General features: G+C 30.3%; 6 protein-coding genes across 7 annotated transcripts; all 6 read left to right on the forward strand.

Moving 5' to 3' along the window:
• Positions 1-4630: 4630 nt before the first annotated feature.
• Positions 4631-21698, forward strand: LOC103579958 (uncharacterized; the record flags this gene model as incomplete). The annotated part of the gene is made up of 19 exons (XM_008561530.2): positions 4631-4728; positions 5965-6120; positions 6309-6952; positions 8114-8195; positions 8285-8951; positions 10017-10201; positions 10291-10458; positions 10524-10571; positions 13845-13973; positions 15591-15803; positions 15900-16346; positions 16516-16944; positions 17166-17322; positions 18479-18662; positions 19522-19805; positions 20254-20456; positions 20826-21026; positions 21111-21257; positions 21323-21698. Coding segments are annotated over 19 exons (4668 nt in total), but the record flags the coding sequence as incomplete, so codon positions are not given.
• Positions 21699-23559: 1861 nt separating this feature from the next.
• LOC103579941 (aminopeptidase N) lies at positions 23560-30839 on the forward strand. Of its 2 annotated transcripts, none has more exons than XM_008561507.3 (12): positions 23560-23695; positions 23768-24292; positions 24363-24830; positions 24905-25088; positions 25178-25337; positions 26199-26280; positions 26359-26723; positions 26815-27089; positions 27182-27372; positions 28907-29206; positions 29292-29373; positions 30451-30839. In XM_008561507.3, the coding sequence occupies exons 2-12, from the start codon at positions 23787-23789 to the stop codon at positions 30679-30681; spliced, it is 2844 nt and encodes a 947-aa protein (XP_008559729.1). In that variant the 5' UTR covers positions 23560-23695; positions 23768-23786; the 3' UTR covers positions 30682-30839. The 2 variants fall into 2 exon arrangements, with proteins under 2 accessions (XP_008559729.1, XP_014295112.1); XM_014439626.2 differs by having other exon boundaries at positions 23561-23695; positions 23784-24292.
• A 26-nt stretch (positions 30840-30865) lies between these two features.
• LOC106693060 (thyrotropin-releasing hormone-degrading ectoenzyme) lies at positions 30866-40447 on the forward strand. Its single transcript, XM_008561506.3, has 10 exons — positions 30866-30967; positions 32878-33163; positions 34772-35221; positions 35846-36029; positions 36841-37085; positions 37148-37509; positions 37572-38040; positions 38138-38443; positions 39961-40048; positions 40122-40447. Exons 3-10 carry the CDS (start codon positions 34776-34778, stop codon positions 40305-40307), a joined length of 2286 nt encoding a protein of 761 aa, XP_008559728.2. The 5' UTR covers positions 30866-30967; positions 32878-33163; positions 34772-34775; the 3' UTR covers positions 40308-40447.
• Positions 40448-41426: 979 nt separating this feature from the next.
• LOC106693176 (aminopeptidase N) lies at positions 41427-46510 on the forward strand. The gene is made up of 9 exons (XM_014439629.2): positions 41427-42092; positions 42214-42669; positions 42758-42947; positions 43026-43270; positions 43343-43707; positions 43993-44458; positions 44557-44868; positions 44949-45033; positions 45865-46510. The coding sequence occupies exons 1-9, from the start codon at positions 41599-41601 to the stop codon at positions 46030-46032; spliced, it is 2781 nt and encodes a 926-aa protein (XP_014295115.1). The 5' UTR covers positions 41427-41598; the 3' UTR covers positions 46033-46510.
• Positions 46511-49255: 2745 nt separating this feature from the next.
• On the forward strand, positions 49256-54408 carry LOC103579956 (aminopeptidase Q). Its single transcript, XM_014439628.1, has 9 exons — positions 49256-49795; positions 49915-50370; positions 50467-50656; positions 50732-50976; positions 51574-51938; positions 52010-52475; positions 52582-52893; positions 52981-53065; positions 53186-54408. Exons 1-9 carry the CDS (start codon positions 49287-49289, stop codon positions 53375-53377), a joined length of 2820 nt encoding a protein of 939 aa, XP_014295114.1. The 5' UTR covers positions 49256-49286; the 3' UTR covers positions 53378-54408.
• A 7276-nt stretch (positions 54409-61684) lies between these two features.
• LOC103579955 (uncharacterized) lies at positions 61685-67635 on the forward strand. Its single transcript, XM_053739539.1, has 5 exons — positions 61685-61751; positions 62114-62729; positions 65316-66140; positions 66212-66428; positions 67511-67635. The coding sequence occupies exons 2-5, from the start codon at positions 62139-62141 to the stop codon at positions 67633-67635; spliced, it is 1758 nt and encodes a 585-aa protein (XP_053595514.1). The 5' UTR covers positions 61685-61751; positions 62114-62138.
• Positions 67636-72089: the final 4454 nt, after the last annotated feature.

Genomic DNA, 72089 nt, shown 5'->3' on the forward strand with positions numbered 1-72089 from the left:
TTTTTGCTTCCAGGATATTTTTTGCATTAACAACAACATTTATATTGCAATATTGCATTTTTATACTTCTGCGCACATAAGAGGATGCGCAAAAGTATACTGTATCTCAAACACTTCTTATTGTAGTTAGAATGTTTTACACGGGAGAAATCTTTCTAAAAGTTGTGAACTACTGCTACCGATGAACCTCCTTAATATGTGAGCATTTTTAAATTAGGTATACAAATCGTTATTCTAACGATACGTCATTTGAGGATACATTAGATAGTCATTATGACGATATTTTTCTCTCCGTGTACCTATTTCATAGTTACATAATTATCGTAATTAATGAGCTTCAAAACGAATGAGAACACTTGAACCTTATGTATAATAAAAATTAAAATATATCAAGGGTAAAAATGAGTCAATTCAATTTAAAACATATTTTATACATTTAATCCAGATACTCAGGCAGTTTCACTGGGAATTGCACGTGGCTAGTATATTAATTAAGAAAATAAAAAAACTATCTCTTGGCAAAGTAATTTTAATAAATATTTCAACATCAGTAATTAAGAAATAAATAATTTATATTTAAGTATCCCAGTTAATGAAATTTTGATTGTGAATTTTTAAACAATTAACTGGAAAAAAACGTCATTAAGCCAAACTAGCTCATTAAATGGTTGCTATGACGCTCGTTAAATACTCGTAATTATTCATCTCAAAACTCAGCCCGTATTGTTCTCCAAGATACCTTTGTTCTGTGGAAGAGTAAGCAAAACTGAACTTTGAAGGGAGTTTACTACCGTAAGCCGAATAAGTAAGATGTCATTGTCGAGGTTTAAGTCACATCAAGTCAGATAAGATAAAATGAAATCTGATATAGTGATAAATTTAATGATATGATATTGAGTTCTGATTAATTATCGCTCTTGACAATGATTTATTATTATTTATAAATAATTGTTTACGCATTATTATCATTCAGTCACTTGCAAGTTTATGTATTTTTATCTCCGGTGCATTTTGATCAAGTAAAGCGACCCCTGAACTTCTTATCCATTAAATAATATAACTATCATTTCTTGAATTTAATTTGAATAAATAAATATTTTATTCTTTTTATCGTACTTTTGTTTTTGTTACAGAAATAAATTAAATTGATATACGTAATTACTGTTATTGATAATATCAAAATTTAACGAATAATAAAAAATCTTTTCAGTGTTTTTAAAAAAATTTATTTTTAATACCTACTATATTTAACTCGCGAAATTTTTGTTAAGACTTAGAATCAATTGATACTTTATTTATTCGTTTTGAATTTTTCATAATTTTTGATAAAGTTTGTGGACCTAAGGAAAATCAATAGATGCGCGTAAGTACTTATTATAACGAATCTAAAAAATCATGAATGATTTATTATTATTTCTCTTGAAATGGAATCAGTGAAAAATACTGTAAATCTGTGAATATTTACTGCGAATCAGTCCCAAGTATATCACTAATTGAATTAGTGATAAGGTACCGGTGGGTAATAATACCTAGCTAAGGGAGATTTTGAATAGAACCGAAAATATTGCATTTAGTTATCGAAATGCATCATTAATCTCTATTTCAATACATTAGCCATAAAATGTAATAAAGTAATGGTAATTTTAACCATAAACGAACAAAAAATTATACTTCTACAAAAACTATACAAATAGGCCTTATTTTACTACGGTAGGGTAATAAGGCCTACGGGTTAAACAAACTGGAATAGTTTAACTGTACTTAATAAAATTGGTATTAGAGATGAATCATCACTTAAATTTAACAACAATACTTTTTAAGAATCATAAGACTAGATTGTTTTCAATAATTTCTTCTGCGCTACGACAGCATATGATGAATGATGATATATAGAACACAAGGAACGCGGTATCGGGACTATAAATTTGTCATAATATGTTTGTGTAAGACTCTTCTTCTAGAGTAGCCTTTATTTATAACAGGCCTTATTATCCGCGGGTACCTTAATATTTATTATATTTTAGTAAGGAATACTAAAGCAAATCAATAAATGCATTATTTTTACCATTTATTACTAAATGTATCATAAAAGTCACAAAATGTTAATTATTATTACATGTTGATCTGAATAGTTGCTATATTATTTTGAACCTTCGTTCAAAGGAGACATCTATCCGACAGATTGAGCACAGCGTTCGTACGTAGGAGATCAGGGTTCAAATCTCGGTCAAGACAAATTTCATAAAAAAACTAATACCAATACACAATATACATCTCACAAGTAATCACTAATATTGCACTAGCTTCTGAATTTATTTTAACCCGGCAAAACCCCATTTGCTTACTGTGGACATGGGAATAATCATAAATCATTTCGATTAGAGATGTTGACATACGAATTAATACATCCACTCTGCACTAAAAACCCCCGAGCACCTCTGTACTGTGATTTGGCTTGAATAATTAGAGTGTGACTAGCTCGGGAAAGTAGAAAATCTATCAGGGGATGAGCAAGCGGATAATTGCTTGTTGGGAACCCAAAAGAAACAAGAAGAGGAAGCCCTTTACATTGGGTATGGGAAGAACTTGCGCCCCACCACTAATCCTACGCAAGCATGTTGACCAGCGCTGGGAGTTTGGTACTACGGGGGGCCTTTCCAAGCCCACTGTGACCAGAGTCTCCTTATTTCCTGAAATGGAAGCAGTGTTTGGCCCGAGAGAGGTAGGATTCGTGGTGGCTGTGGTTTGATACCACGTGCAATGAGGAATTTTGATTATACCTCCAGTTAATGTCCACTTTAGTCGATTATTTTTGACTAAGAGTGTCGTCTGGGTGGTAAATGGGGATACATCGCAACGCGTATATTCCCAAAAAGGTGAGGAAACGGCCTTCTGTTGGTGCAGATGGACTTAGGTCCTGTTCCATTAATTAATTGTGGACTAGAAACATATATGAAGAAATAATATTCACATTGGGTGAACTAAAAGCACATGCGCTTGTTTTTATTTGAGTAAATATAAAAACCATAGCGTAAGTTTCAGAATTAATCATGATTTGAGACTTGTGGGATAGAGTAATTTCCAAGATGTCGGAAATGGTTCACGACAAAAAATATCCAGTGCTAAATTATCTATAATATGTAATTAACTAACCACGAAGTAACATAGTAAACTCTCTACTCTTTGGTTTGTTAGCCGATTATTAATTTGTCTTTTACGCACAACTTGGCACAGTGACACTGTAATTGCGATAGTTTCGCCCTGAATATGTTAACGTGCTTATCAATACGACTAATGTTGACGTGCCCTGTCTAGGTTGTCTCTTACTAGTACGAGAAGAGCCAAAACCTTGTACTGAGCTTCGCTGTATTAACTTGATAACATCTGGAGGAGGATAGTAGCGTTAACTGTGCATCTACTAAATTCTTTGGCATTGTGATTGTTGTAACATTAGTTCAAACAACTACAGTACATCAATTTTAATTTATTTAAAGTTTACGTTTTATTTTGAAAAATTTAGAGGGACTTTTGTATATTCCTTTGTCCATCTTGCGGTTGCAAAATTGTCAATAAATTAAAAAGTTATTTAAATACATATTATTTTTATTAATTATTAATCCACTATCCCAAATATTTAGCTAATCCCAAATTATACTTGGTTCTGTAGAATTAGCTATGTAAAAATAAATATCAACACATTTCCGGAGTTTGATACAATTTTCCCGTCTTTACCGTAACAACCTACTAATCTATCGTCTATTTTACGACTATACTTTTCACGGGTTATTTGAGGTCATGTTAACTAATAGATCATACTAATTATCATTAAACAAAGTTTTGAATGTTAAGTTAATAATAGCACAATTAGAATTTATACCAATAGTTTGAATCAAGTTCACTTACTAATAGTCGAATAAAGTAAACCTGACAATTAATATAAAACAGTTGGATCATGGGTATAAGTTGCCATTTGACAACTTTTTTATTCATTTCTTCCTTATTAAACTCTTTAGTAAACCGGTTTCAATGTCCGGCAACGATCAATCTATTCGATCCTGCTCATCGGTAGTAGAGACAAGGTCTTCGTACTCTGTTGAGTAATATCAAAGTGTCTTAACCGTAAAAACATTTATCTTGTGCTACAGTTCTTAATAGTAAATTATTTATTTAATATAAAAGTTGCAAGTCAAGTAACTAATATGAATAAGAGAAAAATTAAATTGTTAATAAATTTTTTTTTATAGATTAAAAAATCATGGAATATTCTAGAGGATTATCTAAATTATTGCCAACAATTATTGTATGGTTAATTTGTGTAAAATATTGTCACAGTCATGAAAATAAAACTATACGATTTCATAGGCTTCCGAACAATGTAATGCCGATATCATATGACTTACAATTACTTCTGCCTGCTTTTTCTAATAATTATACGTACCATGGGCATGTAATTATCGATATATCTGTGATTAGAGAAACTAATTCAATAATATTGAATTACGATGGATTGAACATTGAAAGTGAGAAAACAGAATTTTTGACTTATGAAATTGATAATCTCACTATTTTATCTCAATCGTTCGACAGTGATAAACAATTTTTTACAATTTCGTTTAATCAAAAATTAAAAATTGGAATTTATAAGCTATACTTATACTTCAATGGTCACATTCGTGACGATCTTTTTGGTTTTTATAAAAGTAAATACAAAGTTGGAAATGAAACAAGGTACAGTATTTTTCGAATAATTTAAAACCATTTCAATAAAAAATTATTTGTACTCAAATTTATTGGTGTCCCATTTAGTTCACAGTATAAAATTTTGTCTAGTTTTTTCCTATATATATAAAAGTATACATATACAAATACATGTATGGGAAGACGGGTAAAGCAGGACAGAATAATGGATTTTTGTGCATTTGAATTCGGTGACTCGCTTTTCTTTGGCATCCATCTAATTGAACCGAATTTCAAAATACCATAGAAAAAATTTTTTCTTCACGTGGGCAAAACGGACCATCCCAAAAAAATAACTATAATAAAAATGTTTATATTTATTTAAGTGAAAAATGAAATTTGCAATTCTGTTACACTTAGAGAAAAGTGCATGCTTGTAATAACTAAAAAGGGATGGAAATAAAAAAATAGTCATCTTAACTAATATTTCTGATTTCTTGAACAATATCAAAGTGCCTGAAACTATTTGAAAGTAGTAGTTTTAACTAAGCGTTTGTTTTGTTGTGGTAACTATTTAATGTTAGTTCTCAGAACTTATACTTCAGCAGAATCGCAAATATTTTAGCAATTGTACGATTATAATTTCATTAATTTAGCATCATTTAAGTTGTCGACAAACACAATTAAGGATTTTTCTTGATTATTTTTTTGTATTAAGAATACGATTTTTTACTTAGTTACGTTCTCTATTGTCATCGTTCATTGAACTATATCACAGTTGAAAAAATTATGATATCGTACATTTCACAACTATATATTAGTTAGCTGAACTGACGGTAATAGTGAAGGCTTCATTGAAATATGTTTTTCATAGTTCAAAAAACCAGTTTTTTTTTCTCAGTGTAGTAACTAAAAATGGTGTGAAAACAAATTTATTGAAGATAAATAAGTTATAAAAAATTAAAATATAACGAAGAAGACACCGTATGTTTCATTATTATGGCTAACAACGCATTCAGTCCACTGAGAAATTCCTCAAAAAAAAAAATTAAAAACGAAAAAATTTCAGAAATAAGTTTTAACAAACTCAAAATTATTTACAATGATTTTAAGAATCGTAAATGTCGCTCGAAAAAAAATTCGATAATAATAATTTTTTACCAAATTTTTGGGGTGTTACGTTTCCTCCAACCGAGGTTCTCTGATTTATTAAACTTAATTGTTCATATTATTGAAGCTTTCTCTAAATAATGAATTTGCGTATAATTATTGGGATTGAAATTTCAGGTGGATGGCAGTTACACAATTTTCACAGACTTTTGCTCGTCGAGCTTTTCCATGCTTCGATGAGCCATATATGAAAGCTACTTTCAAGCTTCATTTCGGACATTATCGTAATCAAATAATTACATCAAATACAGTACCAGATAAAATAACTCCAACGTAAAGTGATAATTACTATCATTATTTTTAAATACTTCTAATTAATTTACTGAAATAAATTAATTTTCAAATTATAAGGATTGGTTTGAATGAGAATAGAAAAAATCAATAGAAAATATATAGTTGAATATTAAGATTTTATTTTTAATAATATATACTAATGATATTTTTCAATTGGTACATTTTAGGAATTCATCAAATTATATTATAACATCAATGAAAAAAACTCCGAAAATGTCGACATACTTAGTTGGATGGTCTATTCACGATTTTAATTATCAACAATTAGTGAACTCAAGTAAATTTAGTCTGTGGGCAAGAAAAATGATGACAGGAAAAGGTTCACTTGCATTACAAGAAGGCAGATTAATTTATTCAGCTTTAGAGTCATATTTCAACATAGAAAATCCCATTAAAAAAATTGACCACATAGCAATTAGTGATTTCCATTTCAGTGCAATGGAAAATTGGGGAATGATAACATTCCGAGAATCGGCACTTCTGTTTGATAAAAAAACTACACCAACTGATGTTATACATGCAGGATTAAATACAATGGGTCATGAATATGCTCACACTTGGTTTGGTAATCTTGTAACTCCAGAGTTTTGGAATGTAGTATGGCTGAAAGAAGGGTTTGCAACTTACTTTTCTTATGTTGCACGTTCAATTATTAATCCGGATTATCAAATGATGGACTTATTTGTCATTTATAACTTGCGTTCAGCACTTCTGAGTGATTCCATAGCACACAATCGAACTATGAATGGTAGAGGTAATGGAGAAGCTGATACTATTATGGGTTATGCCGACTTCAATGCGTATCAAAAAGGTATTGGAACAAATTATTCATGTTTTTATCCAGTTATCTATCAACTGAATAAATTTAATTATCTAAATCCAGTTGACGCTCGTTATCAGCAATCTCGTAACCAGCAAACTTCCCCTATTGTGCTATTCATTACGACTTTAAAGTTCCCCCACTCTTCCAAGCGCTCAGATTTCGTGACGACGATCGTTATAAGCATCACTTACTTTTTTTTTAAAACAATTTTTTCTTAAAATAAGTATATAGATGATATTTCAATTGAATAATATTTCATGTCATTAACTTTAGTTTATACGGAAATGTCACTGATTGTTAGATTTTTTAAAACAATTTGAATCTTGCTTATAAAGAGCGACGTAACGATTCACATACGTAACGCACACATGTAGAACGTGTGCCGAGAGCTAAGATGGTGAGAGGCCTAAATCTTCCATTTTTCAAATAATTTTTTCCTTACAACCTCTTACGGTTGCTTATGACGAGATTGGATTATATATTAGGTTTCGATGTTGAAATTTATTTAATTGTCAGCATAAATTCTTTCATATTTATATTTATGGGTAACCATATGATACTATATGGTATGATATTATATGTCACATATGATGATAATTAAATACTTGCTCATAATGCTTATTTATTAAGAGGAAGATAACTCTAGATGCTCTAGATAGTAATTTCTACGGTAATATGTCTTCTAAAGACGAACTTGGGCGAAATGAGATACTATTTTTAATAAAAAAAACCACTTTATTATTGTTCAATAATGTTTGATAACGAGTTATAGAAAAAAGTGAGACAAGTTGATCAGACTGGGTAACGAGCTTCTTCAAAATTTTTGCTAAAAAAGATATTTTTTTTCAATCGTTTAAAATCAGCAGAATTTCATGAGGAATTAGAAAAACTGAATCTGAGGTAGGGTGGGCCATTATTAAACAATAAATTATTAGCTCTTTTACATAAAATACAAAAAATTTGTTTTAGTTTAAAATTACTATTTCATACTGCTCTGGGTTTATTTCTCTAAATATTAAAATTCTAATAATTTATTTACGAATATTGAGGAATTTACTCTGTTCAATAACTTTAAAATGTGTTAAATGAAAATATCATTTTTATTTGTTACAAATAGATTATGTCGTTATCGATGACTATATTTTTTAGGTTCATCGATTGTTAGAATGATCAATCATTTAATGGGATCTATAGCATTTACAGAAGCAATAGAATCATTCTTGAAAGCCAAGTAAGTATACTTATAACTAAAACCTAAAAAAATAAATTTAAAACTTTTTAGTATCCGTACAATTTGATTAAATAAAATTAATTTTTTAGTTTATACGGTTACGTAACGCCTGAAATACTTTATAAACATCTTCAAAATTACACAAAGACACAAGGGGAATTAATAGAAAATATTAACATACGTGAAGTTATTGAAACTTACGCGAATCAACCTGGCTATCCACTTATTAGTATTAAAAGAAACTATTCATCTGGTTTAGTAGAGATTTCCCAAGAGCGTTTCGACCTAAATTCAAACTGGACCAGTACAAAGCCACCACAATGGTGGGTGCCTTTGAGCTTTGCATCAAAATCACAAACAAATTCAACAATCTCATCAACATTTGGTTCCATCTGGTTGGCTCCTAAAGATAAGGACATAGTAAAGATTGATAGTGATCCTCAAGACTGGATTATTTGTGATATCGACAAGGTTGGGTATTATCGTGTAAACTATGACTCGCGTAACTGGTACATGTTGATAGAACATCTGCGTACCGATGAATTTCATACGATTAAACCAATATCTCGAGCTACACTTATTGACGACGCTTTCAATCTCGCGGAAGGGGGTTATATTCCCTTCGATATATTTTTTAATCTTATTGATTATCTCAGCAAAGAAACTGAATACGAGCCTTGGTTTACTTCACTAGAGGCCTTTAATTTTCTCAATCAGATCTTCAAAGACTTACCAGTTCTCCGTACTGCAATTCAAGTAATCAAAGTTTCTCAATATTGTCTTAGTTTGTCAATAGATCCAAGCTGTACATGGAGGAAAATGAGCTTAAGAAATGTGCGAATTGCACACCTCGCCCGCGAAGCGAAGAGATAGTGTTCTATTTTCACCACATTGAAAAGCCGGGTTGCGGTAAACTTTTTTTATGCAATCAATCAAACTTGGAACAGGAAGTTGAGACACCAAAATATTATTATGCTGCACTACAAAAAGTATTATACATTTAAATCTCTGATAAATTATAATGAATATTAAGGTACCAGCGGGTAATAAGGCCTAGCTAAGAGAGATTTTGAATAGAATCGAAAATATTGCATTTAATTATCGAAATATATCATTAATCTTTATTTTAATCCATTAGCCATAAAATGTAATGAAGTAATGGTAATTTTTACCATAAATAAACATAAATTTATACTTTTACAAAAACCATATGAATAGGCCTTATTTTACTACGGTAGGGTAATGAGGCCTACGGGTTAAACAAACTAGAATAGTTTAATTGTACTTAATAAAATTGGTATTAGAGATGAATCGTCACTTAAATTTAGCAACAATACTTTTTTAGAGTCAGAAGGCTAGATTGTTTTGCTCAACAGCACTTAAAACTATCAGTACCCTTTTTAAGACTTAGAAGACTAGATTGTTTTTTATAATTTCTTCTTTGCTACGACAGCATATGACGGATGATGAAATATAGAAGACAGGGAACATGGTATTGGGACTCTATAAACTTGTCGTAAGATCTCTATGCAGAGGCAATTATTTTTAATACCATTTCTATCATTTAGGCCTTATTACCCGCGGGTACCTTATTTATCTAAAGTAGGAATTATAGTAGAAAATAGAAAAATTTCTAGAGGCTCACAATAGTAATTACAGTGCAGTATAATAATTTTTTGACGACAACTTCCTGCTTCAAGTTTGGTCGACAGCATGATAAAAATTCGTACATTTTTTGCCTCCATTTCTCTCCGTGTAGAATAACTTAATTTTGTACCGTTACCACAGTTAAATAGTTTAATTTTCTTTAAATACTTTTAGAGCTACGTCAGACGGCTTTTAAAAACAATCTATGAGTCTTTTTCATTTGATAAAGTTGAGGATCAATTGAGGATTAAACTTCTACGTAAATTAATCTTGTCTACTGCGTGTGAAATGAATTACCCAGACTGTTTACAAAATTCAATTTTAAATTTTAATAAATGGATAAATAATTCTTCATGGATGTAAATTTTTTTAATCTTGTAATTTATTTAGTTTTTATACTTTGTTCTCTTTTAATAAAAAAAAAAAAATAATTAATCCATTTGTATAGTGTTGAGCCAGATTTAAAGAGCTTTGTTTACTGTAATGGAATTCGATTTGGAAGTGCTAAAGACTGGGAAAAAGTTTTTAGTAGATTTATTGAAGCCGATTTGCATACTGAAAAGGAATTATTGATGAAAGGTCTTGGTTGTACTAATAATGTTACATCAATTAACAAGTATGTATTAAATGCAATTTTTTTTTCTTTCAGTGAAAAGTTATTTATTTTTTTTTTTTCAACAGATTTTTAAATTATGCAACATCTGTTGATGGATTAGAGTTGCCAAAGCAGTACCAAACTATGATAATTAAAACAATAATAAATGGTAATCGTAAAAATGTAAATTATACATTGGAATTTATTTCTAAAAATTTAGAAAAAATAATTAAGGTCAGAGGCAAAGAATTTTTAGTGGATATATTGATTCCAATTAAATATAAAATAACATCTGCTGAAAATTTAAAAAAAGTCAGTGAAAATTACAATTAATATAGGATAGAGGTACCACTTTTGGCCTCCAGGGCTAGTTTTGGACACTTGAAAAATCTAAATAAAATGTATTGTAAAAGGCGCATGTCATAATTAACTTAAAAAATATATACACTAGGGTGTTTCAAAAAAACAAACAATTTTTTTTTTATGGTGTACAAAATTTGAAAATACAACTGAAAATAAAAATTTTGGCACCAATCCGGGATCTTAATAATAATATTGAGGTTTTCCTCAATCAATTTTTCTATTTTCCATTTAAATAACACGGGAAAAACAATTTTTTTTTTTTAGAATTTTCTAGCTCCTAAACTAATCAACAAATTTCTATGCACAATACATTGTTTATAGAAAATTAAACGCTCTACAAAAAAGTCTCTTATTATTTATCAATAAATCCCACTGTTCAAAAGTTATTTAAGCCCTAAGTCAAATTTATAGTAAATCTCGAGACTTTTTTACTTTTCCGGCGAAACTATCAGTCTTATCAAAAAATTTCATGAGAACTTTTTGTAGACAATTTTATTCCTTACAAATTATTATGAATAAAGTTTTTCGAAATTCCACTTTGTTCACAAGTTATTCTCATTTAAATGTTAAGCTCTTAAAAAAATAGATTTTTGATTGATTTCAAGCGCTTGACATTGAAATGGAAATAACTTGCGAACAATGGGGAATTATGAAAAACTTTATTGAAAATAATTTGTGAGGAATAAAATTGTCTACAAAAAGTTCTCATGAAATTTTTTGATAAGACTGATAGTTTCGCCGGAAAAGTAAAAAAGTCTCGAAATTTACTATAAATTTGACTTAGGGCTTAAATAACTTTTGAACAGTAGGATTTATCGATAAATGATAAGAGACTTTTTTGTAGAGCGTTTAATTTTCTACAAACAATGTATTGTGCATAGAAATTTGTTGATTAATTTGGAAACTAGAAAATTCTAAAAAAAAAAAATTTTTTTTCCCGTGTTATTTAAATGGAAAATAGAAAAATTGATTGAGGCAAACCTTAATATCATTATTAAGAGCCCGGATTGGTGCCAAAATTTTTATTTTCAGTTGTACTTTCAATTTTTGTACACCATAAAAAAAATTATTTGTTTTTTTGAAACACCCTAATGAACACAGATACTTTTATCACACTATGTCTATGGAAATTTTATTTTATACTTTTTTATTAATTAAAATAAAGTATTAAGTGTCCAAAAATGGAGCACTAATGGTACCTTTACCCTAGTTCTTATGGTTACTTTTTTATTTTGTGATAATAATAAATGAATAATGTTTTAGTTTTCATCACTTGTTGAGAACAATATTGATAGCTTGGGAAGTGATATAGAAAAAGCTAGAAATGCTGTGAAATATGCTGAAAAATCGATTGCATGGATTGAAAAGTACTCACCTATAATTGAACGCATAGTGAATTGATGGTCGTATAGAGATAGTGTTTCATTGTTTCCATACTGCGCACATACAAATTTATAAAGTGGAGTTATGAGTAAATTAAAAACAAACTGGTGTAGCAGCATTTATTCTGTTTCTACATAATTATTATTCGACGATAAATTCATCCACAGTCGGTAACACAGAAATATTTTGTGTTAGATAATTTGAATATCATGTATCGATTGTTGTAAAGTATGTGACATACTCGTAAACCAGAGTATTCAGTGGGAAAATAAATGTTCGATAAAAACTCATTTACTTGTGTAAAGAAACAAATTTTTTTAGATTACATGTTGTTAAAAAAAATTATAATAATTATTTTGTAACGACATAAGTAGGTTTTTTTAAGGTGATTCTTGCACCTGGGGGGGGGGCAACATGTGCCTGACTAAAGGGGTGAGTGAAGCACCTCCGTAAAAAGAGGTGAGCATTTGAAAGTAACTGTTCAACAGTTAGCTCCATTGCATTAATCAATCGCCAACTTGGATATCAGATCAAGTGGGCGATTGGCTGGTGTCAACCCTGATAACACAAGTTGATCGTCAAAAAGTTGGTATTCATTAGTTCGCGATCAACTTGACGACAAGTTGTTGACAACCCTAGTTTTTGAAACTTTTGGCCACAAGTTACCGTCAAGTTTCAAAGAAAGTTAGCGCCAGGAAAGAGCCGCAATTCGAAGGTAGCTTTCTGAGAAAATTGAAGGCAACTTTTTGTCAACTTTTGGCCACCAACTTTCTTAGAAAGTGTCTATCAACTTTGGAAATACCAACTTTTGCGGCCGACTTGGCATCTAGTTGCGGCTGTTAGTTTGACATCAGTTAATCGCAAACTTGGCTATCAGGGTGGTGTCAAGTAATTAATTAAAAAACGATATAAATTCCTACTATCCCAACTAATGTGATAATGACGCGTTATTTACCAGGATAGCCCGGTTGACGGTAACGTGGTAACAATCTACTACCGCAACTTGTCTTCAAGTTGAACGCAATAAGTTTGCGACAACTGGTAGCCAATTTGTATTTGAGTTGCAAGCAATACTCGTTCAGCTGTTTGGAGCTTAATTGGGTTAGCGATGCGTATAGTGGCAGCAACAATCATTAGACCCATTAGATGCTTCTGATCACAAGATTTTTTCCGTTTGCTACCATTCTTGTAAATGCAGCAGTTTCACTCTTTCTTTATTTATTTTAATTGTTCTGAGTATCGATTCTAGAACAATAGCTCTATTTTTAAAGAGTTCAGAAAATTATATTTTAATTGTTTTGTTCAAAAAATCATTTTTGAAAATCAAGCTCGCTATAACATTATTATTTTTTAAATTTAATATTTTTCCAAATGAGAAAGTAATAAAAAAAAAGTTAAGAGCTATAATTAAGTTATAAAAGTCAAATATGTCAATCATGTACTGATTAAAAAACTGTAAATGATATCAATAAACTTTTATAACTTTGCATTATCAAGTTTAAAATTCAGAGAATTAATATTAACATAATGAGTTATATTAAATTCTATAATGTTTTATTTATTATTGTATCTATTTTTAAAAATTCTGATAACATTCTTACATCAATTGGATCAGCAAAAGTAATTCCAGAAAATTATCATTTGTTATTTGATTTTTCTAGTGAAAATGATTGCAGAAAGAAATGTGTTTACAGCGGTCAAGTGAATATAACAATGAAATTTATCGGTAGAGCTGATGTTTTTACGATTCACACTGATTCTAAAATGATAATTTATAAAGATCAAACACGGTAAGAAATAAACTTAATAATATTATATTTAAATTTGTATTAGATAAAAAATTAGTAGTTCCAAAATCCGTTTGTAAATTTATTATCATTATTTTCAACTTCCCGCTGTGAAAATTGCAATTTTTCAAAAAAAGGGAAGTGATTGGTTTCGGTCCGGTTTTCGAAAATCGAGTTTTCATCAGATGTCGACGTTTTGAGGTCCTAGCAAGTTATTCTGACTATTTCCGGATGGACTTCCGTCCGTGCGCGCGCGCGCGCGTGTGTGTGTGTGTGTGTGAACTTTTTTTGTCCGACGATATCGTCGGAATGAATCAGTCGATTTAAACGTACTTGATGACAATTCAAAGGGCTCACGAAGACTTAAAATTGATTAGATTTTAGAGTCGATCGATCATGTAGCTTACAAGTTACACACGGTAAGAAATTCATGGCGTTCAACACCATGCTGGTATGGTCTCAATTCAGATACTCAAACAGTATGTGAAATATTCCAAGACAGTATTGTAGCGAGTCCCAGAAGTATGGCGTTATTTACTATACTGTATAGTACTGGAGTTATTGGATTGCTCACACGTAAGCATAATAAGCATGGCGAAACAGCATGAACCTGAGACCCATACTACAATGCCGAAGACACAATGCTACTACATTTTCTCGCCATCATTTTTGGCGTGTCGATCAACGATCCTATTGTATTACCGCCAAAACTGTATAGATGTCGTTAGAATAGGTTTATCGGCTAGAAGCATTGCGGATATGGCAACGCAGTATGGGCCTGACGACCATACTGACATTGCGGCGTCTGCGACAACTATCGCCAATGTTACTATTCCTACAATGGTAAAATCACCTATGCATACAATTTTACAACATATAAAAATCTCCGATACCACACAGTATGGCGTTCACGATACTGGTATCACTATACTGGCATAGTGATATCCGCAAAATATTTCTTACCGTGTATGAAAAATAAAAATCGAATTTTTTCTTTTTTTAGGTTTTTTGCGTATAAATTATGAACGACTTGCCTGATTTACCTCAAAATGTAATTATTTTTAAGTCTTAGTGAGCCTGTTCGATTGCAATCAAGAACGTTTAACGATATCGTCGGACAAAAATTATTTTTTTTCAATGAAGGTATGTTTCACCGACCGAACAGATTTTTGAGCTCGAAAAGCTCGAAAGTTTACAAGTGATAATGTTTCCAAGCTCCCTGAGCTCGAAAACAGCGGGAAGTTTTGGGGCTGGCCCGCAGGGTCAGGCGGTTTTCAGATTTTTTTATCACGGCATCATGCGAAAATTCGTATTTTATTGTCTTTGTGTTTATTCTGTAAACATAAATAAGTGTAATAGGTGAATATTCACTAATTGCAAGTGTAAACCGAAACACTTATTTCAAAAAGTGGTTCAATTGGCACTCAAAATTAACGAATATTCACCTATTTTACTTATTTATGTTTAGAGAGTATCTCTTTTTCATGATTTCAATTATTTTTATTTTTATAAAAAAAAATTATGTAACCATTTCTAGATTCTAATTATCCAACTACATAAAATTCATCAATCCTTAATTTTTTGAATAAATTTTAAATTATTTATACTTATTCTCAATAGAATGGTTCGCGTCTATCCTAATCAGACCGAAAAACCAATAGATATAGTAGATTACATCATTACAAGTGGAGACGTATCAACGATTATCGAAATACATATGGATGAGTTCTTTACTGTGATATCAAACTCCCGTTATGTACTCATGCTTTATTTTTCTCGAACATTTGATGATCATCAAGGAATTGATTATCTCGACGATAAGATGAACGACAGGTACTGTCTAATTTTTAATTATTAAATAAATTCATTGAAAGTATTAAAGTTATTAGAATAATTAAAAGGAAGATGGAAAAATAAAAATCTTTACAGAATCCTATTTGTGACCATCTTAATACCAAATCATGCGCATCGCCTCTTTCCTTGCTTGACTGAGGTGAAACATACATCAACATTCGATTTAACAATAATTCATCCGAAAGATTATAAATTAATTGCGGGAACAACATTGGAGTCAATTTCTAAGATAGGTTCCATGTCAATATCAAAATTTGAACGAACTCCTCACATTCAAGCTCATCACTTATTTTTTGCAATATGGACTTATGAGCCTCGTCAACTTGAATTTATGACTGTTTGGCGCCCACCACAAATGAATCCTGATCTTCTTAATACACTAACTAAATACAGCCTTAAAAGTAATAAATGGATGATGAACGTCACGGATACATTTTATTCAGTTGACCCAATGAATGTCGTTCCATTTCCTAGTTCACGTATTGCAGACATTTACGTCACACTTGGTGTTTCTTTATTTAGGTAACTATATATATTTATTTATTTCTTCTCAATTTCTATGTAAATATTTTAAAAAACTTGTAACAATAAATTTTATGCACCAAGGTAAGTAATAATGTTAAAAATGTCTATGCCATTGAGGCAGTAATGAAAAAAATAACCACTAATTGATATAATTTTTTTTGTAAAGAGAATCTCAAGTTTTATTCGATGAAGAAGAATCTACAACAACTGACAGATTAGAAATTTTAATGGATATCACGCGTGCTGCGGCACGGCACGTTATTGGAATAATGATTTTTCCGAAATTATGGGCACATATTTGGTTATATAATGGTGTTGCTGATTATATTTCGAGTTTTATATTTGATGAAATAGAACCATCATTTCGAATTCATGATATATCATTGGCGAGAACACTTTTGTGGACACGTATTGAACGTGATATACGGCCATCAACAACACTACCGTATTATTTTTTTGATACATGGCATGATAAAATGTATTTTCGTAAAGATGAATATCAAACTTATCAAACTGAAGCAATTATTGCCATGGTTCATCAATACTATGATTTTAAAGATATCGGGAATTTGATAAAACAGTTTTTATTACGTGGGTAAGATTTAAATTTTGAATTATGAATACTATTATTTTTTTATATTTTTAAAAGAAAGAAGCATTTTGTAGTTCCCGGGTAAAAAAATGAGGGTTTAGACTCACTTTTATAAAAGTCTAAATGAAGTTTAAAATCTTTTATAAGCCCGCGCTTATACACTGGCTCAGTCACAATAAGTTATTAATGAAAATAAATGAATTTTTTTTTTTACATATTTATAGAACGAATAAACCGTATGGTCCTTCACCAAACGATTTCGTCAAGAACTTAGAAGATAAAAGATTGAAAAACTTAGTGACTGATTGGTACAAAAATCGTGGAACACCAATTTTACATGTCAATTTGGATGAAAATGAAGAATTGGCTGAATTAACGCAGGTATTTTTAAATACATAAGTATGGGAGAACTGAACTTTAAGGGATACTTGGAAATTCGGGTAAAAGTTGTTTTTCCATAGCATTTGCATTATTTTTTCGTAGTTTCAATACCCGTTTAGCCAATCAGAAAACAAACCTATTTCAGGCCAACGCAGCTGCGGGTTGAAAATCATGGAGTTGTTTTTTATTTTTTTCTAATAGAAGATTGAAAATGTATTGCTTTAGTTTATTGATATTCATTTTTGACTTCATGTAGCCCTGTCAGAATCGCATTTATTCATTTTAAATAACAGAATAATCATCAGACCTCTTTCTAACCAAATTGCTAATTGTATTTTAACATGTGCTATTGGACTTAAAATATTTTATTTCGACTAATCTACTCTGCTGCCCGATCAAATTTACCGTAAATTACCGAAAATCCACCGTCATTTGCGGTGAATTTACCGTATTTTACGTTAGACACGTCGTAAAACTAAGTAAAACCGTAATCTACAGTGAGCCTACTGTAAATTACGCAAAATACACCGTGTATACCGGTGAGGTTGCCGTATTGTATGGCGTTTTTACCGTAATTTACTGGAGTAACATACATCTACAGTATATTACCGTAATTTTTGTGATAGAAAAAAAATTTTTACAAAATATATCTGCGTATTACAGAGTATATATAATTTAATCATATATTTTATAAAAATTAATATTATTCTCAAATAGCTATTTCTAAAATTACTCTGATACATGAAAAATTATTCTTTGTTTGAATTGCTATGGTATCATCTTAGAGTCTGATTTTGTTGGCTACCTTACGGAAATTAAAAAAATTATGTATTAAATGATACTATGGTCATAGTAAAATTGCCAATGATTATATCACAAATTGCTGTAACCATTGTAAATTTCGCAGATCAATTTTTGACATATGTTTATTCCGATTCTCGTTTGGTGGCCAATGTAGCCCGGCTTTACTGAGACACCATAAAAGTTTAAACAAGAATAATTTTTCTTAATGTATGCCAGAATTTCACGTAGTAAACGTCACTTAAAAAGAGTTTGTTGTTCATACAACTAAAGTAACCATTCTATTACTTTGTAATAATAATCACTACATGTTTTCATTAGTTATAAATTATAATAAAACAAATGTTGTTTTTAGGAACGTTATAGTTTAATTGAATCACCAGAAGATAAACAATGTAACTGGACGATATTAATTCGTTGTAAATTTCCTGTACCAACTAATAATTCTCACTATAATATATGGATGTACTCAAACCAAAACGATAACTTGGTAAATGCTACTGAAATACAACAGTGTTTACTTGACAGTCATTCTATGGGTAAATGATCGAAAAATAATTTTTTATTTTATGATGAAACTTATATTTCATTATAAATTTCAGTCACATTTTTATATAAATAATTTGATTATTATATTGTATTACATAGCGAGTGGGCCAGGTTAGTCTTTATATGGGAAGCACAATTTTTGAGAGCTAATTTGTCCTCCAAAAATAGCTTAGTACAGGGAAATCTAATAGATGGTGCCACTTATAAGACACCATCTGTTGGCAGCCTCTGCACTAAAATAACAGATTCAACCGAAATAACCCCGGTCAGTGTGCTTTACGGATAATGACAGTCCACGTACTATATGTACTATACTTTATCCAACAAGTGTCTGATTTTCGCGAACTATTATACCACAGTAAATCGTAAATCGGGTAGGGTTATACATGACATTAGTTCTGGTAATAAAAAGTGATGATCAATGTATTCAAGCATAGACACCGACATTAAAGTTGTTAGATTGATTGTACTCCTCATTCCAAATATATTCAGTGTTTTTCAGAACGGTCGATAATAACTATCGAAAAATGTGATTATGAATTCTAATGCGTTTATTTAAGACCCCCATAATCAAACGATATTAAGGATCACAGGACACCGTTTTCTTTTTGAAAAATTATTAACGACCGATCGGTAAGCGGCCATTCAGGGTTTAATTTATAAATATGATAAGGAGCGATAATCAGACATGTATTGAATAAAATAATTTAATAAAATTGTATATTGATTAATTTTATTTTAAATACTTTCAACATATACCATTAAAATAAAAAAGATATTTATACATATCTTTTAAACAGATAAGACTATAAGATTATCAAATAGTTTCTCACTTGTTTTTTTTTACAGCTGCTTATCGAGTAAACTATCCTGAATCATGGTGGTCTGATATCATAAATATTTTGAAAACCAATACAAAAGCGATTGGTGAAATGCAAAGAATGAGAATCATAGATGACGTTTTTGAACTTTCATTAGCTGGATATATTCATGTTGATTTTTTATTCAGTCTCATTGAATATTTAGAAGTCGAAGATGATTACTTTCCTTGGCTTGCTGGTGGAAAAATTCTGATGAAACTTAGGAAATTTTTAGGCACTTCCTATGCTTTGTATCACAAACCATATTTTGATGTTCGTATTTAAATTTTACGTTTCATTTTTTTTTTTTTTTTTTTATTATATCAAGAAAATAATTTATGCAATCCATGTTTGAAAAATTCAAAATCAAAGCGTTGGACCGCGTTTGCTAACTGGCCAGTTTTCAAAGTCTGAACTGTAAGCTTACATTATTTTACAGGGTACTATATAGTAAGAATTAATTATAACCTATTGCCACAATATGACAAAAAAAAGATCAAAGTAGATGTCATTTTGAATTATGCATTTTTTCGAAAGTAAAACTGTCAAATCATGGGTTGCATAAAATTTTGTATACAGTATGTTAATGAACTGGCAACTTTAATATGGGTGATTTCCGAAATTCGCCATAAATTGCTATTTCTTCAACCTGTCATGTAAATAGATATTAGGTCATTGTCATTACAAAATCAATTGTTGAATAAAAATTTATTTATTTTAGAAACTTGTAAAAAAGTTAGTGAATAATGTATACAATAAATTATCGTTTAATCCAAACCCGATGGAGAAATATTATGAACGCTTACATAGAAAAAATGTTATGAATATAGCATGTAATTTTGGTCATGGACGGTGTTTACGCGAGACTTATTTAAAGCTTAAATGTTACCTCTACAAATTCATAAGAAAAGGCTGCACTCCAGGGTATGAAATTTTTACATTTCAAAAATAATAATTTGTTTTTTTTTTTTTTTTTTCATTCAATTCACTGCTATAAAACTTCATCATTAAGATCAAAAAGCACCACTGACCATAATTTTTTTTCAAATCTACAAAAACTAAATGAGAAATCTTTTTTTTTGTCGTTAAAAAGTGTTGTTTTATTTTGGTACACTCTCTTCTACATAATTAACTCAATGAATTTATACCACAAATTCGAATGTAGCAGAAATTTTTGAAAAATAAAACATGGTTTATAAACTTGCATAATGAATTACCTGTACTGAATTATAATATGATAACATATATTTCGTTAACTTAATAAACTTTGTTTATTTATTTTTTAAAATATAGAAGCTGCTTAAAATTGTGGAAAGAATGTATGGTAGACGCGGATATACGAGAAATTGTTTTTTGCCAAGGTCTAAGACATGCAACTCCAGAGGTTTGGTACAGAACTTTTCAATTAATCAACACAACAAAGTTATTTCATTCTACAAAACTTGTTATTGCACGAGGTCTTGCTTGCACAGAAAACATTCACATACTTGAAAAGTGAAAATAAAATATTATATTTTTTAATTTATTTGAGTCACATCATTCATCCATTTATTTATTAACTATTGCATTTATTTTCAGTTACATATCATTCATGTTAGATCATGAATATCTTTTTCCATCGGAAACGGTATTTCCTATTCTATTAACAGCTGCACGAGTTAATGAAGAACATGCACAACTGGTTTTACATTTTATCACTAAAAATCATGTTAAACTTATTGAGAGGTAAAGAATCTGTGATTAAAATTTATAATATTTGAGTATGTATATAACTACATGCAATTTTTTAGAATGCAAGTATGGCCTGACTTTCGTAAGCAAGTTACTGGTATAACTGATGAAATTTATGACAATTACAATCCAAGATCATCTAATATGAGTGACAAAACGGTAAGTTATTTACTACCGGAGAACATTAAAAAAATTATAGTATCCAATTCAAGATTGGCAGCAAGAATGCGTCCAATGATAGAGCATTATCTTGAAAAAAAAATAAAAAATAAAAATAAAAGTTAAAATTTATCAGAATAACTTATTTTTTATCACTTATTGATTATTTACGTTGGAAAGTTATTGAAATAAGATTGAAATTTTTCATGAAGACAAAAGATGAATAATATGTAATCTATTATAAAATATGTTTAATTTTTCATGTTATAAAAAAGCCAATAATAAGTTTTCTATAATTGTAACAAGTTTTTTAAGGATTTAAATCACATTATAATTATATGTATATATAATTTTTTGTAATAAATATGAATTTCATTCAATGTGATAAAAATATAATGAATATTTAGTAAAAATATTTTAAAAGAGAAATTTTCTATTTTGATAAAACAAAAGAAAAAAAAATAATTAAATGAGAAAAAAAAACATATTAATAATAAAAATAAAGAAAGAAAAGGAAATTATAATTAAAAAAACATAAAAGAAAGAAAAAATACACAAAGGCGAAATAGATTAATGTGCAGAATCGGGTCTTAGTTCCGGAAGTCCCTGTGGGATGGCGCAAATTATTTCTCTAGGCGGAAACTCATAATAGAATTGTTAAAAGCCAACCCAGGGGATAGCTGAAAACATATTTTTTACCCTATCCAAATATGTAAGTTCGCAAATATCCGAGTGTTTGTTTTCTCCGTGTATCTAGTACACCTCTAAAGAAGGTGCGGATAGTATTGGCAACCTCGTCTCTGGCTCAGTACACGAAAAAAATGTATTATTGATTCGTTTGATTTAATCAATCGCGATGCAGGTATAGTTTGTGAAGGATCCCTATAGCCACCGTCACGATCCTTTCTAGTTTCACTTACTATGTACGTTTCGCGAATTTCTTTAACCTCCAAATATCTGAATGAGTATTGTGATAGGATACTGTATTATATTGGTCACAATACTTTTTCTTTCATGAAGTCGATTGTCACAACTCGCGTTTTAGACACAATCGCACTCGATATATAAATTACTATTATATAACAAAACAAATAAAACTTTATCCCAAGATCTTCATTTTTTGTCTTCTTTGGCTAGAGTAGGGTAGTTCCAAAATATTAAGAAACAAAATTCATGTTTTTCATAGTATTGGGAGAATACGATACTGTACTGATAAATTTGAGTAATAAAGAAAATTGGTAATAGAATTTGAGAGTAAAAGTGACAAGAATAATTAACTTTAATACACTGAGAAAAAAAAGTACTATTTTCGAAACAAGAATTTCTTGGTTCAAGAAATCCGTTCAAAATATTTATTTTATTATTATTAATTATCAATTTCTTGAGAAAAGAGCATCAAATTTATTTTTGTTATTATATGAATTTGATATTATATTATGAGTAAACAAAAGAATAGCTTTACTTGAATTAAATAAAAATTATTTCCTTCAATTCTACGAATTCTTGAGACAAAATTATATATTCTTGAAAATTATCAAGAATATATGTTCTTGTATTAAGTAAATGTTCTTAACAAAAGTATTTTTTTTTTTCTCAGTGTAAAAAAGAATAGTTCATGAGCACTTCAAATTATTTCAAAATGATTACAAAAGTAATAAATTATGGTTTGAAAAATGCAAGAAAACAAAGGCTCGAAAGTGAGATGTTTTATATGTATAGTATTGTATAAGAATAAAACAAAATATTTTAGAATCATGCGTTTTGCGAGTTTTTTAAGAAACGAACTAATAAATAATAAATGATTATTTTTTCATCAAAAGCTAAAATTTTGATATTATATTTATCTTATACGTGATCAGAAACTTTCATAAGATGATTCAAGAAAACGAAATATCATGTTAAAATTAAAATGTGTTATATTCGAATTTTTATCAATAAAATGTTTTTAGTTTCCATTAAAACCATTTAGTTTCGAAATATTTTTTTAATTACGTTTTAATCGCATCGAATAATAGTAATAATATAGGTAATATAAGTAATTTAGACTACAGTGACACATAAACATATGTATACTTTTATACTCATATATATTAACACAGATAAATGTTCGCGCTGATTAGATTAGATCAATTCTTTATTGTTTTTTTTCTGATATTCCTATCATTTAATCATTATAAGACCAAAGGGAGTCACGTTAACTGTGTTTAAGTGCGATTGTCGTGTTATAAACAATAACGGACTTAATTGTTAATCATACTGTTGCTGTATTCCACGTAAGTAAATTTCTGATTTCTTATATAATGGAAGTTTATAATAACATAGTACTAAGTTTTACATTATTCAAGTATTATAATCACATAGGGCATGATGTCGTTGACCCGGATAATTTTTTTGACTATTTTTTTAATTTCTACGACGCAAGGAATTCCATATTTTTCGGAAGTTCCTGCATTGTTTGATTTGCCAGAAGTACTTCGTGATAATGAGAATGTGACATACCGACTTCCTGACAATGTAATACCAAATCATTATAGGATTCAATTGATCCCAAATTTAGAAAATCATTTTACTTTCACTGGATCGTCAATAATAGAGATTAAAGTTGTAAAAACAACTAAAACAATAGTTTTACATGCTCAGAATATTGAAATTACTAGTAAAATTTTATTAGCTACTGAAGCTGATGCAACTAAAAATCAAGAATCGGATGGGCATTCAATAAATACTACAAATAACTTTTTAACCATAACATTCCCGAAGGATATAGCAGTAGGTGATTACAATTTGACTATGGAATATAAGGGTGATATTAACAATAACTTAAGAGGTTTCTATCGAGGAAACTATACAGATGGATTAGGTCGCAATAGGTAATTAAATAAAATGAAATAAATAAAAATTTGAAAAAAATATTTAAATAATTTATAAATTTAACACTAGATCGATAGCTTCAACACATTTTGAACCTGTTGGTGCTCGTTTGGCCTTTCCATGTTGGGATGAGCCAGCCTTGAAAGCCAATTTCACGATATCGATAAGACACAGTCGAGATTACACCGCATTATCAAATACACAGTTAAATATATTGCAAACAGCTGAAGATAATGACAACGAAGTGTGGAGTATTTTTAAAACAACTCCAAAGATGTCAACTTATCTCGTGGCTTACGTTGTCGCAGACTTTGACCATTTGTCAAATAAAAATGATCAGTCCTTCAGAGTATGGGCAAGAAAAAATGCGATCAATCATGGAATGTATGCAGTAGATGTGGGACTGAAAGAATTAACGGCTCTTGAAAACTATCTTGGTATAACATTTAAGAGCCATGGGCTTACTAAAATGGATTCTATTGCATTGCCTCAATTGTCGGCTGGAGCTATGGAGAATTGGGGTTTGGTTACATATCGGTAAATCTCATTCAATTCGTGGCATACGATTTATGTTTATGCATACTTGAAATTAATGTTTTTTTTTAATTTAGAGAAAATGGTCTTCTTTATGAAGAGAATGTCAGTTCTCTTTACGACAAAGAAGCAGTTGCAAAAGTTATTTCACACGAATTTACTCATCAATGGTTTGGTAATTTAGTTAGTCCAAAATGGTGGACTTATGTCTGGCTCAATGAAGGTTTCGCTAATTATTTCCAATATGTTATTACTAACATGGTAAAACTTTCAATTTTTGTGGTTAAATAACTTAATAATATCTTTAACACAATAATTAAATTACAAGATTAATAAATCTTGGATTTTAGGTTGAAACTGACTGGCGTTTGATGGAAAGATTCGTTGTAGAAAATCTACAAAATAGCGCTTTTGTAGCGGATAGTTCGAATACCAGTCATTCGATGGATGTCAATGTATCGAGCCCAAAAGAAATTACCTCCATTTTTGATAGTATTACTTACAGTAAAGGTATTTGAATACAATATTTAGTACACGGAACAGAAATTCTTGTGACAAGCACGATATGATTCCCTGACTCTTACCATACTTGTTTAGTTATTTAGAGGTTAGCTAGGTTAGCGATACGTAGTATAGCGGTGGCAATCATATGGCGAGTAGGATTAGATCGTTGCTAGAGCTATAAATCACTTACTTTACGAAACGGGCATTGGTATCCATTAGATGCTTCTCATCACAAAATTTTTTTTTGCGTTCAGTGGTGATAACAATCGTATGGTCAACGGGATTAGAATGGATCATTACGATAGCTATCTAAATTGTTGCTATACGGAAAAAATAGACAGAAATGGTTACTGTGCTACACAAGAAGGATTGTAAAGTATGTAGAAACTGGTCTTAGCATATTACTAGTTCTTGTTATAATAGGGAAAGGTAGTTTTTACGTATGAATGAGTACTGAGCACAATATATGACGAGCCCAAGAGAGGTATGGACTCGTGGAGACTGTGGTTAGATACCTCGCGCAATGAGGATGTTTGACCATACCTCCGGTTAACCTTTACCCTTAGCTTTAGTCGCCACTCGATTATATTTTTCGACTAGCAGTGTTATCTGGGGTGGGAATAGGGATGCCCGCAACGCGTGTATGCCCAAAAGGGTGTGAAAACGGCCTCACGTAAAACGGAGGTGGACTTCGGTCCTGTTATATTTATTAATATTCGCTCAGATTTAGAGTGATTTTACTGAAAAATTTACTTCCATTTCCGTCTCTAGGCGGTCTTTTTTTATTATTTGAAATAATAGTTTGTCACTTCATACAAAGTAATCAATATATTCATTTATTAAATAGTTAATATTAAACTTTTTCAGCTGCATCTGTTATCCGTATGATTTCTCATATTATGGGTGAAGATAAATTTAAAACAGGTTTAAAAAATTATCTTAGTGCAAAGTAAGTTTATTTATGTAATATTAAAAAATATATTAATTTAGGTATTTGTTTTCACAATTCAATTATTAAACTCAATAGGAAATTCGATGTAGCGACGTCCGATGATCTTTTTAATGAATTGAACAACGTAGTGGATGAAAAACTGAAACCAAACTTTTTGGCGGCTCTTAAAAATTGGGCAACGACTCCTGGCTTTCCAGTTATCACTGTTGTAAGAGATTACACGAAGAAAACTGCAACAATAACTCAATCTCGATTTTTGCTCGATAAAACCGAAGTATCTCCGTCGTCGAAATATTATGTTGCAATCAATTATGCAACCCAAGAGGATTTCAATTTCAATGACACATCATCCATTACATGGCTTAAACCTGATGAAAATTCCACAGACATTCCAGCAGCCGATGAAAACGAATGGCTGATTTGCAACAAACAACAATTTGGTAAATTTAGAAAAAAAAAACATGTTTAAATATTAAATATTTGTAGATGGAATACTTATTATAAATTAAACAAAAAATTTTTTACCAATAGGGTACTATCGTGTAAACTATGATGAGAAAAATTGGAATTTGATCACTAAATTTTTGGCAGCTAATCATACGGGAATACATGTTTTAAATCGCGCCCAACTTATTGACGATGCATTTAATCTTGCTCGAGCTGGTTATACTTATTACAATATAACTTTACCTCTTATTGGATATCTTAAAGAAGAAGTAGATTTTATCCCTTGGTCTTCGGCATGGAACGGTATCTCTTATCTAAACAGAGTATTAACTAATACCGAACACTCTCAAGTTTTCAGAGTAATTTAATAAATTTTCTTTTTCTATGTATTTCTGTCTCTAAATTCACTAGTTTAATGGACCTAATATTTGATAATTAAAATTTTCTGCAGGAATATATAACAGGATTAACAGGAAAGCTGATTGAAAGTGTTCATTTTAATGAGTCATCCAAAGACACGCATATTACCAAATTGCAGCGAATAAGACTAATAGAAAATACTTGTGCTATGGGTTTGGAATCGTGCACAGCTTATGCATTATCAAAATTAAATATGTGGCTTGATAATTCTGAGAAAAATCCGTAAGTTTAAAACTTTTATATCTATCATTTTAAGAAATGTATAAAGTATACAATACCATCATATCTAATAATATAATCGTCCATTAGTCATCAGTCACTATTCTATTTTTCGTCATTTTCTAATGTCACAAGTACTTCGGCGTTGATTATACTTCATAGAATACTATAAAAAGGCAATTCTAAGAAAGACTTAATTTTTTATCATTTTTTAAAAACCATTACTGCTTTAGAAGTGTTCCTTTTAGTACAGCATAATTAACACCACTTAAAAATTATTATTTATAATTATATTGGCTTAGGAAAACATTTATCTGATTGGGGGACAGTAATAGTATGATAATAGGTTAATAGATTAATTTAATTTTTGTAACATATATTAGAATTTTACTAAATTATGCTCCGTACAACGTTCGATAGCACCAATCGTCTACGATAGTTTATATAATAAGTGCTAAACCAGGGTTTTCAATCAGTAATCGATCGGACATCCAGTAGTCATCTCAATGGAAAATTTGTAGAAAATCTGTAAAAAATGTCTGGAAAGTGTATGGAAACTCTCAGTATTCCGATGAAACTAGACCCTAATTCTGACGCTTTCGAGTCACTTTCCGACACTTTCAGAACACTCTCGGACTTTTTTGACCAGATATATAGGATGATACCTGTTGAAAACTTGTCAAGAACACTAATTTCACAAAATAAAAAATTTCAATTAATAATAATATAATCACTTTAAAGCCGTAAGATGGATGGTAGCGCCTTAAGGTTCACCTAAAATTTACAAGTCCAATGATATTTATGCTTTTAAGCTGTGACTACTTGAAATTGGTTATTTGTCAGTTTTCAGTCAGTAATCTATTGGTCATCCATCAGTCATCTCAGCGGAAAGTCTGTAGAAAGTGTCTGATACAGGGGTATTAAATTTAACTTTTTTCTCTCTCGCATATACTAAAAAAGGATTCGTCAAAATGTACACATATATTGTGCAAATAGAACGGTTTACACTTAAACACTGACGCGAAAAATTAAAGGAACAGAAAAATTTTAGAAATTTTTTAATGATTTTTGCAAGGCTGTAACTTTGTAAAAAATAATCGTATCGAGATTAAAAAAAATGTATTTCAAAGCTTGAAATCTCTAGTTTCAATATATTTTGATCAAAATTTTCTAGAGCTACAATTATTGCACAATCATGAGAAATATCGTGAGACAAAAATTTTCGAATTTTTTTTTTTCTTCTGAAGGGTCCACGGGCGAAAGAAAATTTTCTCATTTTGATGTTGATTACGAAAATTTTTGATTCGGGATATTATTAGTATTCATTCAATTATTAAAAATAGTATCTTACTTACCAAGGGAGGAAAGTAGGCCATCTCAAAAAAATTTAATATCTGTATAAGTCTGAATAGATCTAAGTAAATCTATTGATATCAATGTAGATCTGAAATTCGAAAGAATTAGATCTACGTCGATCTAATCAGATTTCATTAGAGCTAAGTTATATTTAATGTCATTTTCTTATTTTATTATTCAGGCTATCAGTGGATCTAAAAAAAGTTATCATATGCAGTGGAGTGCGCAGTGCTGATAAAAATACATGGAATAAATTGCTGTTAAAATATAAAGAAAATAATAATGATAATGATATCTTGAACGGATTAGGATGTACATCAGATACTGAAGTTTTGAAAATGTATCTCGATATAGCTATTAATAATTCGTTACCTGTTACTGATCGTGACACAATATTCAAAGCTGTCTACACAGGAAGTGATGTAGGTGTAGATGTAACTCTTGATTTTCTTAAAGATAAAATACACTACTTCCTTGCCAGGTGAGATTCTTCATTCACGTTTTCATTCAATCGCAAATGTTATATAAATAATATCTGACTTTAAATTACCTATTCTTATATTCAGTGAGGCTGCAAATGCTGCCATTGTTAAATCTTACATCAGCGATATTGGAAATAGAGTTACTAATCAAAGTCAAATTGAGAAGGTAACGATTTTTATAATTAATAACATTTGTTAATTTTTTTGTGAGTAAATTCAATGTATATAACAGAACGAAACTGACGAAGAATTATGGCGGTTTAGTCCGGCAATCGAACACGTCTCTAGATGTCGCGTCAACTGCTTTAAATTAAGGCAATCTTAACACTTCACTCATTGCACTATGAGCGCAGCGACGCAATTTTTATTACGAGATTATTTAAATAGCAAATAAATTTCCTAGTCTTTTAAAATTTTATGAGTTCTACTACTATGCTTTTTTAGTATTGAATAAAAAAATAATTATTTTTGTTAAAAAAGCTGAGAAACGCGATGGTTTGCTGCTGATACGAGTAAACTCGGGCATTGAATTTGTTCGGATTTTCTGCGCAGTGTCACCAGCGAATCATTTCCAGCTCATTTAATTCATCTATTTCCTTAGTATTTTTATTTAATACAAAAATTTTATTTCAATAAAAACATTCTAAAAAAAATTACAATTGTTTAGTCGTATAAGCTTGTATAGTTTGAATTTCGAAAAAATCATAGTTATAATACTCGGTAAAACCGCAATTTTAAATACATGCGGTGTAACGAACGAATATTGGCGAGACCGCACGATGGACGGAGGCTCAGAAGACACGGTAATGTCTCGCGTCAAGTACACGTTCATCTCAAACACATCAAATACATGTATATGTGTAAAGTGTCATGGCGCGAGCCTACCGTGTCTCTATACCGTGGAATGAACGGTATTTAGCTCTAATTTTTAAAAACTTTAAAAAAAAAAAAATTCTAGAAAATTTCTTTTTTTGTTGAAAGATGATTAACTATACCACTGAACTAACCGACCATATACATAACATATTCTTCCTCAAGTTGTCTCTTCTGTTACTCATTGAATTTCTTTTGCCTTGATGTTGTTCTTTAGTTCGTTTTGCGATGCGCATGGTCATATTGTTATTATTACATTTTTGGCATAGATGACCTTTTTATTATGAAATTCTGAAATATTATTATTATATTGGAAATCACCTCAATATTTATTAAGTTAAATTAATGGGTCATAAATTTTAAATTATAGATAAAAGAAATACGGACTCTAGACACAAGTTTACTTAATGGTATCATAGATGAAGGTTTACAAAAAGCTCAGAATAATGTTGATTGGCTAAAGTCGCGATCTGGAGAACTCCAAAAATTTTTCAAAAAAGATCCAGTAAATCCTCCTACTAACGACCATGGCTCTGGAGTGACATTTACTGCATCCTTACTTTTACTTACTGTTTCACTTGCATTAACTTTATTACACTAAAGTATTTTATTTTTTGTTATTCTCATTTTTTAATTTTATAGTTGTTATGAATTTTTTTATCGAGATTGTACGGAAATTATAAAAATTCAAGATAATGTAATAATTCAGAAATTTAGCTTTATGTTTATTTAAAAATTTTAAATACAATCTGAAAAATGGTTGATCTTTTAGTTCTAACCTAAAACTTCTTACTTAGGGCTGCATTCGAGCCGGGACAAGAAAAGGTTGGAACGATCTTGTTTCGATCTTGACACTTTCCTTCTCGTCTTGATCTCGAACTCAAAAAGTAAGTTTCGTATTGATCTTGAAAATTAGTCAATTCTTTATATAGTCTTGCCTTGTCTTGTTAAGACTTTGTCTTGGTCTTGAATTACTCTGAATTTTTCTTAAATTTATTTGAAATAATTTACACAATTACATTTCATTGGTTTGTATTTTAAATTGGTATAATTTTTAAAAGTGTCTTGAATTTGTAATAAAGTTCTTCATTCTTTTTTGGAAGAAAAAAGCTTTAATAGTATTTTTAAAATACTATTTTAATTCTATGTAATAAAATTAATAATGGTAAATGATTAAAATGATTATAAACAATAATTTTATAATCATATTATCTATTTAAAAAAAAAATCAATTTTTTCATTTGCATATGATATAAAAAATAATCATTCAATCGTCGCAACAACTGAGAAATTATTTTTAAATAATTAGAAAATTAACCATTTTTATGAAATTAAAACCGTTTTTTATATTAGGCTACAGTATATATTTATAATGTTATCGATTGTTATAAAAATTTTTCATTAATTAATTGAATTTAAGATATTAAAATAAATAATTGCCTGAAATAAAATTATCCACGAGCTTGGAATTTCAAATAAATCATGGTGACGCGCGCAACTTCTCCCGACTGTGGATATGTGCAGACCATGTCGGTAAATAAATCAGCTGTTAGGCTAGTATTTTTTTGGTTTGATTAAATTAAATAATTATTTTCATGGTTATTAATTAACATTTTCGTATAAATGGTGTGACCAAACGATTTAGAGAAAATTGAATTATTTTATTTCGTACATTAAATCAACTGCATTAGAATAATTTTTTTCTAGTATTCTGTTGAAGTCGATTGAGCCTTTACTTGCAAAACGTTTTTATTAATAACAAAAAAATTACAACAGTTGCAAAGTTTTTGTACCGTAAGATTTGCCAGATTTTGCTCTATTTTATTCAATTTTTTATTTGACTTTGGCAATTATTCGACACAAAGCTTCGTAGTAAGAGAGTAGACTATATTTAAATAGAAGATATTATAGTTCTGCCCAAAATATAATTTTTCTGTGTTAACATATTAGCTATTTTGATATTTTATTTAGACATAAACGAAATCAATTCTTAATATCAAGCTTGATTTCAATGCGTGGGACGTAGGTTAATGAAAGTCAATTATTCAGATCATTACTTTACATATTTACTACCAAAAGTTACCTTGACATTTATAGTGATCTTTTCCTAGGAAGTAATGCACATTTGTTTACATATTCGTTTTTTTTTTTTTAATTCTAATCACTGAATAGAATATACATCAATTACACAAACAAAAACGAAGATAAAAAAAAACATTTAAATCTAATCATTAATTATTGAAGAAGTCTGTCCTTAAAATTTAACAATGCAGCTAACCATGAATAATTTTGAATTAAATTAACATCTAAAAATGTTTATGTCGATAATGGATCATATTTGATAATTATTTTAAACACTTTATCAGATATAATAAAAATTCTTGGTCAGCTACAATTCAGGGGCATTAGCAAAATTATATTAATATTTATGAATCTCTTGTAAGGTCAATGAGTACTGTAACTTTATTCATTGATCCAAGTTTTAGTTTACAATGAGTGATTAAATGGACACAATACTAGTGTTACTGATGCAAACATAACTTTCCTCATGTTTTAGTATTTTTGTGCTTATCGATGTGAATAAAAATGTTATTATTAAATAAAATTGGGGGTTTTCTAATATTAGTTTGTGTGATTCAATTTCAACGATCTGTTGCGCAAAATGAAAATAAATATATTAGTATGTTGTTGGCAAAGGTATTAGGTTTTCGATTGTCAAACGATACATCTCCACAATCATATGCTTTGCAAATAGAACCACATTTTACTAATAGAGAATTCACGTTTGATGGAACAGCTAGTATAATTTTTCAAGTACATAAACCAACTCGGGACGTGACGTTTCATGTTGCTGATTTATTGGAGATTGATAAAACGTACACAAGATTAGTGCTCAGTGACGGCACCATAAAGAAGCCAATCGCACAACGATGGAGTGATGTTCTTGAATTTTTTAATATTAAATTTCAAGACGAATTGCCAGTTGGATTATACACTTTGAAACTCAAATGGTTAGGACATGAAGCAAAGAGTCTCAGAGGATTTTATCGTGGTATTGATCATGATTCGAACGATGATGAAAAGTGAGTTGCTGTTTTGTTGATAAATTTAATCTATTTATCAGATTACGGCTTTTGTGATTAGAAAAAAATTTTTTCAACGGATGTAATGATAAAAATTAATTACTTTCTAAACGAATCTGTTTGAAAATGAAGTATTATTCTTTCTACACTAATAGAATGATTTCTTAGTATCTAAGAAATCATTTCTTAAACATCATTTTTTTGTATTTAACGCAATTTCTAACTATTTAAGAAATGATTTCTTAATGTTAAAAAAATCATTTCTTATGAAATTTTAAACAAATTCTCTTGGCTCAAAAAAAATCATGACTTGGTTCCCGAAAATACGTATTTTCCAAAATATTTTTTTGACTCTATTAGGTCTTTTTCTGTGTAGAAACTCTTTTGATACCGTATAGAAATGAAATCTATATAAATAGGAATGAATACCATAGTCTATGAGTGCCATTCCTATAATCAATGTTTGAAAAACAAAAAACCTGTTCTTACGCAATACATTAATCATTTCTATGATATTATAATAACCCGTAACTTACACTGTAAAAAATTTCCAATAAATTTTACGATGGGTGCATCGTAACGTCTGACCATAAGAAAACTGGTACCAAATTTACGTTCCATAGTAAACGTATGAGCAAAGGCATAAAAATATACGTTTAATATGAGACACTTGTAAATTTTGTACCAGTTTTCTTATAGTCCGGTGTTACTATGCACCTATAGTAGAATTTGTTGGGAATTTTTTACAGTGTATAAATTAATATCACTTATATTACAATAACAATACACTTACATTGAAAATAATGATACTACAATTGACAGCGGTAAAATGACTGACGCTAGTCGCGTTTTTATAAAACAAGAGAAGAAGGCATTTGTTTTTCTAGATATTCAAATATTTCAAAAGATCACTTTCACATTCGTTACAATATATTGTAATGGATACTGTACATTTATCTCTGTGTAGTTGATATTGTTATAAAATAGTAGATTGCACACCTAGGGCAGTAAAGTAAGAAATGTCTCAAATCACATGTATTGTTAGCCGAGGCAAAACCGAGGCCAACAATCATGTGATCTGAGGCTTTCTTAATTACTTCCCGAAGTACGTATATTATTTTTCTCCTCGACGGAGGTGGAAAGCGGCAACTTTGTTCTCCACAGTGGAACGAAAGTTGACACTTTCCGCCCGGAGGCGAGAAAACATTTAAACTATATACGATTCTGAGAAAAATAGTGACATTTAATATATTGATCTACGTAGATACTCTCTAAATCTAAATCAGTGACTATTCACTGTTTCATAGCTACAAGTATATCGTGTTATACTTATAGCTGTAAAATAGTCTATATACTTTATTTTTCAATAGCGTTCACTGTTTCAGATTTAGAGAGTAAAAAGATTTAAAATTTTCGAAATTCAAATATCCTCATTAAGTCTAATATATGACATGGTTTCACCAAGTGATAATAATTTATTTTTATATGGTTAAACTATGTATTTCTCGAATTTATTTAGTACATTGGTTCTTGAAAAAAATATTTTTTATTTTAATAAAACCATTCATATAAATTTTTAAATAAATATTTTGAATTATATAAAATCAGATATATGGTGGCGACACATTTCCAACCAGCTGCAGCTCGCAGGGCTTTTCCATGTTGGGATGAACCTGCATTCAAAGCAGAATTTGAAATTTCGCTGAAACATTATCCCAACTATACAGCTTTATCAAATATGCCAGTAAAAAACCACATAGAAACAACAGATGGAAAGATTTGGACAAACTTTGAAAAATCTCCCCCAATGTCAACTTATTTAGTGAGTTTTGTAATTGCTGATTATGAGCATGTCGCAAATAATGTTGGAAATATCACATTTTGGACAAAAAAGGATCACAAGGATGATGTAAGACTGGCTTTTGAAATAAGTCAAGCAGCATTAATTGCATTGGAAAAATACACTGGTATACCATATTCACTTCCTAAGCTCGATCAAGTAACTATCCCTCAATATTCTTCTGTTGCTACTGAACATTGGGGGATCATTAGCTATTTGTAATAACTTAAACTTGTATTTCATTTATATTATTGATAACGCAAGCCAACAAAAACCAACTTATTGTTTAGGGTTTTAGTCTTTTATATATTTAATCTGATGCACTAAATAAATGATTGCTAGCTCCTACAGATTTTTTCTGCGGTTTCTAACGAGAAAGTATGTAGTAGTTGGCTCTTTCCAATACTGCTGGGTTGAATCCCCACTCGTGTATCGCGTTGAACCAAGATGTGAAAGAACCCCTGGTGCTCAGGTAGCCGGCCTGAGTTTAACAAAAAACTTGCAAAATATTTTTTTCCAGTGTAGTTTGACGCTTCGTCATTTTTAACTTTGATCTACATTAATTTAAATATATCTGAATAATGATACATTTAGGTCTACGTCACAGCATCAGTACAATGCGGGATTTATGCATCTGTAAATTTAGATGATTTTTTTCGTAAAGCCTAATTTTCTTATGTTTGAAGAACTCTATATAATCGAAAATAAATTTAATGTTAATTTAGAAATGGCATATAGGTTTCACTGAATGCCCATACAAAATACAATCCTAGATTCATGTCGGCTTGCGTAATCTTATTGATAATTTGAATGATAATTATTTTGAAATTTTTTTCAATTAGCACATATGGAGTTTATTTCAATTTGAATGAAAGTAGTATTTTAACGCGAGATAACGCAATCCAATTAACAATACACGAAGTTTCTCACCAGTGGTTTGGAAATTTAGTAACACCCGCTTGGTGGAACGACCTTTGGTTGAGTGAAGCTTTCGTCGTATATTTTTCAGCAAAAATAGCTGATCAGGTATTGTCAACTTCAATGACCATAATTACAATAACATCTTATATGACAATTTTGTTCAAGGCTTGAGCAAGCTTGGTCTCGAGTTTGATAGACGTTAGTGTCTTTTGTTACCTGTGTCTTGCTGCAGATACTTATGGCTAGATTCCAATAGCAAGTCTCGTGCGAGCCTTACACAAGAAAATTCGTGCCAAATTATACACAGAAAAAAAAATTCTCGACTGAAGGTAAATATTCTTGATTCAAGAAAATTTTTTTGGAGACCTAAACTTTCTCAGATAAAGTAGAAATCTTCTCCGACCAAGACGAATTTTTTTTAACCAAGACAAATTCTCTTGGCTCAAGAAAATCTTGACTTGGTTACCGAAAACGTTTGTCTTCAAAAATATTTTCTTGGCTCAAGATAACTTTTTTTTCTGTGTAACTCAGTTCTAGAGGAAGACTATAGTCGAAAATAGTTGCACATGGTTTGCTCAATATCTGATCAAGGCTTAAAATTGACCTTGAGCCTTGAGCAAATCTTGAGCAAGCCATGCGTAAGTAGCTGCCATAAGTTGCTGATGCAGAAAATGCGCCAGAATCTTTTCTACTGTAGCATATCTTATATATCTTCAAGTCTTGATGACGATTTCTTGCTACATGATCTAGCGCAAGACCCATATGTAGAAAAAGACACTAGTAACTTGGGGTTTTGCTCAAGGCACTGGCACCAGAATCTTGCTCAAGCATGTGTTACTTGGAATGCCCATCTATGATAAAAAGAATAATTTACCCAAAAAACATATATGAATAATGTGTATTACTTTTACAACAGATACTAAATGATTGGTATGGGAGAGATTTATTCGTCGTCGATATTATGCACAAAATATCTTTTCCAGCAGAATTATCAATCAGAAATCCTCGGCCAATTAGATGGAATCCTGACAACCGATCAGAAGTTTCAGAAATATTCAATAAAGTGACTTATCGAAAAGGAGCAGCTATCGTTTACATGATCGAAAATATATTATCTGAAGATGTTTTCCGGGACGGAATAAGGAGATATTTACAAAAACAGTAATTATTCATTAATGATAATAATAGTTACATAACATTAAACACTCATTTAATTATTTCAGTCAATTCAGCACGGTAACAACCAATGATTTATGGCAAGCTCTTCAAGAATCTTACGATGTAAGTCGACTTTTTCCCATTTTAAATATCAAAGAAATAATGGATCCATGGGTAGAACAAACAGGCTATCCAATTTTGAATGTAACAAGAGATTATGAAACTGGAATTACAAATATCACTCAATCAAATGGAATGCCCGCTAATCCAGATAACTTATGGATGGTTCCGTTGACTTTTACAGATAGTTCGAAACTAAATTTCAACCATACGCGACCTACACATTGGTTAGCACAATCTCGTGAAAATCTCACAATTTATGGTATCCATAAAGACGACTGGGTGATTTTTAATATTCAGCAAAGTGGTTAGAATCCTTAATAAATATCAATGATTTATATTATTTTTTATTTAATGAATTATTTTTAGGTTTTTATCGTGTTAATTATGATCACGAAAATTGGAAACGTATAGCTGATTATTTGCATACTAATAACTTTTATAAAATCGATGCCAAAAATCGAGCGCAATTCATTGATGATCTTTATTATTTTGCTGATATCGATGATCAATATTATGAAATACTGATTGATGTTATTTCATATTTGTATAGAGAAACAAATTATCTTCCATGGATACCAACATTAGAAATAATTGAAAAGTTCAACGGTTTATTGATGAATACTCCAAGTTACAATATCTTTGAAAAATTCATGTTACATCTTTTGAATAATATAGTTGAGTATGTGGGTTTCGAAAATAATAAAAATGAAAATCATTTAGTTCAACTCGCTCGACATCATTTGTTACCTTGGGCGTGCGCTTTCGGTCACGAAGAATGCAGGTCGGTTGCTCGTGATAAGGTTACAGCACATCTGGAAAATCCTAGCAGTAATGTGTAAGTTAATATTGTTATTGATAAAAGTAATTTTCAAAATTTACATTCAAAGAAATTTATCCAGCTTTAACTGATTTATATTTACTGATTTATTTAGAATTGCTCCAAATGATGAAAGTTGGATTTATTGTAACGGTCTCAGAGCTTCTAATGAAAGTATTTGGGAAAATTTTATGAATGCACACCTTGCTAATCCTCTTGAACAACCAGGATTTCAATATCTAGGATGTACTGAAAATCGTCATTTGATTGAAAAATATTTACTTTTAGCAATTGCAGATAATTCTACACTTTTAACAGATCAAGTTTCTAACGCTTTTATATCAATTATGTCTGGAAAACGAGAAAACGTTGATTTTGCTTTGGATTTCTTCATCAATAACATTGAGAAAATCAGAAAATAGTAATTAACATTTTAATCATTACTTAATTTAAAAAATCCATACAGGGATTCAGCATAGATTTTTAACGAATTTTCATAACATGTTTTTGGATGAAAATCCCTAAAGAAATCAAGCATAGTTTTTTGGCAATATGTTTTCTTGAAAGGATTTCTGTATAGCTTCATATGAAAATCCGTATTATGCTAACAATCTATCTATGATTTTTCATGACAATGAAAATGTTAATTTTGAGCTAATATGTTACTTTGCATTTAAGAGCAGTATAGTTAACACACTAAGAAGTGTTAATTTTTCCATAAGTGTCCATGTTTCTTGTCAGTTAACTACAATGTTCTACTTAATATTAGCTTTTTCTAAACTTTGCTTACGTTTTGAACCAATAACATTCACTGCCAACTTGATATTGACTTCCTGCACAAATTGATAGATACTTGCCATTGTTAACTGCCTTCTTCTTATATTATATGCGTCCAACAGCTACGAGCTCTTGACAAAGTGATCCCTTGCTTATTTTGCTTACATGCTTTTCATTGATATCTACCACTATAAATTCATGATTAAGTCTTTGTCAACTTCTCCCTCGTAATACCCACAAGGAAAAAGATATATCCGGGAATATATGCTAGCAAAGGAGCACACATATGATAATACTAAAAATATACGCCGGATATATACTATTTACATATTACAAAAGCCAGCGAAGTTCTCTAGGGTACAAATTTCTTATACAGGAATTTAGTTACCTACACGGTAAGAAATACATGGCGTTCAACACCATGCTGGTATGATCTCAAGACAGATACTAAAATCATATGTACAATATTCTAAGACAGTATTGTAACTACTCCCAGAAGTAAGACCTTATTTACTATACTGTATAGCACTGGAGCTATTGTATTGCTCACACGTATGCATAGCAGGCACCACGAAACAGAATGGCCGTGAGACCCATACTACAATGCCGAGGGCACAAAGTTACTAGTTTTTCTCGCCATAATTTTTGGCGTGTCAATCAATATATACTATCGGATTTCCGCCAAAACGATATAGATGGCGTTTGACAAGGTTTATCTGCCAGAAGCATTGTGAATACTGCAACGCAGTATGAGCCTGACGGCCATAGGACATTGCGGCGTCTGCGACAATTATCGCCAATGTTACTATTCCTACAATGGTAAAATCACATATGCATACAATTTTACACCTATAAAAATCTTCGATACCATACAGTATAGCGTCCACGCCCATATTGGCATAGTGATATCCGCAAAATATTCCTTACCGTGTGATTTCTGTAAAAGATTTCTACATACGAAAACAAATCCCAATAGTTTATTCATGAACTCCGATAAATATCTTTTTTTTCCTGTATGCATTTCCATAAAACCCTACATGGATTTTTTTCGGTAGAGTAAATTTAAATCAAGTTTTTTAAAATTTGTTGAAACTTATTTTTCCGTTCAATCTTTCAATATCAATTAAATTTATTGAATTAAGATACTAATTTATTTTACAGTCATGATGTAAGAGACATGTCAAATCAAATTGAATGGATAGCGGAAAAATTTAGTGAAAGTATAAAAAACCCAGATCAATATAATAAAGTATGTACAATTTATATTATAAAATTTAAAAAAAAACTGTATGATAATAATATTTTGATAAAAATTTTTGTAGTTTCTAGAGTTTGTTACAAGTCAAGAGGACCAAGGAAAAATGTCATCGACGAATACTTTATTGAAACAAGCTAGAAATACTATGGCATCAAGTGAAAAAATATCATCAATATTTCATGCACTAATAGATTCAAAGCCTTCACTTTTTAATCTTATACATGGGCCATTGTATTCAAATAATAAGTGATTAAAAATAATATCTATGCAACAGATTTATGTCAACAAATACAACCGTTATATTTATTATGAAGCAACTGTACCCTTTTAATAAAGTATTTTCTTCGATTTTCTGTAGATTTAAAACTAAAAATTAGTTCATTTGCAAAGCTTTTGAATTACAAAGAAAAAATAATGTTATTTTCAAATTTTTCTTTACTAGACATAATTTGAAATTTTCGAAAAAAAATTGGAAATTTATTATAAATATGATACTTAAAAGTATAGTGAACCATTAATTTAAAAAGGCTTTTTATACTTATAGCCATGTTAGATGGAAATTCGATAATCCGTTAGACTTGTAGTCAAAATTCTCATCAGATAATAGTAAAATAGATTCAAGAAGATAAACTTTACTAAGAAAAATTGCAGTGACATAATTACAACGTTTAGAAGATTGAATGAAAATAATTAAACATTTTTTATTAAAAAATAAAGGTGTTCTGATTGCATTATTTTAAATAAATTAGTGTGACCTCTCAACATAACTGAAAAATATTTCGGGTCATGAATAAAAAACATTAGCTATAAAAAACGTTTAAGGGCATTCCCAGATAATGTCCCCACTTTTTAAAAATATGCAATAATTTTTAACTGTCATAACCGTACTCAAATTTTGTTAATAAATTAAAAAAAAAATTAAAACTTCAATTAAAAAAAGGATAACGTAGTAGTAATTTCGTCGAGATATAGAATTTTTTAAAAATTACTTACAGATGTTATCAATTAGGAGTTAAACTAATTTGAGGAATAGACTGAAAGCAAAAATTTTGAAAATTTGGATAACAAAATTGATACGAAGATTTCACTGAAATTTATGCAATAACTTCGTTTAACTCTCAATTTATATCAATTGTAACTACTTTTTTTTTTAAATCTATACCTCGGCGAAATTACTACTACGTCGTCCCTTTTTCAGTTAAGGTTTTAATTTTTTTTTATTCAATTGATAAAATTTTGATATGACAATTTAAAGTCGTTGAAAATATTTAAAAAGTAGAGGGCACTATATGACAATGGCCTTAATAAATTATGTTTATTAATACACATCATTAAAATCAAAAGTCATTCCATTATTTTTTAGAATGATTTAATATCTTGTTCATTATAATCACATTCAGAAATTAATTTTAACAAATATCTCAAGGTTTTTTTGCAGCTATAAAAGACCGATATAAACAATCATTGCTACTAGTATGCTACCGCCTGCGGACGGTAGCTGCATAGAAATTTGTGATTGTGATTAACGTACATTTATTAAAATGATTAAACAGTTAATTATCTGTTCAGCTGTACTGCTATATTTAGTGACAGCGATACCACTCGCTGAAGAACCTAGTGACAATACTAAAATAACTAATAATAATGAAGAATCAAAATTTCGTTTACCTCGTACAACAGCACCGCGTATGTATACGATTGAATTCGATCCAGATATTATTGGTGAAGATTTTACATTTAGTGGTAAAGGAACATTTACGTTCGAAGTTCTTGAGTCTACCTCATCTGTAACTGTACATAAATCACAACGGATTGAAATAGACAACAGTTTTACAGAACTTCTTGATAGGAAAGGAACTTCTCAGAAGCCTAAGAATCAAGAATGGAATCAAGAAAATCAATTTTATACTATGGAGTTTGAAAATAAATTAGAGCCAGGAACTTACACTTTGAAAATGAAATGGAATGGACAGGATTCTTGGAACTTGCCAGGATTTACGCGTGATGATTACTATCCAGATGAATCTGAAGTGAAGTAAATAGTTCAATAAGTATTTTCACACAATTCAAGTGTACAGACGTTGAAAATGCTCTATTTTCATTTTTTTACAAATTTATATTGTGCAAATTAAATAAGTATTGTTATATATTTCCAGACACCTCGTTATTATGATTTCCAAGCCACTTGGAGCTCGTAGTATATTTCCTTGTTGGGACGAACCAGCATATAAGGCATTTTTCAATATGTCAGTCAAACATCCTCCAACTTATACTGCATTATCTAATACGCCTGAAAAAAGTAATGAAACATTACCAGATGGTAATATCATGACCCATTTTGAAATAACTCCGAAAATGTCTACATTTGCTACTTGCGTAGCTGTCACTGACGATTATCGATTACTAAAAAGCTCTAAAGGAAAAATATCTTTTTATACATTTGAAAAAAATTTGGACTCATTAAAATTTCCACTTGAGATAAGTGAAAAACTTCTCAAAGAAATGGAATCTCTTACTAATATATCCTACACATTGCCTAAATTAGATCAAATTATCATTCCTTTCGCAGCTAGAGAAAATGCAATGGATAATTGGGGAGTTGTCGGTTATCAGTACGTATACTTCGACTTTCCGTTGTTATAAATTTTATTTGAATAGAAAAATTTTGCTTAATGAACTGAATACTGATAATTTTACTAGGCTCGACGATGTAGCATTCAAGAATACTACTTTCATCCCAAACGTTGAAGATCTTGATACTATTTTATTAGAACTATCTAACCGAATAGCATACCAATGGTTTGGAAATCTCGTAACTCCGGCTTGGTGGAATGAAGCTTGGTTAAGTGATTCATTTGCTACGTACTATACATTTAAAATTCTTGAAGAAGTAATTTAGCACTATTATTGTGAAGCTGCAGTATTTATTGTTTTATGGAAGCTACAATTATATTTATTTCTATTTTAGACGGATCCGTACCGACCACTGATGGATTGGTTAGTAATTGAATACATAGATGAATATTCTTTCGATGCAGAAGAAACTTTTGATGAAGCATTACCCATCAAATGGATGCCACTTAATAGAACAGGCATTAAAAATATGATGAGCCCTATTACGCAATTCAAAGGTCCTGGTGTTCTACATATGCTTGATCATATTCTCGGTGAAGACGTGTTCCGCGATGGAGTTCAAAGATTTTTGAAGGCGCAGTAAGTTGATTTATTAAAAAGTGGTTAATAGATTATTAGTAATACAATATAAACAGATTTTACCTTTTTTAGTCAATTCGATACTGTTGTTACTGACGATCTCTGGAAAGCTTTTCAAGAAGTTTATGATGAAAACTATGGGTCAGAAAAACCATTAAATATCAAAGAGACTATGGACCCCTGGATCGAGCAAACTGGAACTCCAATTATAACTGTTACTAGGGATTATGAAACTGGTGAAACAAATATAACGCAAAAAAATGCTCGTTATGCGAATGCAGATAACAAATGGAGAATTCCTATTAATTATGCAACTAAATCAAATCCGGATTTTTCGCGAACTGTTCCGACTATGTGGATGGAACCAGATGAAGAAATAAAGACAATACCTAACATCGACAAGGATGATTGGATTATCCTTAATATTCAGCAAAGAGGTAAGCTTATCGTTAAAATGATTGCTTTTAAAAGTACAATGAACATTTTTATATCACCTGCAATAAAATCGTAAGTTTAAATTTCTCATTAGCCAGTCGATAGAAGTTTCAGTGCAGATAACCATAAACAATATAATGTGTAGTATAGAATGAAACACGATTTTTGACTTGTATGATGACAGTTCTTGCCTTGGGTTCGAACAGTCAACTTCACCCTCGTTTGAAATCGTTCTATTCATCCCTTTCCACACATGAAGTGGTATTCCATATTAATAATTTTTACAGGTTTTTATCAAGTTAATTACGACAAAGAAAATTGGCGACGTCTTGCAGAATATCTTTTTAAGGATCGCGAAAAAATTCATCCAGTCAATCGTGCGCAACTTATTCACGATGTTTACAGAATGTACCTAGATGATAGCTCATACATGGATGTACTTTTCAATGTATCATTTTATCTAACCGAAGAAACAGATCATTTGCCATGGGTACCAGCATCAAAAATTATAACAGATATTCATGAGAAATTGCGGAATACTGATGTGGAAATTTATTTTCAAATGTATATTCTGTTCATCACTCATGATATAACCGATCACATTGGATATGGAATAGATGAAGGTGAAACTCCATCGACAGTCCGAGTTCGAAATATGCTTTCTCCATTACTTTGTGAATATAGTCATGCTGACTGTCAGGCCTTTGCTGAAAGACAATTTAATTCATACATGGCAAATCCTTCAGAGCTTGCGTTAGTTTATTCACCTCTACAGTTCTACTCAATTTAATCATAATTCAGTATAACGAATGTTATTAACTTTTTATTGATGAATGTATTATTTATCGTAGGTTTCCGGATTCGAATTGGGATTGGATTTTGTGTAATGGACTTAGAGAGGCTGATGATTCAGTATGGGATAAGTTTATGTCTGATCAGCTGCCTATGCCAGAGTCTATTCGGAAAAAGAAATATACTTTTATTAGATGTGCCGAGAGTAAAGAGACACGTGATAAATATATCGCTGAAGCAATGAGCACTAATTCAAAGGCAACAGTCGACCAAATTAATCGAATGTTTTCAGCATTTCTTGAAAGTACTAGAGATGATGTTGATTATGCAATTCAATACTTTACAGAGCATTTTGATGAAATTGCAAAATAGTACTTATTTTTTCACATTTTTCATTTTTATTTTTCTCATTAGTACACTAACTTATTAACTAATTTAACCTTTATTTCAGCTTTGAAAAAGGGGATGATTTCGATTTATCTGATCTTTTTAACAATAATATAATGGCCATCAAAACACAAGATCAATATGATAAAGTACGTTGTAATAATATTTAAGAAATTGAAATCAAACGTGACGATAAAATCATATAGTCTCTAATTGAATAGGAAGTGCTTTCGAGTATTGAATGCCCTTCCTTATTCAGTTAGATACAATAGTTTTTGTATCGAGTGGTAAGAAAGTTTGTCTTTTTTTAGTAAAAACGACAATGCCTCACATGTGCTAGAATCATTTGCAACAAATAATTATTCCCATCGAAAACAATCGGAGACTTTAATTAGGTTCATATAGGAAATTGTATATTACAATTAAATACGGTTTAATCAGTAAGCTCAGGGGCATAGTCTGCGTTTTTCCTTGTCCTAATTCGAAGCAGCTCTTGATTGGGTGCTTCTGTTGAATCGTTTAGTGATTATTAAACATTTTATCTCTTTGTGAATGAAAAAGTGAACAATACATCAGAATATCACAAAGAATGTAGGCACTGTGGATGATCTTTAATCTTTTCATGAAACCAGCATCGGAACCTAAAGTTTCAATGTCTCTACACCCAGTCAAAACAAGCTAATTTCAAGCCGATGCTGCAAACAATTACTAGAGAATTCTTAATTCCCAAATATCTTCGTAAACCGGGCAGAAGCATGCATTTTTCTTTCCTTGGAAAGAATAAAACACGATTTTAAACTGCTGGTCGGGCAACCAACTTCGCCCTCGTCTGAAATCGTCTTGTTTCATCCCTTATCACACAATAAACTATTGTACTGCAATATTAACCAATGAAAGACGTGCATTTTTTACCACGAGTTGCGAATAAACTTTTCTAACTGCAGTATTACTACGAAACACATTATTTTTGTTTGTTACAGATGACAGCATTTTTCGAGCCCCGAAAAAATACGTTGAAAAAAGTATTGTATGAACGCGTACCAGCTCTCCAACGTGCACTTGAAGAATCCAGTAGTAACATTGAAGAAATGAAAGAAGTTTCTGCTAGATTCCGTCAAATAATGAATTATAACTTTGATTTAGAGTAATTATCAAAATGTAAAGAAATGATTTATTATACATTCATGTGTTACTTGTTCTACATTTTTAACAGACCAAGTTTCTGGCGCTACTTTATCAGTTATGTCTGTAAAACACGAAAATATTGATTTTGCTTTGAATTTCTTTATTGATAACATTGAAAAAATTAGACAGTAGTATTCAACTTTTCACTCTATTCAATAATTCCATACAGGAATTCAGCATAGATTTTTAATGAGTTCTCATCATACGTTTTCGTTTTATATGAACTATATTATGCTGGCAATCTATCCATAATTCGGCATGACAATGTACATGTTCAGTATAAGATAATGTGCAACTATGCACTCAAGAGCAATGTATTCCTTTTTAACACACTTTAAGGTGTGTTAATTTTTCCATAAGTGTCCATGTAAAATTTACACATTCTAAAGTGTGTAAAACGTAATTATAATGCTTTTGAATAAAGAACTCAACAAACTTGTATTTGTTAGGTGCGATTTTTCTAGAATACTAACTAAAAAACATAACAGAATCCATATGAATTGGCTGATATTGTAAAAATCTATGGTTTCTTATAGGTTCTCATAAGAATTTGTCAATAAATTTTCGAAATTCTATAGAAATTCATCAGAGCCCATGGAAAAATTGGTTGTTTACAAAATTTCGATTAGAAATCCTAAAATATTCTGTTTAATACGTCATAAGAATTTATACAAATCCTTGTAGATTTTAATCCAGAATTTCGAGATAGTACATTTTGAATACTCTTGGTATGGTGAAACTAGTGACTTATATTTTCCTACATAGATGGTTGATAAGGTTTTTCTTTTTATTTGCTTTTTTTATTAACGATTTAAAAAGTCCGAAAAAGTAATCAAACATAAGGCAATATTAACATTTGCACGCTTTAAGGTGCGGTTGATAATCTGGATAAGAGGTCAATGGAGCATTACTTGTTTCAGCAAATTGTGAGGTTTCTCCACTGGAATTTGTCAGCAATTTTTACGTTGATGAATTTGAAGCTGCTTATTCTCTTTGTTGTACAGTTGAAGATATTTTAGGCCGCATATGGGGAACAGCTGATTGTTCTGAATGTGAATTGAAAATTGAATACCAGATTCTAGTTGAGTTAATAAATATATTTTTTTATATATTAACCTCCTGGTATTTTATTTCAAAATTTTGTCATAATTAAATCCTTAATTTAACTTTTATATGGACGAGATAAAAATCCCTAAATAAAAAAGGCATGAGATATATGAAGCCTCTTTTCCGATTATTTGATTGGTCGAAAGCAAAAAAATATATGCAAACGACACGAAAATAAACATTGAAATAACCGAATAACCGAATAAAAAAACCATACGCTCATTATCTCGTAGTCTAGAGTTGATGTACCCACGATTAATATATTTATTAAAAAAATATATTTTATGAGTTGCAAACTTTTACATATTTATTGCAATATACATTTTTTTATGAAATTATCAGAATCATAAAATAAATTTTTTTTTTTAATTGTAAGAAAAAAAAATTTAATGTTTGTGTGAAGTAGGTTCCAAAAATACCATGAGTTCAGAAATTTATATAACATAACTTATTTCATGGATTCTTATACAAATCCATATTTTCTTATATCAATTCTTATGGGTCCTCATATAATCTAATATGGATTTTTTTGATAGGGTCTACACAATACGAACGCCCACCACAATGGGAATATGCACAGTATTTAACACAAGTATCTTTAAACGCCGCTGTAATACCAGCACTGGAAATTTCTACAAAATGATTTTTATTTAATGAAACCAACGGAGAATTATATTTTTAATTTTTATCAAAATTTTAAATAAGTTAATCATCGATTCTAAAAAAAAGTTGACCCGGTATCTTGCAGCGAATCTTCAAAATATATTTCCAAATTTAAATTCAGATTCCAAACCACAATAGTACCCACACTTACCCTATTAAAATATAAAATTCAAAACAAAAAAAAATATTAAAAACTCCAAAAGTGCACATCTCAATCTCTCATTTTATTTTTAATCACTACTTTGATTATATACACTGTAAATCGAAGTATTTTTATTTAAAACAACGGTGCGACGACTATCAAACTGCGGACAGTTCAACCTCAACACTTCAACCGAACGACAGTTCAACCTAGCGACAAAATATCCGCGATAAAATATCCGAAGAAAAAATAATTCATGGTTTTTTGATAAACGGGTACTGTACCATTCCAGGCATATGTGTTGACCTATTTCCAAAATAATACCCACCCAAATTATGTGAAAAAAGGGCATAGTACAATTTCTAGCATATGTGTTGTCGCGGATATTTTGTCGTTTTTATATAATACTGTGCATGTTAAAATTTATAAGTTTTTGTTGAATTGTTTGAATATTGTTTGGTTTCATCGTTTTTAGTTGAAATGTCGCTAGATTGAACTATCGTTCAGTTGAAGTGTCCACGGTTGAAGTGTTCACAGTAGAAGTGTCATTCGGTTGAAATGTCGCGGTTGAACTGTCTTCGGTTTAAATGTTACAGAACCAAAACAACTAAGTGTTTTATTGCCATTTAAATTCATTGTAGTAATTTTCTACACGTAAGGGAAAATCTTATGAAATCACAAAACTTTCCAATTCATTTTTATTCAGTTTTCATTTAAATAAATCAGCATTTCGTTGTTTATATGACATTAAGTTAGAACTCGTAAACAATTTCAAAATAAACAATAATTATCGCAAAGCTAATAATGTTAATTAACTGAAAATAGAATAATATAATTTGAAGACTTGTCCAAAATTGAATATTTTATAAACTAATGCATTCGAAATCTATAGGAACATAGTATACCTTCCAAAAAATTGTGATTAGCTAAATTGCAAATTGAATAAAACTCACCTTTCAGAGAGAATACTCAGTAAAAACTGTTTAAAGCTCTGATTGAAAATAAAGGCCGAATAAGTTTATATAATTATAAAAGTATCCTCACGATATAGAAGAAAAATGTATCAATTAATGAAGGAAATGCATGACCTGTAGTAACGTTCATTATAAATTATGTTTGAGAACATGACATTAAATGATATCATAATCATATATTCATTCATGAATAATAAAAAATGTATTAAGGTCTCTCTACTGTTATAAAAAATAGATACAAGCATAGTTTGCCGATAGTGTAGTGCCGGCTCAGTCCGGTTCGTTTCACAAAAAAAAAAAAATTGTTATTGTGTTTAATGGAAAGTTCACTATGAATAATCATTTTATTATATTCTCAGCTGTACTGCTATGTGTAGTCACAGCAATAGCACTTGTTGTAGAACCGAGTATCAATACGGAAACGTCTATTAATAATGAAGGATCAAACGGAATTGAAGAATCAAAGTATCGTTTGCCTCGAAATACTGCACCACGAAAGTATGCGATTGAGTTAGATCCAAATATTAATGGTGAAGAATTTACATTTAATGGAAAAGGGATATATACATTTGAAGTACTAGAATCTACTCGTACTATTACGTTGCATAAGTCATCTAAGATTGAAATAGATAAAGAGTCAATAGAACTTGTTACTGGAGGAAAACATCCTCCGCAAGCTACATTCGTTGATTGGGATCAACATAATGAATTTTATACTATCAAATTCGACCGTGAGTTGGAACCAAGAAATTACTCTTTAAACATTAATTGGTCTGGTCGCGAAAATGGGTTGTCAGGGTTTATACGTATTAAGTACGATGACGATGATGGCAATACAAAGTAATTGGTGAAAAAAGTTTTTTGGTTACTCTACGTTCTCTGAATTCAGATTAAATAATTATATTGTTACGTTCCCTATGTGTTATAGTTTGTTACAGTACCTATTACTTTTTTTTCAGATACTTTGCTGTTATGATTACTAAACCGAGTAATGCTCGGAAAATATTTCCTTGTTGGGATGAACCAGGATTTAAAGCTGAATTCGCGATTTCAGTTAAGAACGGTCCAAATCAAACTGCATTATCCAATATGCCAGCAATAAGCCATCAAAAATTACGGGATGGTAATATTATGACTCAATTCAAGATGTCTCCGAATATGGCAACTTATGCTGTTTGCCTCGTGATCACTGATAATTATGAATCAATAGAACGTTCTGAAGGAGAAGGAAAATTTTATGCATTAAAAAATGACATTGACTTTTTGAAATATCCATTGGACATTAGTCAGAAGCTCAAAGAATTAATGGGAATTTATACTAGGTTGACGTATCCATTACCTAAACTAGATCAAATTATCGTACCTCATACATATGATCAAAAGATAATGGAAAATTGGGGACTTTTAGGATATCCGTAAATACATTTTTAGCTTGGATTAAATTTTATTTATTATTTTTTTCTTTATGATTCAATACAATCTAATAAGATCGTTATCTTTTCTTCCTGCAGGCTTTCATCTCTAAAATTCATTAATACAAGTTTAGTTCCTAATGTTGAAGACCGTGACGATATTTTGTTAGAGATCTCTCATCAAATAGCATATCAATGGTTTGGTAATCTTGTCACTCCTACTTGGTGGAATGATGCTTGGTTAACGGAATCATTTGCTACATACTACGCTTTTAAAATTTTGGAAGGGGTAATTTTTCATTATTAATTAATCATTGAATTTTTGTTTCTTTCTAAATCACAATTGAACTGATGTATTGTTTAGGCAGATCAAAACGATTCGATAATGAGTAGATTTGCGATCGAAACATTAAATGAAAAATCATTTGATGCTGAATCAGTTTTCGGCAAACCGCTTCCTATAAAATGGATGCCTCTTAACAATACAGATATTAATTACATGACAAGTCCTATAACTCAATACAAAGGATCTGCCATTTTACGTATGTTGGATCATATTCTTGGTAAAGACGTATTCGATGATGGAGTTCGACGATACCTCAACGCACAGTGAATACATTTATCAATAATTATTTTATATCTGATAACCCAAGTAACACATGCTTGAGCAAGATTCTGGTAACAGTGCCTTGAGTAAAACCCCTGGTCTCTAGTGACTTTTTCTAGGTATGGGTCTTGCGCAAGATCATGTAGCAAGAAATTGTCATCAAGACTTGTGCATGACTTGCTCAAGACATTGCACACAAGAATATTGAAGATATCCAAATTACGGTGCGGTTGAAAAATTTCTGACGCATTCATTGCACCAATTACTTACGGCAGATACTTACGCATGGCTTGCTCAAGATCTACTCAAGGCTTGAGGTCAATTTTGAGCCTTGAGCAAGCCAGGTGCAACTATTTTTTAAATATAGTCTTCCTCCAGATTTAAGTTATAATTTGGTACGAATTTCTGGTGTAAGGCTTGCTTGAAATTGTGAAATGTTGTTATTGAAATCTAGCCACAAGTATCTGCAGCAAGACGAATTGGTAGGAAAAGACGCTAACGTTTATTGGACTTGAGGCCAGGCTTACTCAAGCCTTGAACAAGATTGTTACATGGGAAGTGATGAGTAATATGGTATCAATAGTTTTTGTAATTTTCAGTAAATTCGGTAATGTGGTTACTGATGATCTCTGGAAAGCTTTTCAAGAAGTTTATGATGAAAACTATGGGTCGGAAAAACCTTTTAGTATTAAAGAGACTATGGATCCATGGATCGAGCAAACTGGAACTCCAATTATAACTGTTACTAGGGATTATGAAACTGGCGAAACAAATATAACACAAAAAAACGTTCGGGATGCAAACTCGGATAACAAATGGAGAATTCCTATTAATTATGCAACTAAATCGAATCCAGATTTTTCGCAAACCCGCCCGACTATGTGGATGGAACAAGATGAAGAAACAAAGACAATACCCAACATCGACAAGGATGACTGGATTATTCTTAATATTCAGCAAAGCGGTAACGTAATCATTGAAATGATTGATTTCAAATTTATAATGGATATTTATATAATACTAATATTTCTGCAGGGTTTTATCAAGTTAACTATGATAAAGAAAATTGGCAACGTTTAGCAGAATATCTTATCAAGGATTATGAAAAAATCCATCCTATTAATCGAGCACAACTTATTGAGGATGCTCACAGAATGTACAAAGATGATAATACGTACATTGAAGCACTTTTCAATATATCTTATTACTTACACGAAGAAACAGACCCTTTACCATGGATACCTGTGACAAAAGTTATAAAAAATTTGCATGAAAAAGTTCGTAACACAGACGTTGAAAACTTTTTCCAACTGTACGTTCTTTTTATCACTAACAAAATTACTGATGATATTGGTTTCGGAAAAGACGATGGTTATGATCCGTCATCACTTCGCGTCCGAAATATGCTTGCTCCAATAGTCTGTGAATATGGAAATTCTGATTGTCAATCATTTGCTAAATGGCAATTGAATTCATACTTGGAGAATCCTACAGAACATGCGTTAGTTAACTTAACATTATAGTTTTATTAAGTTAACCAAAATTTTCTTTCGTTGCTACTATTATCATATAGATTTATATATTTATTATACTTTTGTCGATTATAGATTTCCAAATTCAAATTGGCCGTGGATTTTATGTTTCGGACTCAAAGAAGCGAATGAAACGGTATGGAATAAACTTATGACTGATCAACTTCCACTTCCAGAGTTTATGCGCGAATCAAGATATACTTTTATCAAATGTGCCGAAACTAAAGAGCAGCGTGATAAATACATAGCTGAGGCAATAAGCCCTAACTCGAACGCTACGACAGACCAAATTACTGATATGTTTAATGCTTTTCTGGAGAACGATAAAAGTGATGTTAATTACGCCATGCAATATGTCATCGACCATTTTGATGAAATAAAAACATTGTAATAATTTTTTTTAGTTCCAATTGTTTTCTTCATTTTTCATTAGCTTCTTATATTATTGAATATAATATTTTCTCTTTATTTCAGTTATGAAAAAGGAGATGAAGTCGATTTAATTATACTTTTTGGTCGAACTATATTTGCTACCAAAAATCAAGAACAATATGATAAAGTACGTTGTAGGATCATTGAAAAAGCAAAGAAATTATCTCGATAAAAGCTCATATCAATAATGGCATAAATTGTAGGTCATAGGATTATGAATTTTTCGTTAACGTTTATTTTGTTACAGATGAAAGCGTTTTACGACCCACGAAAAGAAGAATTTAAGAAGGTATTCGGTGAGCGGGCACCAAGTCTTGAAATAGTTTTTGCAAACGCCGAAAAACATGTCAAAGAAGGAGATCGAATTACTAATAAATTCCGCGGACTATTGAATAAAAGCTTTGTTGTAGGTGACTCATCATCGTCCGAAGAAAATTAATATAATACAATGTAATGTGTTCAGCTTAGAAATTAGATATACTGATTTGTTTTTTTTGACTGTAGAATTTTTTGTTAACATTAATTTATGAGACTGCCCTCCATACTTAGTTGTAGTGCTGCACCTTCATACACAAATTGATTCAAGCACTGATCGATTTTTGGTAAATCATATAAATAACCGATAGCGTTAATTATTATTGTAATTTTGTTTGTGCATAACTACTCTCCGTTAGCAGTAGTAAATTCATTGAGTTCACCCTTATGGAAAAAAACTAATGCGCACTTATGAAAACTATTAAAAATTCATTAGTGTTGATAAGTATTATATAAGTGATCACTAGTGACAATTAGTACTCCTACTAGTAAATCTTACAGCACTATTGGGTATGATGAGTGTTCATTAGTCGGAGTACTAATGAATCTTGTAACACCGTTGGAAGTGGTTAGTTTTGAATAATGTTCTATTAGTGACCATTAATACCCTGAGTAATGAATCTTACAACACTATTGGATGTAACCAGTGTTGGATAGTGTTTATTAGTACTCTGGCTAATGAATCTTGCAACGCTATTGGATATGATTGGTATTAATAGTGTTGCATTAGTGATAATTAGTCGGCATACTTATGAAGCTTGCAATACTATTGGAAGTGATTTGTGTTGAATAGCGTTTTATTAATGATCATTAGTAGTCTCATCAGTGAATCTTACAATATTACTGGAAGTGATGAATGCTGACCAGGTTTCAATAGTATCTGAATAGTCGGTACTACTCTGCTATGAAATTCAAATTTATGACATTAAACACACAAATGGCACTAAACACACTAATAACAACAAACCATTAGCGTGCGAACAAACTAAAGCATTAGGGTTTCTCATTAGTGCTGATTAGTTTTTTTCTTTAAGGTTATACCTATAGGCACGATCCAAGCAAAGGCAAAGAAAATTTCATGTACGTAACTAAAAATACATCTGTTAATGGAAAATTGCTCTTAATTAGGTTTTTCACAAATATTCCATTCCCTAATTTAACGCGTTTTTTTAAATTTTTTTTTGAATTCCTAGATTTTATAAAGCATCATCTTGTTTAAAAATTTTATGACTGTTTTTTTGATAATTAATTAAAAATTTTCGAATTTTTTAGTGTAGCGCAAAACACATTTTTTCGAAACTCAGGAAGCTAAAAAATAATAATGTTTTAGAGATTATATACACTTGAAATCAGTGAACTCGAAAAAGCTAAAATCTAGAGCTCACCTGTGAAGTCAACCATTTTGTAGATATTTTATAGTGAATATAAGATAAATTAACTAATTTTCTGACATCTTTAGCTTACAACTTATACCTCAGCCGCTACATATTGTAAAAATAGTGAATTCAATACTTCTGTCTATAGGACTAATATTATCGGTCAGTTATATATCTTCTCTCGGAAATTGGGTAGAAAACTTCTGGATTTTAATTGCAACAATATTTGGAGCTCAAAAAATAACCCTGTAGCTATTAATCTGTATTCAGACTCCATAATAATAATTGGAATTTATTAAATATTGTTACAGGCAAAGTATACTTATTGCCTGATAATTAATAAAAAAAAAACTTCTCTACCATAGTTTTCGTGAATTAATCTCCAAGTCAATAAACTACAATTGCGTTATTAAAGAAAAAAAAATTACTAAGATGAAGATAATTTCAAACTTGACAAAATGTGATAGGCAAGCATTATTTTTAGTTAAGTAAAAAACAAGCAGTTAATCGAAAATACTTCAAGATTTTTTATATACTTTAGCCTAGGGCACTTGTCGAATGTACAAATATACTTTTTTGTAAGTCGCAATTCGTTTTTTAAAACAATAACGGCAGTCTGCTATCCAGCATATGTTCAATAAAATTACAAGTGCAATAATCGAAAAAATGTACGGAGTAAAAAATAAATTATTACTCATTAACATCACTTTACTTTTTGCGATAAGTATTGATGCTTATTCAGTACCATTATTAGAATTAGATGTTGCAGACACTATTAATATAAATAATCTCAAGGAATTGTCAACTGAAATCATTGGAAATGTATTTGATGGTTACAAACTATCAGATTTGATTGAAACTAATGATTTTACAGACAATTATCGTGTTAGTGTCAATAAAAAAGCTTGTATGTCTTTTGGATCTTTAGCATCATATTATCATCTAGAACTCAGCATCAATGATACAGAAGCCGATCCGTTAAAAATATTTGAGACCAGTGATCAGCAGAAATCTAACTACTTTCACGCTAGTCAAAATTATTTCGGCAATAAGTATTTGTATGGCATTGTTAAATTATGCAGAATCCTAAAAGTCCGAAATTTAAAAGAGGAAGTTATTGATGAAAGTGATTTTCCAACTATTAATCGTTACATGAATTATAAACTACTGCTTGATAAAACAGCTATTCTACGGTTTAAACGAAATAATGAAACACACTTCGTGTCATCCATCACTACTGGAGACTGCCTACTCCAAGTAAGAAATTGCTAAAATCTACACTAAAAAAATAAATATTTGTCTAAAATAAAGAAATTTACTTATGGCTTTTTTTCAATGTATCTTAATGACAAAGAAATATATTTGGTACAATTAAATATGACAGTTGATTAGAAGAATTTTATAATTTGACTGAAATATATCATTCATTTATGGTAAGTAAATGATATATTTGTGGTTAAGATATTAAAATTGTGACGAATAACGGAAAATTTAACGATACTCAACATATATTTGAAGCGCATAGCTCAACTAACATTTACTTGCAGCAATTGAATCACTTCTTCACCACAAATAAATCACGTATTTCATAAAATGAAGTTGCTCAAATATACTATATCTTTCTCACATTTAAATATTTATTTGGCCATCTCAAAATATACAATATCGATGGCTCAAATAAATCATTTTTTCAGTGTAATTTCAAAAACTTTAATATAGATACTTACGAAAGTAAACTTAATATTCATAAATATAAATTACAGGTTTATGTTAACAAAGCGGAATTGTGTAATTCAACAGATGAAAACCGGAATAATTTTCACAGCCATTTTTTTGAATCTTCTCTATATGAAAGCCGCGTGATTATTGCAAGTAAGGAACGTCATCGTGAAAACGAGGCGAATGGATACTTAAATAGGTTTGGAAAATCACTTGTCAATTGTTGTGACAATCATACAACTCTATACTTCAATATTTTGAATCTTCTCGAGAGAAATGCTGTAATCGGTCTAAACTTACGTTCACTACCTGATATACCTGAACCACTAAATAAACAAATACAAAAATCAATTACGTATCCAACGTTGCTGGCATATTTGAAACCAGGTGATATTATTAATATCGATGATTTAAAAAATATCGATTTATCTATAACAATCGATAACATATTAGTCGACGTCCAAGATGGAATAATGAACTCATCTTTTGCACTCAAATATACTGATTGTTATGAATACAACGAAAACGACGCAGTGAAACTCGATTTTGTGACTTATAAATCGTACCCTCATTATTACTCGGAAGCTTATTATAAATTCGATGTTTTCGATGAAACAGTTAAACGCAGACATTACGGAGTTGATCGTAGATATTTAAATAGAAATTACAAGTGTGTGAAGACTACTATTTGCTCTGAGTTCGAACGACGGAAACTAATTATTCCGTCAATTTATGTAATTAATTTGAACAAACAAAACGCTAATGAATCGCTTATATTTAACAGTAAAAATCTAGTCTTTCGTTACATGGTTAATAATGAAACGCACTACGTTGCTCGTACAGAAAAAGGCAATTGCTTGTTTCAGGTATATAATTTTTAATATCTATTGTTTCGTAAAAATATTTGGTTAATTTAATCAATTTTGTCATGTTTAAGGCATTGATCTATCCGAATGACGATGTCAAATCCAAAAATAATATAACAAATTTGCCTCTGTTATACATAGGGAAAATATTATCAGCAACTAATGATAGCATCCTTGAAAACTGGGCAGAAGAGCTTGTCAAGAATCTGCCAACTGATTTATACAAAACTATTATCAATGCAGTTGCTATTCGTCAAGCTAAAACATCATTATTTTCAAAGCTTATTGATAAGAAACATGATAATACTGTCATAAATATTTATTTAGATAAATTACATTAAATGTATTGAGTTCAATAAAAAATTTTCGTTTATTGAAAGTGTATACATAGCTTTGTATCATTATATAAGACTTTATATGATATATAAGATTTTACATGGTTATATAAGAATTTTAAAGTCACATAAGTTTTTGTAGGATCAATTTCATAATTAAACATTATATGATTTTATATGAGTCACTTTTATATGATTTATATATGGTCATATGAGAACTTTTTTTCACGAGTATACATGGAAAAATATAATTTTCAACTAAAATTATGGCTTTTCAAATAACAATCAGCTTTAAGATTAGTATTATTTACTTATGGACAATATATAGGGGAGGGAGGGGCAAAACGGAATACACAAGGGAGTTCCAGCTTCTCGAGGACTCAAATACGCTAAATCGTTTTTTTTTTTTTTTTTTTTTTTTTTTTAATGATATTCAAACTAAATAGAAAAAATTTTCAGTTGCCGTCAAAAAATTTTGTTCATTTTTACGGCAAAATGGAGTACCTCCTACATGGAAAAAAAAATCAGTAACCATTGCTGCGCAGTACAGTCATCCAGTCAATTAGCGTGTTTGGGCAAAAGATTAGGTGTAGTAAAAGCACATTTTACTATACTTATATTTATTCAATTGACTGGATTACTTTTCTGCGCAGTAATGGGCACTGTTCTTTTTTTTCCGTGCAAAATAGTTTTAAAAAAGAAAAAAATCTGCATTTTAAATGAATTAGATGCAATTAAATTTTTTGTAATTAATTTATATTAAGAAGAATTATATTTTTCATAATACCAGCTTCGAAACTTGAAGTTTCAGTGTCTCTACAGCCCGTCGAAACAAGCCAATGCTGCAAATAACGGCTAGCAAATTCCTAACTCACATATCCCTTCACAGCGGGCAGAAACATGCTTGTTTCTTCCCTTGGGAAGAAACATAATTGTTTCTGCCCTGTGCTAATTATATTTAATGTTCATTTGCAGCCTTATTACTTTCATTTGTTTACTTGTCACTTCAGTTTACTCATTTCATTTTTTAAGTGACAGTTTTAATTAACTAAATAAAATTACTAAAAAATGAGTGAAAATATTTATGTATTATTTACTATTTAATAAGTGACTGTAAATCACATATTTATCATTCTCTTACAGTTGTCCGCATCTTCGGCTTGAAATTAACTTGTTTCTTACTGGCTGCTGACACTGAATCTTGAAGTTTGAATGCAGATAATCATGAAAGATATAGTGTGTGACTCAGGATAAAACACGATTTCAGACTGTGGGTGATGTTACTCCTCGCCTGCGGCTCGGGCAGCCAACCTCACCCTAGTCTGAAATCGTCTTGTTTCATCCCTTGTTACACAATATACTATTATATGATTATTGAATACAGTGGAAGAAAAACAAATCTTTAGTAGTTTTCGTCATAAAACAAAAGTCATTAACATTTTTCGACTAATTCTTAAAAAAAATTTACAAAAAAATTGTAAATAATGCTCAATTATATTTACAAAAGTGATTTTAAAATGTTTAAAAAAAATTCTGGGGGTATCCCGTTTTGCCCTCCTCCCCCTTTACCTATAAATAATTATTTAAATAAAATTTAAAAAAATACATTTTAATTTCAAGTTTCATGACATTTATCACTTGGAAATTTCAAATTATGTTAAATATAAAAAATAAAGTCTGTAAATAAGTAAAATTCTGATGACAAATTACATTATATGGAATATTCCACACAGCTATCAGTAACGAGCAATTATTGAGTAAAAAACCCGACATTATATTATAAATAGATTTTAATGTTTCATCAACCAAGTGCAATCGTAGTGATAAGATATTGTTATCATAAACATTCTTGAAAACAGGGCAGAAAATTATATCAATAATCTGACGATTGATCCATACAAAACTCTTATGAATGCTGTGAATAATCCTTTAACTAGAGCATATTTTCTTTCAGAAGTTTTTCGTGATAATTATGATAATACTCTTATAAATATTTATTTCAATAAATTGTACTAGATATCTCGATTTTAATAATAAAAGTTTTTGTTCACTGATAGAGATCTATGTTAATTATTGAAGAGTTAAAAATACAACCTTTAGTATACTAAAAGTTTGTGTCCTGCCGCTCTTATACGCAATCTATAGAGTAATGTAATTAGTACTATGCTGCATAGGCATATTTACTTGACCTTTCTCTCCGTGTACACGGAAAAAAATTTTCTTTAAAAATTACTGTTAAATTCACTGTAATCGTTGGACGTAATGCAGTGCTTTTATCTATTACCATTTTTTAAATAAAAATTAGGAAAAAACTCATTCATTTTGTGGTAAACTTCATAAAATTTACCGAAAGCCGAATAAAATTTACAGTAGACTACGGTAAAATTTGTTAAAAAAAAGTTAAAAATTATCTGACTTACCAACAAATGATAAGGTTGTGCCATTCATCCCACGATTACAGTGAATTTAACGGTAATTTTTAAAGAAAATTTCTTTCCGTGTACTTGTAACTTAAAGACAAAAAATTACGCTATGAGATTGAAAGAAACAACAATAATTCTATCGGTTTCTACGGAGCAAAAAAATTTTTGAAAGTATGTACACGAAAAAAAAGTGCCGTTGCTGCAACAAGAATAACCGTTAGTTGCAACAGGACTGATCTTGTGAATGCTGAACAAAACTAAGTTTTGTAGCTACTACAGAGCCATGCCTTGTTGCAGCAACAGTTCTTTTTTTTCGTGTAGAAAATCCATGTGCGCGCGCATGTGTGTGTGTGTGTGTGTGTGTGTGCGTGTGTTACATAATGTGAAACCTAAAGAACGACGTACTTTGCATCCATTTTATTTAAATTAAAGCAGCTTCACCGTAAATCGAAGTGTTTAAACTTTAAACAACTAAGTATTTTAGTGCTATTTAATGCTACACGGAGAGAAAATTATAGTAACAGTTACAATATATTATGGGAATGGTTCCCATACTGCATGGTAACTGGTTTTCTTGAAATGTTGATTATAGGAACGGCACCCATATATATTATGGTAACCATTCCTATGATTATGAATATAATTCCCATACGGTATCGGAATAGTTCCTATGGAATTATGGTAATGGTTACTATAATATTATGGGAATTATTACCATAATATTATGGGAATGGTTACCATAATATTATAGGAATGGTTACCATAATATTATGGGAATGGTTACCATAATATTATGGGAATTATTACCATAATATTATGGGAATGGTTACCATAATATTATAGGAATGGTTACCATAATATTATGGGTATGGTTACCATAATATTTAGAAATTATAATAATTTTTTTTGTAATAATCATTTTTTTTGTATATTTAATCTTTTTGTGAAACTATATTACAATAAAATGGTAATCATTCCCATAATATTATGGTAATAATTCCCATAATATTATGGTAACCATTCCTATAATATTATGGTAACCATTCCCATAATATTATGGTAACTATCCCTATAATATTATGGTAACCATTCCCATAATATTATGGTAATAATTCCCATGCATTATGGGAATGATTACTATAATATTATGGTACCCATTACCATATACGCTTAGGAACTGTTACAATGTGGTTATAGGATTGGTTCCTATTTGCTTATGGGAACTATTCCTATGAGTATGGTAATCATTACCATGATTCTTTCACATGCGATATGGGAACTGTTACCATAATGATAGGAATTGTTACCATATTTATGGAAACCTTCCCAAAAAGTATGGGTCTATATCCCATAATCCCTAGTAATCATTACCATAACGGTATGGGATGATATTTCATAAACGTACTAGGAACAGTTCCTTTAATTTTTTCTCCGTGTATGATATGCCTGATTTAATAATGTCTAATTTTGTTGCTAGAAAAAAAAAAAAAAAATTTTTACATTGGACATAATTTTAAACTGTACGAAATTGGATAAACGAGTATCAGCTTAAACATCTAAAAAAGCAATAATTAGTACCAAATTTTTTATGCTCCTTTAACGAATAACAATTATAATCGAAAAATATTTCAGATAAAAATTTTAGCCTAAGGGAACATGTCTAATTTAAAACTATTTTTTTACACGTTGTAATCAGTTTTGTGAGATAATAAGAGTAGTCAGCTATCCATCACAAAAGTGCAATAAGATTACACTGAAAAAAAGAAATATTTCTCCCAAGTAAATCAATTTATTCGTGACTTTTTTGAAATATTTTTTAATAGCAAATAAATATATTTGGTAAAGCTAAATATGACAGTTGATTCAAATAATTCTATAATTTGATGAAAACATATCATTTATTTGTGATAAGTAATTGATATATTTGTGGTAAAGATATTAGATTTGTGACAAATAACCTAAAATTTGGTAACACTATACATATATTTTAAGCTCTTATTCATTTGTAGCAAATGAATTATTTCTTTACCACAAATAAATCACGCAATTGAACTACTCAAATATATTATATCTTTCTCACAATTGAATGTTTATTTAGTCATATCCGATATCTTTAGCTCAAATAAACCTTTTTTTTTCAGTGTAATAGTGCCATAATTCAAAAATATGTTCGCGATAAAGAATAAACTATTGATTATCAACATCACTGTAATTGTTGCAATAAGCATACATGCTGCAAAAGTGCCACTTTTTAAATTGTCGATTGGTGACATCGTTAATATGAATTATTTCGATGATTTATCGACTGAACGCATGGGAAACCTATTCAATTCTTATATTGCACCAGTATATACAAAAACTGATGATTTTGACGATACTCATCATATAATTGTCAGTAAGGAAACTTGCTTATCTTATGAATCTTTAGCATCCTATACTTGTCCGGAAATAATTATTAAAAATACAAAATCTGACTCATCGAAAATCCCATGCATCGCAGATAGAATGAAATATAATTACTTTGGCATTCACCAAGATTACATAAATCAGAAATACTTGTATGGGATATTTAGATTATGCAGAATCGTAAAAACCCAAAATTTAACCATTCAAGTTATTGATGAAAGTGATTTTCCAATTACTAATCATTTTATAAATTATAAAATGCTACTCGATCAAACAGCTGTTTTACGATTAAAACATGGTAATGAATCACATGTTGTGTCATCCATCACAACGGGAGACTGTTTACTCCAAGTAAGAAATTGCTAAAATTTTATTAAAATTACATAATGATACTGTGACTACATATCCGCGAAAAAATATCCTTAAGAAAAATTTAATTAAGAAATTATATTTATTTTTTTTTTTTAATTTTTCAACACGGAAAAAAATTAACTATATAAATTAAGAGATGACAAATAATATAATAATAAAGTGATCTGTAAATACTATCATTCCAAATAGTAATTCTTTAATTTATAAATTAAAACGTAAATGATTATAAAATGAATATTAAAATTTAATGTCTATGCAAGAAAAATTACTATTTGAACTTCAAAAATCGTAAGTAAAACTTAGAAAATTGATGACACGTATTATAAAATTCGTTATTTGGAATGTTAAAATTCCCCATATTGACACCCGGGTTCCGGGTTATAGTTTCAAACATTTCTTTTTAAAGTTTATTTTATTCCGTGAATTATTCGAGCCAATTGAAAGAAATCTCGTTCCTCACAATATGAACACACATACTTTCCTATTTAACAGCATTATTTAAAATAATTAGGATCAAGAAAGGATCCAAAAATATTTCAATCATCAATGAATCTTAGATTGTAATTTGATCATGACAAATATATACTTGATAATTTAAATGTATTTCTGCATTCCAATATTTATATCGTTAGATCATTATAGTTATATATCGTTGTTAATTTTGTTATTATATAATAAAAGTATAATATACTTAAGTAATATACCTTGCTATAAAATGCTTGATAATAATTACTTATTAATGATAATTAAGTATTAAATACTTATTAATGATAAGTTATTATCCATTCCCGATTAGTTATTTAAATATATCGATTTGACGTTTCTATTGGTCGCTGATAGTCGGCCGTGCAGATATTTTATCATGGTTATTTTATCAAGTAATTTTTTATTTTTGTGGTTATTTTGTCGCGCGGTTAATTTTTCTGCGGATATTTCGTTACGGAATCATAATTGATATAGGAGTGTGAGCAAAATAAGACACCATATTAATCATAAGTGGATGAAACAAAATAACACGTCACTTTTTGAACAAAAAAAAAACAAATTTTTTTTGTAAATATTTATCTATAGTCTCTAGAAAAGATATGAGGTATATCGGCTGACCGAAATAGTGCTACAAGAATAAAAAACAATGGCTAATTGATTATAATTGCCTAAAAAGCGAAGTCTAAATAGTTGGTTAAAGCGACATGGTGAAAAAAAACTTATAATATTAAGAATATGACAAAGTTATAGGAATGTAGATTTAATTGAACAGAAATAGAATTTAATAAGTCTAAGTTTAAACTCTACGTGAAAAACATTCGACATCATAATCTTGGCTACTCAATGGGTAACAACAGGGAATTGTAATTACCCAATATTTCGTTAGAGCTCGAAAAAGTTACGTTTATCCCTGGTAGCCAAGTTGGCGAGAAACTGACGAGAAACTTGCAGCCGCAACTGGACATCAAGTTGGCCGCCAACAGTTGGTACCTCCAATAGTTGATAGACATTTTCTGAGAAAGTTGGTGACAAAAGTTGTAAATCCAAAAAGTTAACGGTCATTTTTTGAGAAAGTTGGTGGCAAAAGTTGCTTGCAAAAGTTGGCAATCATAAGTTGACGGTAAGTTTCCTTTCAATTTCCTCAGAAACCTGCATTCCAGTTGCGACTCCATACTAGCGCCAACTTTCTGAGAAAGTTGGCGGTAACTTGTAGCCAAAAGTTGCAAAAGCTGAAGTTCTCGATAACTTGTCAAGTTGGTCGGAAACTAATGAATGACCAACTTTTTCACGACCAACTCGTGTTATCAGGGTATTTTTATTGCGTACGTCACAATCGCCGAGATTGTAGGCATCCTCATTACGTTTTGACAACTAATTTGTCATCAGTCGGTAAACGGCAATTTAGGGTTCGGATTTTAGGCATGATGAAACGTGAATAACACGCATGATTTGAGTAAAGTGAGTTTTCTCAAGTCTTTTCTTAATATACGTGTACTTACATTATCCTATGAATTATATTAGAACGTAATAAAGCAGCGCACTATACCTCAAACGATTTGCGTTATGAGACGTGCGAATTGATAAAATTATAAAAAAATCCGATATGATTACAATGAGATGTTTCCATTTTCTAATCGATTGAGATTAGTTTTCACGGATCCTCTCAAAAATTTGCCAAAACTTTTCTTTTCTTAGAATCGCCATATTTTTATGAGTTTGATATCTTTACCAAGTTTCAAAGCATTACGAGATATCTGGGACACGACAGACCTTTATAAAAAATTTTGAACCAAAAGTAATATATTTCACACCTAGGGTAATAAAGTAAGGAATGCCTCAGATCACATGTAGTTGTTGGCCGAGGCGAAGCCGAAAAAAAAATTTATTTTACAAACTTTTTTTTTATCATTTGTTAGAGGGGGTCCATGGGTCCATCAGAGACTTATAGATAAACATTTATCAAGAAAAAAAACATGTTTTTTTATTGAGAAACGGTGTCTTATTTTGTCTCACTCTTCGCTACAAATATTGATACTTACGTAAACGAACTCATCAATACTAACAAAACTTTCATTACAGGTTTATGTTAACAATGCTGAGATGTGTGACTTTTTAACCAATTGCAAGAAAAAAATGAAATTTGACAACTATTTTTTTGACAGTTCTCTAGGCAAAACCCGCGTAATAATATCCAGCAATATGCGTGATCGTGAAAATCAGGTTAATGATTACTTAGATAAGTCTGGAGCATTACTTTTCAATTTCACTCATTTACCAAAAACTTACTACGATATTCTGAATCTTCTCGATACATACGCTGTTATTCGTCTTGAATTACATTCCCTACCTAAATTACCGGAAACATTGAAACAACCATTAGAGAAATCGTCTATTAAAAAGACTTTGTTTAAATCTTTAAAACCAGGTGACATTCTTAATGTTGATGACTTGAAAAATATCAATTCATTTATAACGGTCGATACCATGTTAGTCGACGTCTACGATGAAACAATAACACCACCCATGGTGCTTCAATACACTGATTGCTATGAACACAACGAAAACGACGCAGTGAAACTCGATTTTGTAACTTATAAATCGTACCCTATTTATTCTCCAGAATCTTACTATAAATTCGATGTTTTCGATGAAATAGTTAAACGCAGACACTATGGAGTTGATCGTAGATATTTAAATAGAAATTACAAGTGTGTGAAGACTACTATTTGCTCTGAGTTCGAACGACGGAAACTAATTATTCCGTCAATTTATGTAATTAATTTGAACAAACAAAACGCTAATGAATCGCTTATATTTAACAGTAAAAATCTAGTTTTTCGTTACATGGTTAATAATGAAACGCACTACGTTGCTCGTACAGAAAAAGGCAATTGCTTGTTTCAGGTATATAATTTTTAATATCTATTATTTCGTAAAAACATTTGGTTAATTTAATCAATTTTGTCATGTTTAAGGCATTGATCTATCCGAATGACGATGTCAAATCCAAAAATGATACAACAAGTTTGCCTCTGTTATACATAGGGAAAATATTATCAGCAACTAATGATCTTATCCTTGAAAACAGGGCAGAAAATTATATCAATAATCTGACAATTGATTTATACAGAACTCTAATGAGTGCTGTGCAAAATCCTTCAATTAGAGCATCTTTTTTTTCAAAATTTATTCGTGATAATTATGATACGACTCTTATAAATATTTATTTAGACGAATTGTATTAAATTCCATAAATCCAGAAATAAAAATTCATTTACTGAAAGCGCCTTGTGTCAATTATTAATGTGTTAACATTATGTACAGTTCGTGTCACTTGAATAGCCTCACTAAAAATTTGTTATAAATTAAGTTTTATAGAGCCAACCGTAAATTTTGTACCATCAACTAATTGTGTTAATTTACTACTACAGTGTTATTAAATCAACTAGACTTTTAATATTAAATACTAAAAGTTTAACGCCTAAGTTTAAACAAGGGCTGGTCACTCGAATAGCCTCAATAAAACAAAATACAGATTAACATGCTTTATATTGACTTTTAATATTTTGTATACTTTCCATTACTTTGAATAACATCAAAAATTCGATTAGGAATGGATTTATATAAAGAGCGAATGTAATTTTGATCCAAATTATTCCAAATATAATTTATTTCCTGTATGAGCTCTGCGCTGCTGCTAAAAGTGCGTCCACCGACAAATAATTGGCGAGATAGGTAGCCCCAAACATTTTCTATTATGTTTAGGTCCGGAGAGTTTGATGGCCAATCTAAAACTTGAATTTTGTTTAGCTGAAACCACGTTTTTGTTTCATGTGATGCATGTGAAGGGGCATTGTCTTTCTGAAAAATCCACTTTTTTGACTTAAAAACTTTACGAATCTCTTTAATCTTTTCTTCCAGTAATTTGATATACGATGTAGACGTTTGCTTTCCTTTTATAATGGAAATATTAATGATACCATAATAGGAAATCGCACCCCATACCATGACGGAGCCACCTCCTGAATGACGGCGGGATAAAATTATCTCTTCTTTTCTCAAATCATGGAAATAATATGAATATCCATCTGGACCATCTAAATTAAACTTTTTTTCATCACTGAAAACAACATTATTCCACTGATCTGTCCAGGACATGTGTATTCTTGCGAACGATAATCGAGCCTCTTTATGAGAATCGCGCAGAAGGGGTTTCTTTCTCATTTTTCTGCGTTTGAGGTATGATGACGACTTTATTATACGTCGCACTGTAGACAGTGAAGCACTAGTGTTTACGTCATTGGCTATTTGTCGCACTGTCTTCGAAGAATTTGATGCAGCACGCAAAATAAGTCGACGTTCCCGAGATGAAGTGGCTAGTTTTGTTCGACCTTTATAATTTTTTCCATAGTTTTCTTTATGTTTTATGTAATTATTAACAACTTTCGGACTACGACCGATTCTTTTAGCAATTTCTCGATTACTTAGTTTTTGATCCATATAAAATTGAATTTTTTCCATTTCAAGATAAGTTAATTTACGACCACGACCCATATTAAAAAAATAAATAAAGCAATGCACAAACAATATTTATCAATGATTTTGTAATTAACGCTCTTAGCAAAGCACTTATCAGCCAAAAGAATAGAAACAAACGAACACGAAGACTGATTAAACTGGACTGAGGCTATTCATGTGAAACGCGCAGGAGAGGTACGTCACCTTGCGCAGTGCATCGTGTGCAGGTTCGAACATATTCGTGCGTGATTCGCAATAGACACTGTACGAGTATTTAAAATATGTTACAATAGTTGTGATATTAATTTAATACAAACAAAAATAATTTAAAAATTTGTGAGGCTATTTAAGTGACACGGGCTGTATATTGCAGCTATATCAGTAACTTGATAATATCTTACCAAAAAACCAGATATTACATTGTTAATAAATTTTAATATTTGATCGCTTAATTGCAATCATGGTCATTGATGTGTAGAATTGATAAATTTCAATTTTAATAACGAAGATTATCAAGCAACTGTCTGCAATAATAATGTTCAAATGTATACATTTCATAACTAAACCAATCTAAAAATATAATGTTTAGTATTTTTAAATGAAAGAAATTATTTGTCTTCAGTATGATTGTAATCATTAATGAAGTATAAATTAATCATAGAATAACAACATTCCTGATAACACGAGTTGATCGTGAAAAAGTTGGTCATTCATTAGTTTCCGACCAACTTGACGATAAGTTATCGACAACTTTCTCAGAAAGTTGGCGCCAGTATGGAGCCGCAACTGGAATGCAGGTTTCTGAGGAAATCGAAAGGAAACTTACCGTCAACTTATGATTGCCAACTTTTGCAAGCAACTTTTGCCACCAACTTTCTCAGAAAGTGACCGTCAACTTATTGGAGGTACCAACTGGTGGTGGTCAACTTGGTGTCTAGTTGCGGCTGCAAGTTTCTCGTCAGTTTCTCGCCAACTTGGCTATCAGTGATATTTACAATATATGTATAATTATACATATATTTGTAACTGCTTGTACTTTCTTGTATTTATCTGCCGTTCATATTTATTTCACTTGTTATCGCTGGGAAATTACTTTACCAACAGTTAAATATTCTACTAAGACATTTTTCTGATATTCAAAGTATACCCTGATAACACGAGTTGATTGAGAAAAAGTTGGTCATTCATTAGTTTCCGACCAACTTGACGACAAGTTATCGACAACTTCAGCTTTTGCAACTTTTGGCTACAAGTTACCGCCAACTTTCTCAGAAAGTTGGCGGCAGTATGGAGCCGCAACTGGAATGCAAGTTTCTGAGGAAATTGAAAGTAAACTTACCGTCAACTTATGATCACCAACTTTTGCAAGCAACTTTTGCCACCAACTTTCTCAGAAAGTGATCGTCAACTTTTTGGATATACAACTTTTGCCACCAACTTTCTCAGAAAATGTCCATCAACTATTGGAGGTACCAACTGTTGGCGATCAACTTGGTTCCAGTTGCGGCTGCAAGTTTCTCGTCAGTTTCTCGCCAACTTGGCTATCAGGGTAGTTTAGGTCTATTTATGTCGTGACTTATTTTTTAAATGACCAATAACAATCAGTATATGAATATATTCTAGTCTTAACTTTAAACTGATTTGTTTCAATTCAGTTATATTTTCATTATGTTTCGAAACTTTTTTATCAATAATTAAAACAGTATTATTATTTTTTTTCGGTCCTTGGATTTTTCGGCTCCTAACAGGATTTGATATCTACTTTAGGCTCAGTTTATGGCACGTAGTACTATCGATACCACAAATATCAGATATGTGCTTTGTCTAATTTGACTTCCATAGTATTTATGTTTGGTAACACTGCGTAAAAGCAAATGAGATAAAAGTATGCTTACAGTACCTTTGTTTTACTCAAAATATAAGATCATGCACAAAATCTAATATATAAGTTATTGCCTTTATATGTTTGCTTACTAAAATGTCTGATTCAAAATTATTAAATATAAAAAAAAACTATAAAAGGATTACACTGGAATATATTTTTTTTATATGTTGAAATATATGGGAAAAAATATAGCTAAACGTGTATCAAGTTGTATATGTTTACATATACTGATCATCCCATAGTGTAAAATATGATATATAGTCAATATTGAATCATCTAACAATCTGAATACAACATAAGTTATAAATATGCGAATGTTAGAATATATATTTTACTATTATATGATTAACGTTATATCAAAAATGTACTACATCATTATAGAATATTATACAATATGTGGCAAAATTTTACATAATTGCCTAAATTTAATTTTATCTTTGTTTAAATACAAAGTATAATTGTAGGTAAAATCCCAAAATCCAGCAGCTGTAAAATCTGATGTTTACCCCATAGCTCAATTTTGAATTCACAGCAGGGTGCAATATTAAGATCAGTATAGTCGATTACACGTATTGACCGTTGAATGATTCTTGTTTGTTTATATCTTTGAGGCGCCGTAGTATTTTGTCAAAGTTTCCATCTTCGTCTTAGAACGATGATCATATCTCTGAAATAAAACATGAATATTATTTTATGAGTATGAAGTACTTCCATACTTATTTTTTTCTGTAATGTTTTGAATATTGTGAATATCGACGGTAAGAATACACTTACGTACTTTTTTTTTATAGGATTTTCACACCATATTTCCTAATGTATATATGTGTATGTGTGTATACATATAGTTTTCAGGTATAGTGAATAATTTAAGCAATGAAATTTTATGGTACCTTTATATTTAAGGAAAAGCGGATAAGTAGTGCCACAGATACAATCTCGATATATGTTTATGTTTTACTGTAGTCCAGCAATGAAGTCAATAGACATATTCATGAAAAGTGAAGCTAACAATTAGTATAGTAAGCAGTTTTAAAAACAAATTTTTTTTTGAGTTAGAACTCGATCGTCATGTTAAGTTTTTGATGTGTGAACACTGTGAGCGTAAATAAATTTTTTTTTCTTTTATGGATTATTACATTCATACTTCTCATACATATAGTTTATTATCAACTATCAATTTATATTCATAAAAATTATTTACATGAGTTGTGTCCATTAGGAACTGGATAGATCTGGTTTTAAAATTCTGTCGACAAAATTTTAAATGTACATAAGGATCTATACACTAAGGTGACACGTCTACAATTGTCTCATTGCTATGATCTACAGCCGGAGCTTTATGTATTAGCTGATATCTTAAAAATATGCTCATATTTCGCTTTTATAATATATGGTGGATGTCATAATATACAATAGGGTTACTGAACGCGATTATGCCCAAAAGGGCGAGGTATCGGTCTCCCGTCAAACGGAGGCGGACTTAACAGTCCCGTTACATTGATTTTTTTTAACGATACCAAATACTGGGTGTCTTCTCAGAGAGGCAGGGAAAGAAACCACGTCCTTTCTTGACCAACTGTGGTATGTCGACCAATGCATTGAATTGGTGCTAAAGGGAGGGGGGGGGCATTTCAAGCCCCACTCCGATCAGAGTCTCTTTATTTCTTGAGATGGGAGGAGTACATGGGGCCAAGTGAGGTAGGACTCGTAGTAGCTGTTGGTCCGACACCTATACGCAAAGGGTCTCTGATCTTAAGGGTTATAACATCTGCCAATATTGAGCTTTCTCAATGTTTCACTTTATAATATAATGGTAGAAAATAAAGGATTTCGCAGCGCGAGTATACCCAAAGGGGCATCGGCCTCCCGTTGGTCTGAGGTGGACTTAACCGCCCCGTAACATTAATTAATTAATGATACCAAATTAAATAACATTAACCAATTCTATCATACAAGCATGCCGGGAACAAAATTTTCCTTATTTTCTTAACAATATAGATAATACGATGAAAATAAATAGTTGCTTGTGTAAGTTGATATTTATATAGTTTTATAGTGATTTAAATATTAAAATGTGATTCAGCATTAAAATCGATATTTTAATTCTACTTCTTTAAACGTTTAAGGAAAAAAAATATAATTACCACACGGAAAAAAAGGGACTGTAATAAATAAAGTTTGATGTATAATAATTATAATATTTGTAGCGATTAATATAAATTCAAATAGTAATATCGTAATCTCAATATTTAATAAATAATAATTATAAATCGAATGCTAAAATATACAGTTCATTTAAAAAAAATTATCATTTAAAACTATAAAAAAGACAGAATAAACACTACAAAAATTAAACTATAAAGTTTAACGCTTAAAATTTAAATATCTATCGTTTGCAAAATAAAATATTAAAGTCTCAAACAATAATAATATAAAGAATACAAAATAAT

This window comes from Microplitis demolitor, chromosome 5, assembly GCF_026212275.2.
Source record: "Microplitis demolitor isolate Queensland-Clemson2020A chromosome 5, iyMicDemo2.1a, whole genome shotgun sequence".
Lineage (NCBI taxonomy): Eukaryota > Metazoa > Arthropoda > Insecta > Hymenoptera > Braconidae > Microplitis > Microplitis demolitor.

Bases quoted from the DNA above. Each gene is read 5' to 3' on its own strand.
- LOC106693060 (XM_008561506.3), top strand. From the start codon at position 34,776: ATGGTGGCGACACATTTCCAACCAGCTGCAGCTCGCAGGGCTTTTCCA. The intron at 37,510-37,571 runs GTTAGAATCCTT...AATTATTTTTAG, and splicing joins TTTTAATATTCAGCAAAGTG to GTTTTTATCGTGTTAATTAT. The intron at 38,444-39,960 runs GTAATTAACATT...TTTATTTTACAG, and splicing joins ATTGAGAAAATCAGAAAATA to TCATGATGTAAGAGACATGT.
- LOC103579941 (XM_008561507.3), top strand. From the start codon at position 23,787: ATGATGTCGTTGACCCGGATAATTTTTTTGACTATTTTTTTAATTTCT. The intron at 25,338-26,198 runs GTATTTGAATAC...AAACTTTTTCAG, and splicing joins TAGTATTACTTACAGTAAAG to CTGCATCTGTTATCCGTATG. The intron at 29,374-30,450 runs GTAACGATTTTT...TTTAAATTATAG, and splicing joins ATCAAAGTCAAATTGAGAAG to ATAAAAGAAATACGGACTCT.
- LOC103579956 (XM_014439628.1), top strand. From the start codon at position 49,287: ATGAATAATCATTTTATTATATTCTCAGCTGTACTGCTATGTGTAGTC. The intron at 52,476-52,581 runs GTTAGTTAACTT...TGTCGATTATAG, and splicing joins GAGAATCCTACAGAACATGC to ATTTCCAAATTCAAATTGGC. The intron at 53,066-53,185 runs GTACGTTGTAGG...ATTTTGTTACAG, and splicing joins ATCAAGAACAATATGATAAA to ATGAAAGCGTTTTACGACCC.
- LOC103579955 (XM_053739539.1), top strand. From the start codon at position 62,139: ATGTTCGCGATAAAGAATAAACTATTGATTATCAACATCACTGTAATT. The intron at 66,141-66,211 runs GTATATAATTTT...GTCATGTTTAAG, and splicing joins AAGGCAATTGCTTGTTTCAG to GCATTGATCTATCCGAATGA. The intron at 66,429-67,510 runs GTGATAATTATG...GTCGCACTGTAG, and splicing joins TTTTTTTTCAAAATTTATTC to ACAGTGAAGCACTAGTGTTT.
- LOC106693176 (XM_014439629.2), top strand. From the start codon at position 41,599: ATGATTAAACAGTTAATTATCTGTTCAGCTGTACTGCTATATTTAGTG. The intron at 44,459-44,556 runs GTTAGTTTATTC...TATTTATCGTAG, and splicing joins GCAAATCCTTCAGAGCTTGC to GTTTCCGGATTCGAATTGGG. The intron at 45,034-45,864 runs GTACGTTGTAAT...TGTTTGTTACAG, and splicing joins CACAAGATCAATATGATAAA to ATGACAGCATTTTTCGAGCC.